The sequence below is a fragment of the Nomascus leucogenys genome, chromosome 4, assembly GCF_006542625.1.
Source record: "Nomascus leucogenys isolate Asia chromosome 4, Asia_NLE_v1, whole genome shotgun sequence".
NCBI lineage: Eukaryota > Metazoa > Chordata > Mammalia > Primates > Hylobatidae > Nomascus > Nomascus leucogenys.
The window spans coordinates 44,290,973-44,363,061 of record NC_044384.1 but is presented as its reverse complement, the minus strand read 5'-3'; the positions used below and the strand labels follow the sequence as shown (position 1 = coordinate 44,363,061).

General features: G+C 43.7%; 1 protein-coding gene across 3 annotated transcripts; it reads right to left on the bottom strand.

The window, feature by feature from the left end:
- Positions 1-14,320: 14,320 nt before the first annotated feature.
- Positions 14,321-43,110, bottom strand: INO80C (INO80 complex subunit C). Of its 3 annotated transcripts, XM_003261922.2 has the most exons (7): positions 42,646-43,110; positions 34,265-34,318; positions 32,320-32,373; positions 25,407-25,517; positions 24,252-24,363; positions 23,236-23,303; positions 14,321-14,724 (listed from the first exon to the last, which is right to left on the bottom strand). In XM_003261922.2, exons 1-7 carry the CDS (start codon positions 42,799-42,801, stop codon positions 14,593-14,595), a joined length of 687 nt encoding a protein of 228 aa, XP_003261970.1. In that variant the 5' UTR covers positions 42,802-43,110; the 3' UTR covers positions 14,321-14,592. The 3 variants fall into 3 exon arrangements, with proteins under 3 accessions (XP_003261970.1, XP_030666427.1, XP_003261971.1); XM_030810567.1 differs by lacking the exon at positions 34,265-34,318; XM_003261923.2 differs by lacking the exons at positions 32,320-32,373; positions 34,265-34,318.
- Between the last annotated feature and the right edge of the window lie 28,979 nt (positions 43,111-72,089).

Below are 72,089 nucleotides of genomic sequence, written 5' to 3'. Positions count from 1 at the left end.
CAAAAATAGAAAAACCCATCCGAAAATTCAAATGGAATCTTAAGGTAACCCATATAACCAAAATGATCTTGAAAAGAACACAGTTGGAGGAGTCACACTTCCTGATTTCAAAACTTACTAAAAATCGACATTAATCAAACAGTGTGGTACTGGCATGGGAACAGACGTATAGACCAATGGAATAGAATTGGGAGCCCAGAAATAAACCCTCACATATATGGACAATTGATTTCTGACAAGGATGCCAAATCATTTAATGGGGAAATGACAGTTCTTACAACAAATGGTGCCAGAAAAATGGAATATTTACATGCAAAGGAATGAAGTTAGACCCTTATCTTACACTATATACAAAAATTAACTCAAAATGGATCAAAGACCTAAACATATGAGCTAAAACTGTATAACCCTTACAAGAAAGCAGCAAAAATATATTTGTGACATTGGATTTGGCAATGACTTATTGGATATGACACCAAAAGCACAGGCAACAAAATAAAAAATTGATAAACTGGACTTCAAAAAAATTTTTGAAGTTTGGTGCACCAAAAGATACTATCCAAAAAATGAAAAGACAACATTCAAAGTGGGAAAAATATTTTCAAATCATATATTTAATAAGGATCTAGTATTCAGAATATCTAAAGAACTTTACATTTCAACAACAAAAAGACAACCCAATTTTAAAATGGCCAAAGAACTTGAACAGATATTTCTCCAACAAAGATATACAAATAGCCAATAAGCACATGAAAAATGCTCAACATCATTACTCATTAGAGAAATGCAGTCAAGCCACATTGAGATGCTACTTCACACCCACTAGGATGGCTATAACGAAAACAAAACCAAAATAAACAAGTGTTGGTGAGCGTCTGGAAAAATTGGAACTCTCATCCATTGCTAGTGGGAATGTCAATTGATGCAGCCTCTGTGGAAAACAGTTTGGTGGTTCCCGTAAAAGTTAAACACAGAATTATAATATGACTCAGCAATTTCACTCCTAGATATATACTCAAAAGAACTGAAAACAAGTATTCAAACAAAAACTTGTACGTGAGTGTTTATAGCAGCACTATTTATAATAGCCAAAAGGAGGGAGAAACTCAAGTGTCATTGATGGACAATGGATGAACAAAATATGGTTTACCCACACAATGGAATATTATTCAACCATAAAAAGGAATGAAATTCTGATATATGCCATAATGAAGATAAACTTTGAAAACATTATCCCTTCTGAGTGAAAGAAGCCAGACACAAAAGGTGACATATTATATCATTCTATTTATATGATTCTCCTTATATAAAATAAACAGAATAGTTAAGTCCATAGAGACAGGAAACAGATTAGTGGTTGGCAGGGGCTAGAGGGAGGGGGAAATGACTACTAATGAATTGGGGGCTTCTTTGAGGGGATTATAGAAATGTTCTAAAAATCAGATAGTCATGACAGTTGCACAACCTTGTGAATATATTAAAAACCACTGGGTTGGACACTTTAAAAGGCTTTTTAATATATGTAATTTATACCCCAATTTTTCAAAAAAAAAGAATCTATCATAGAAATACATATCACAAAAGTGAATACTACTGCTTGTAAATAAATTTTTTAAAGACCATTTATAATAGCAACCCAAAACCACAAAATATTTAGAAATAAATTTAATAAAATATGCAAAGCCCTCTATACTGGAAACTATAAAACAGTACTGAGATAAATTAAAGAAGATCTAAATAAATGGAAGGATGAGTCAAGTTTATGTTTCAGAAAACTCAATATTAAGATATTCATTCTTTTCCAATTGATCTATAGACTCAATGCAATTCCAATCAAAATTCTAGTAAGCCTTTTTAATATATATATATATAAACTTTTTTTGTAGAAACTAATAGTCTGATTTTACCATATGTTGTGCTGTTTAAGTAGCCAACAGGAAGCCACTGTAGGCTCTGGGAAATCTTTGTTTTATGGAAATGAGCAGCATTAGAACCTTCAACTAGGAGTAGATGAGTTGGATTTTTCTTAACTTGGGGATCCTTTGATTCACTAGTTACTACTCAAGGGAAAAATGAGGAAACAGCCCAGAGAGATGAATCCTATCAGATCATTCTCTAAGTGTGGGCCATACTCAGAAATGAGTTTGGAGATGTTGAAGTCACTCAGTAGCTCTATGGCTTCTTTGATTGGCTGATTGTTCTGTGAGCCTTCTAATCCTTGTTTCCTCTTGAAATGCCAAATCCATTGCTAACTAAATGAGACAACCCGTAAGGAGGACTTGACAAAGTACTGGGCATACAGGACACTCAGTAAAAGCTGAGCTGCACCCTTCCTGGACCTGGCCTTTTTGGGTCAGGTTTTCTGTGTTGACTCATACACAGATGAAGGTCATGCTCTGGACAAGGAAGAACATAAAACCAGACAAAAAGCTGGCAAAGAGTAGAACACAGGTGATAGGGACCAGGACCGAGATAGGAAGAAGCCCAAGAGACAGACGAGCTGCAGACATGACAGGGAAAACAAAACGATGAGATGCTAAGATTGCAGAGTTGGGCAGATCTGCATGGCAGGGTTCATGGAGTATATTTCAGTTTTTCAAAGACCGTTGCCAGGACTTTTTTTTCCATTTATTTCTTTATGGCTGGGTGCAGCGGTGGCTCATGCCTGTAGTCCCAGCACTTTGGGAGGCTGAGGCAGGCCGATCACTTGAGCCCAGGAGTTCGAGGCATGCCTGGGCAACATGGCGAAACCCTGTCTCTACGAAAAAATACAAACATTATCCAGGTGTGGTGGTGCGTGCCTGTAGTCCAGCTACAGGGAGGCTGAGGTGAGAGGATGCTTGAGCCTGGAAGAGGGAGGTTGCAGTGAGCCAAGATGGCACCACTGCACTCCAGCCTGGGTGATGGAGTGAGACCCTGTCTCAAAAAAAAAAAAAAAAAACAAAAGAAAGTATTTTATAACTTGAATGGTATTATAATGTGTTATGTACCACAAATATGCAAATCAAGACACTAATGTTATATTTTGAGATATTTGTACTGAGAACAAGAGAAGCTTCTTCCCAAATTTCCCTTTGAGAGCATCTCTCCCCTTCTCAAATCGTCCCTCTCCCCATAAAACAATGGCAGCCCAAGAAACATTTGATGGATGAAAATCAGACACATACTGATAACCTCACCAACTACTGCAGGAAAGAATGGGCTAGACTTTGCATATGCACGATGAGGTATGGAATCTACTTGTTTGGGTTTATTGCACCTGGCTATCACTGGAAAGTACTGCTTCTTTATCACAATTCCTACAGGGTAGAATGTGGTGGAGTAAGTGGGCATTCTGAGTCATTTCCAAAAACTCTTTTAAGGAGTGTTCTGCAAATAATACTATGTCTTAAGGTAGGAGCAACTTTCACAATCTGTTCAAGTCCTAACAAGTAATACATTACATTTTGAATCAGAATAAGTCAAACCAGAATTTTTAAAGTACATATTAATAATAGTTCTTGTGGACTGTGTAATAGTTAAAATAGCAGTTAAAAAAAAAAAAGAAAGAAAGTGGATTTCTCACTTAGTAACTAGTTGATACTTTATCGTAACTAAAGTTTGAAAGGCAGCATTTGGGATTCATGAATAAGATTTTCTTCCATGACATCTGACCAAGCAATTGCTGCTCCATTCTTTCCTGCAGTAACCTTTATTATTATTTTAAAATAAACTTTCAAATTTAAAACAGTTTCAGATTTATAGAAAAGTTACAAAGATACTACACAGAGTTCTACAGCCCCAACACCAAGTTTCCCCTATTATTCACATCATAACACTAGTGTGACACATTTGCTAGAATTAACGAACCAATAGTGATATGTTGTTATTAACTGAAGTCTGTAGTTTATTCAGATTTCCTTATGTTTTGCTTCGTGTCCTTTTTCGGTTCTGTGGTCCCTTCTAGCATACCAGGTTTCACTTAGTTGTCATGTCTGCTTAAGCTTCTCTTGGTCGTGATGGCTTTTCAGACTTCTTTATTTTTGATGACCTTGTCAGTTTCGAAGACTACTGGTCAGGTATTTTTTAGAATGTCCTTCAGTTGGGATTTGTCTGATGTTTTTCTCATAATTAGGCTATTGGGTGTTGGGAAGAAGATCACAGAGGTGAAATACCATTCTCATCACATCCTATCAAGGGTACATGGTGTCAACATGACATCACTGTGAGCATTAATAGGATGATTTTTTTTTACCTTACCAGGGAAGCATGGAGCTCCCTGAAGGATGAGCCAGACCTCAGTTTCCAGGCATATGTGGGAGAGGCTGTGGGGAAAGGGGCTTGAGCTTCAGATTCAGTCATGGAAAAGGGAGAGAAACCCGACCAGGCAGAGATCATATGCCTGCTGGGAAGCCACAGTGATTTACACTGCTGAGTGAAGGATTGCTGAGTAAATATTGCTTCCAAGGAGGGAGGATGTGCCCTGCTACCTGCTCCCACCCAATGCCTGGTAAGTGGATGCCCCAAAAGGCTTTTATCTATGCTGCAAGGAAGCCCAGGAATCCTGTGGGTGGTGGCAGTGGTGGTGGTTCAGGTGGGAATGATTTATGAATATAAGTATTTGCTTAGGAGGCAGAGGTTATGTTTAAAATGTGAGCATGTTTAAGGGAGCAACCTAAGTAAATGAAGGCAAAAGCATTACACAGATATGGCCCAAACCAGGCTGGTAGGAAAAATGTGCCTGAGGCTTGACTCCAGGGGTTAGGAGCCAAAGGGGATGGATGTATCCCAGGCTAGCCTGGAAAGGGATTAATTCATGGGCTGCAGGGCCCCAGAAGGCAGGAGCCAGGTAGGGTGGTAATAAAACTGTCTGTGCAGCCCAGTGGATGTTGGCCATGCCTCCTCCCCAAACACACTGTGGATTGGTGACGGAGGGATGACATTTCCAGTCTTCTTCTTGCTCACCCTCAAGGACTCTGTGCAGTATGCAGGCCAGGATTCTCTCAGGCTGTGGGTTTCCACATGTGCTCCTGCATGGAAAGTCCCCTGGCTGCTGCAGGATGTCCTCTGCAGAGCCCCATCCTGTCCTCCTTATCGCAGCTGCAGGCAGCTTGAGCCACATTCCTCCTGCCTGAGTCACTGTTCCAGGCCACAGGCTGCCTTGCCTCCAGTTTGGCCTATGGACCAGGCCACTGTCCATTCCATCATTTGCCAGACACTGTGGAGTGTCCCTGCCCTTGAGGTCTTACCCTGGTGACCATGCAAGGCAACAACTGTGGAGCTAGGGGACTGCCAGGGTTCCATGGAGGAAGGCAGAGGGCAGAGGAGGGGACGGGGGAGCCTCCTGGAGGAAGCGACTGCTGAGCTAAGTGCTGGGGAAAAGGGAGCGTTCCAGGTAAAAGGAGATAGGGGATGAGATTGCCACATTGTGGGAAATGAAATGTGTTGAATGAAACTCATTTAAGGAGACACTAAGCCAGAAATATTAATGGGAATTAAAAAGGACTCTTCTATACCTAGGATGGAGTTCTGAGGATGGTGAAGCTAGGATGCAAAGTCTTGATCCCTTCGTTAGGATCTTCTCTTCAAAAACTGGTGGGGGACCGGATGTAGTGGCTCACACCTGTAATCCCAACACTTTGGGAGGCCAAGGCGGGAGGATCACCTGAGGTCCGGAGTTTGAGACTAGCCTGGCCAACATGGCGAAAACTTGTCTCTAATAAAAAATACAAAAATTAGCCAGACATGGTGGCACACACCTGTAATCTCAGCTACTTGGGAGGCTGAAACAGGAGAATCACTTGAACCAAGGAGGCGGAGGTTGTAGTGAGCTGAGGTCGCACCACTGTACTCCAGCCTAGGCAACAGAATGAGATTTGATCTCAAAAAAAGAAAAAGAAAAAAGAAAAAAAGAAAAGGCAGTGGGGTTAGGTGGATGGGGATCCCAGGGAAGGAAATCCAGGGCACATCCTCCTAGACACCTCTCCTCTTCCCAGCAGCTTCAAGACAAACTTGGACTATGATCCTGTGCTGCTTGGGCTGATGGCCCAAAATTGCTGAGCCTCAGTTTCCCCCAGGGTTAAATTAGAAGCAATAGTGCCTGCCACAGAGGATACTGAGGAAGTCCTGAGGGAACAGTGCAGGGCCCAGCTTATGCAAATGGCCAGTAAGTGGTATTTGTGACTAACGACAAAATGGGATCAGGCCTCTCCCTAAGGAGGGACCTGCACAGCAAGAGGCTCAGGGCAGCTAGGGTGGGGGAAGAGGCCAAAATTGCTTGTCCTAGAGCTCTCCCTCTGGTCTTCCCTGTCCCTGCTTACTGTGAGTAAAAAGACAGTCCAGGCATGGTGGCTCATGCCTGTAAGCCCACCATTTTGAGAGGTCAAGGCAGGAAGATTGCTTGAGGCCAGGGTTCCAGGTTGCAGTGAGCTATGTTTGTGTCACTGCATTCCAGCCTGGACAACAAAGCAAGACCCTGTCCCTACTGAACAATAATAATAACTTTAAAATTAGCCAAGTGTGTCTATAGTCCCAGCTACTCGGGAGGCTGAGGCAGGAGAATCCCTTGAGTCTAGGAGTTCCAGGTTGCAGTGAGTTATGATCGCACCACTGCACTCCAGCCTGGGTGAGAGAGGAAGACCCTGTCTACAAAAAGAAAAAAGAAAGAAAGAAAACAAAGAAAAAGACAAAACACAAACTAGAATTTCTGGAATAATGTGGGTCATAGAATCTTTAGAAATGGGGGACTCCTCACCACCCTTTGCTCCCAGCCCTCTCTACCCCCTCACAATTTCATCAAGATAATTTCAGTTCCTTCCCATTCAATGAGAGAACAAAACAATAGTTTAAATAAATACTACATCTGGCAAAGCCATTCAGCATTTTAGTCTTATTGTTGGTTTCCACTCAAATATTTATGAAGCATATAAGATGTGCAATGCTCACTGCTAGGTGTGGTAATGCCAGTGAAAGGTAGTTTAAATTAAATGTGTCCACCCACCCTTCTGCTTTAAACAAAGTGTCTTGGCCAGGCTTCTTCAGGAAAACAGAGCCAATAGGCTGTGTGTGTATATATATAGAGAGAGGTTTACTTTAAAGAATTGGCTCATAAGATTGTCGGGGCTGGCAAGTCTGAAAACTGCAGGGCAGATGGGCAGGCTGGAGATCCAGGGAAGATGTGAATCTGAAGAGGGCCTAGAGGCTTCTTTCCTCTCTTTGGGGACCTCAGTTTTTTTTTCCTCGAAGGCCTTCAGGTAGCTGGATAAAGCTCATGCATATTATGAAGGGTAATCTGCTTTACTCCAAGTCTATTGGTTTAAATGTTAATCTTATCTAAAAAATACCCTCACGGAAAAATCCAGACAACACATGACCAAGTATCTGAGTACTGTGGCCTAGCCTAGTTCACACATGAAATTAACCATCATAGAACGTGACACGGGGTGATGCGCTTCTCATGCGTGTCCAGGCAGTGTTTCTCTGCTTCTCCTTGCCCTCGGCAGGCAGCTCCAAGCCAACCTTCTCTTGCCAGAGGACACAGGGGCTGAGTAGGAGTCCTGGGTGTGGATGCAGGGGCCTGGCTCACAGCCTTCCCTGCTTCTAGCTTCTCTCTTGAACCTCAGGTTCCTTAGGTGTCGAGCAAGGTCGCCGCTACACTTGCCTCAATATTGTTGTGGGCATTAGATGGAAACAACGTGCGTGGGGTGCATGGTGTGCCATCAGGTGCAGTGGCTGTGCTATCAGGAGGGCTAGAGGCTCTGACACACAGCAGGGCAGAGCGACCCTGGATCCTGATGGGTGGCGATGGGCTTGCCTTATGGACAGAGGCAGCAGAGGACGGATGGTCCAACCTCAAGGAGTTTTCCCGAGTTCACAGGAAAGTGTTAGCAATCCTCCCAGCCCAGAGCTCCTAAATTGAGTCTCTCTCACTCTTTGTAAATTAGATGGTACTCTTTCCAAAAATTCTAAGACATTCAAGTTCTCCTTCTTCATCCTCCCACCCCAAATCCACTCCTTTTTCCAAAGGAGACAATCATTAACTCCTTAGCATAAATCATTTCACATCCTCTCTTACTGATTTTTTTAAACTACAAAAAGGTGGTTGTCTATATTTGTGATTTTATTGTTGTTCACTTACCAACGTATTGTATGTATTTTCCAATGTCTAAATCTGACTTCTTATATAGTAGTAGGCTTTTTTAACTTTCTACTCACTTAAAATAGAGAAGAAAGATAAAGAAGAAAAATAAACAAAAGACTTCTACAAATAAAATATAAACCTCATTGTAGGCCAATGAAATCAGTTTTCTGGGAAAGCATCCACATGGCTCAGTCCCCTTTTCTTTGAGAAGGGCCCTGGCCCAGGTGATGCTACTGGGAGGCCTTGCCTGTGCTCTCCAAGACCTCATGTGCACCCAGAAGTCCCCACTTATAGGTTCCATTCCTAGAGTGTCCTCCTTTGTGTTTCTCTTTGGCTCCTGTAGCCATGTTTGCCTCTGAGGCAGAGCCAAATGCTGTGGGCTCTGTGCCACTCCATAAGCAAACAAATGGCAGCATTGAATTTCAAAGAAAATTCCTTAGGTTCCTTCCTTCCTTCCTTCCTTCCTTCCTTCCTTCCTTCCTTCCTTCCTTCCTTCCTTCCTTCCTTCCTTCCTCCCTCCCTCCCTCCTTTCCCTCTCTTTCCTTTCTCTTTTTTCTTTTCTTTTTTTCTTTCTTTCTTTTTCTTTCTTTCCTTTCTTTCTCTCTCTTTCTCTCTCTCTCACTCCTTCTCTCTCCTCTTTCTTTCTTTTGCTCTTGTTGCCCAGGCCGTAGTGCAATGGTGCAGTCTCAGCTCACTGCAACCTCCACCTCCCAGGTTCAAGTGATTTTTCTGCCTCAGCCTCCCGAGTAGCTGGGATTACAGGCATGCACCACCATGCCCAGCTGATTTTTTGTATTTTTAGCAGAGATGGGGTTTCTCCATATTGGCCAGGCTGGTCTTGAGCTCCTGACCTCAGGTGATCCATCCGCCTCGGCTTCCCAAAGTGCTGGGATTACAGGCATGAGCCACTGCACCTGGCCACGTTACTGTTTTTCTATAAAACCTTCCAAACAGCCAAGCAAGGAGTTCGGGGGGAATTGTACAGATGCGTACTTTGAGGAAGCTCATTTTTGAGGTTTGATGTTGTCTGTAATAATTTTCCATTGCAAAGAGCAGAAATTCTCTTCTTTATCTCTAGTGAGCAATTTCCTTTCCAGATGTTATTAGGGGAGATATCAGTCACCAAGGCGTTGGCTGGCTCCCTGATAAAAGCCCTTGCAGTATTCCACACTGCAGAACCCCAGGCTATGCCCTCCTAGATTCATACTGGAAAGATCCAAGGCTCCAAGCCACCAGGGCTGGTGGATGTGACTCATCTTCCTGACCCCAGGGGAGGTGAGTGGTATGTTTGGTGCACACTGTGCACCTGTCAGTAGTCAGCATCCTGTAGGCCAGGAAAACACTGACTCTTCTCAGGAAACGCTTTGACGGCAGTTGGAACAGAAGTATGAGTAGACAGAGGCCACTGAGTTATGGAAGAAAACCAGGCTGGATCCAGTTCTGTGTTTACAACAGGAAGAAGGATCCCTCATTTTCCTGCTCAAGCTGGTCATCAAAACAAGTAAACAACTAGCCCCCCTTTTTTGTTTTTAGGGTTTTAAGGTTTGCTATTACATAGGAAACATGGTAGTATACATGGTGAATACCAAAGAAGGCGTAAAACATTAGTGATTTTTAAGAGGTCCAGTGGGTGGTTTCCATTGGCTCTTTCTCTCCCTCATTATTCTAGAGGAGTTCCTCCATTAAAGTCCTCTGCTATTCACCCCACAAATCCCTCAACCCCTCTCTCTCCCCTGGCCTCAATCACAGATCGTTGCTTCTTTAGCTAGTTATTTACTCCTTCCCTTGTCTCATAAAAAAGTTGAGCAAGCTTATTAGAGTAACAGCATAAAGGACGAAAAGAAATGGTCAAAATAAGCAATGAAGAAGGCAAGGAAAATAGTTGATAGAGCCAGCAATAAGATGAGCACATGGAAACATCTATCATATGATGTTATTCAGTTACTACAAGCGGGCATGAGCCAAGAGTCCTGGGAGCCAAGGAAATGAGAAATATAACCAAGCAGAACGTACAAGTCAGGAAAACTCTGCCTTTCTAATGCACACCAGAGGGGAGGTGGGTGATCCCAGTCCTGAGTTAAGTGCTTCTGTGACATTTTCTTATTTGATCCTGACAATCTCGTGGGGTGGACATTATTATAACACTCATTTTACAGATAAGGAAACTAAGAATTCAAGAGTAAGTTAGTAATGTGCCCAAGACTACAGTTAGTGAGATGTAGAAATGAGATTCAAACCCAGGCTATCAGGCTCCATGTCTGGGTCCTGAACGAAAAAGCTCACCCTGCAGGACCAGGGTGGGGGAGTGGGGTTCTGTGGGACATTTCTGAGACAAATGTAATAGGCATTTTTGTAGGACCATATTTCCTGACCTCTTTCAATGCAATTCCTTAATATGGGCACAATAGCATAAACCCTGTTGAAATTCAGCAAAAGCAATTCCTTGAAGCCAAACAATTCGTGCAGGTGCATAGTTCTTTGATAACCTAATTTCCTTCTCTACGTACATCAGTGAATACTGCATATTCTATCAGGAATTAGAACAGGTATTTATTCAAGCCATAGTCAGTCATTCTATGCATCCGCAGCCTTCTCTATTAAGATTTATACCCCACTAGAACCTTGAAGCTGAAGTCTTTGGTCTCCTCACTCTCAGGCTTCCTAACCTCTACAGAGAAGATACTCTTAAATACACAGCCCTCTGGGACAACCGAACACACAATGAAGTGAATGCTCTATTAAGAACATTTACAGGACAACTTTACCTGTCCATGGTTCTTCTCTTCTTTATTCTTTGTTAGATGTTTTAGGAATTGGGTACTTCCTCTATTCAAGACCTCATACCATTTAGGCAGCATTTCTCAAACTTTCAGCATCTGTAAGCCAGTGCAAGCTAATGCAAAGCACTCACTTTGGATAAGATTTCATCGCAATTTTTAGTAATAAAAATATCGCATTCTTTTTGAAAGCTTTTTTATTATGAAGAAATGCAAACATATACCAAAGGCAGAATAGTATAAAGAACCCCCATGGACTTATCACTCAGCTTCAACTATAATTGACTCATGGCCAATCTTATTTCAACATGATTCTCATCCACTTCCTCTCTCTCATATCATCCTGAAGCAAATCCCAGATATCATATGATTCCATCCATAAATATTTCAGTAGGTGTCTCTAAAAATATGAATTATTTTAACATTACAGTAGCATAATCACAACTATTTGTGAGAATTCCAAAATATTATCAAATATTAAAATATATCAGATTCCCAATTGTCTCAAAATTTTAAAGTTTTTTTTTTGTTGTTTGAATGAGGATCCAAATAAGGCCCACACATTCCCATCAGATAGAACATTATTTTAAATGACACTATTGTTTCATGCATTTGTAAGAGGGCATAATTTGTAATCTCTCCCCAGGATATCTATCCATAGTCCATTGATTTCTTTTGTTACCCTTTATTTTTACTAAGTTAAACACTCCCAATTTACAATCACTGGAAAGGGTGACAAATGTCTGATACCTTTTTCCAATGACTATGGATTCAGAAATTAGAGATTTCTTACTGCAAACATGTTTAGCCCTCTACCAGGTGCCAAATCAATTATGAAGCACATTTAAAATCTGGATAGATCCATGCTTTAACTTGGGAGATGGGGGAAAATGGGTCCCCCTCACTTACAGGGACTTCCTTCTGGCTCTGAAGAGCATACCTGCAACATTACAGGTCATTTTAAACCATGCCCAATACCAGATTAAGAGTCAAACTCCAGTCAGAGCAGACGGGACCTGAGTTTGGTCTTAAGAGGATTTCTCAAGTCCAGCTAATTGTTTTTCTCTTAAAGGGTCCGAGTTTTTCTTTTGGATCCTGCAGACCAATACCAGAATTGACCCTTATTAGAGGCAAATGATCAGTAGATATGCCATGATGGGCAAAGTCATTTAAAGTTATTAGGAGGACACTGAAAGTGTCAGGCAGGGTATGAGGTGATACTGAAGCAGGATTGGAGCCAAGTAGAAGAGGAAGAGGGTGATGTAGGAATGAAGAGGGAGGAATCTGCAATGGCAGTCGTATTTCTGACTCCAGTGTGGGATGCCACGTAAAAAGGAACCCTAAATTCACACATACATGCACACCCCCCTCCCCCAAAGAAACCCCTTGCAAGTTGCTCATGGCCCTAGGATGGAAAGAGCCAGCTATCTGAGAATAAGAAAATGTACCTTGCGTGAAATATTCTCTTCATAGTTACAGCAAATGTTGTCAACACTGGCTGCACATGACAAGCATCTTGGCAGTTCAAAATACTATGTCCGGGCCCCTGCACAGGCCAGTGGAATCAGAATCTCTGGGTATTTTTAAACCTCCCTCACCATCCCTCCTGGACACCCCCCACCCACACAGGTGATTCTACTGTGCAGCCCGGCCTGAGAACCACCAGGCTACAGCATGGACAGCAAGGGCTATTTCAGTACAGGATCGATTAATGAGCAAGGGCTCATTATTCAAAATACTCACAACTTGAAGCATGGTTTGGCTCAGCCTGGACTTTTGGAGCTTGGGGTGAGAAGCAACCTAATCTTCAGAATTCACAGCTCTCCCGTGAAACAATGTCAGCAGGGAGAGCCTGACAGGGGAATGGGAAAAGAGGCGTGAGGTGTCCTGCACACGAGCTTCCCTTCTGCCCGGGGAGAACACTGGTTCTCTCACTCCTGTGTGCATGATGATCACACTGGGTTATCTGTCAAATGCAGCTTCCTGGGCCCCACTCCCTGGGTCGGTCAGAAGGTCTAGGATGTAGCCCAAGAACCTGCATTTTAGCAGGTCTCCAGGTGACTCTCTTGAGGGTTTATGGAACAAACACACATCCAGAAACCCTGAGAGGCCTCCAGGAGCAGCAGTCTGTGGGTCCTTCCTGGTGAACACGTGCAGGGCAGGGCTTCCGTCTTCAATCCTGGGCCCTGCCTCTGGAGGGTCTGAGCAGTAGGTCTGAGGTGGTGCCTAGCATCAGCGTTAGAAGTGATTTCAGGGCACTGCCCAACTGGGGACCTTCATGGAAAAGAAGTGGACCTGCCCCAAGTTTTCTCTGTACAATAGAAGGTGGAAGCGAAGCAGGAAGGACCCTTGGCTCATTCACTCCTTGCTTCTACCAAAACGGAAGCTGGCGTTTTCCTAGGCTGACAGCTGGCAGGAAGTGCAGGCGGAAACCAAGCAGCAGCCTCTGGTCTTTCAGAGACCATTGATTTCATCAGAAAAGTGGGCCTCAAAGCATCATCAAAGCAAACATGCAAATTCTTGGGCCCCACCCCAGACCACCTACTGATCAGGTACTTGAGGGAGACAGGCTCCCTAATCTGTGTCACAGGAGGCTCCCCGATGATTCTGATGCTTGCTCGGTGATTACGTGCTTAGGAAAGGCCCCCCCACTTCTTCTGGCCATCCTCTCAGGTCCCTTGTCATGGAGACGGGGGAGGCCCCACAGCACCTCTCCCGCTCTCGGTTTGTTATTGGGAAGGTGCTGAAGGATGCTGGGGCTGCCAACCTGGAGGAAAAGGAGCCTGGTTCCAGGCAGCTGCCACCTGCACAGGCTGCTCTCCCAGCTGACTTGCTTTGTTTTATTTTCTCTAAGCCTGAAGAAGGGCTTTCCCCAGAGAGAAAGGACACCTGGCACCTAATTCCCCAGAGGCAGCTGTGGTCCAGAAGCCCCAGGGCCTGTTTCCACTGTCTGCCCTGGGGAAATGTGGGCATAGGGCCCAGAGAGGCCCAGGACTTTTCTCGACACTCTCCTTTCCCTGGCCAAGAAAATGCTTCCTCTTCTTGAAAATGGAGATGCAAACACTCCTTTTCTGGAGCAGGCTGCAGCCAGAGGGGTAGCATTCTGTACCAAGACAAAAGCCCTTTTGGGACAGTGTCAATGCTGGTACCCCACACCCCCAAAGATGAGGGGAGGCTGATCTGAGGCAGAGGCACAGGTGAGAACCAGCCCAGTGGGACAGAACAAGTTACTTGCTTCTTTCTTCTCTGGACTCAATTTTGGAATTCTTCTAAGCATTCTGATCAGAGACAAAGACTAACATGCTCTCAAAGAGGGGGTCACCAGGATTAGAAGTAATCCAGACCTGTCGTGGACTCACTGCAGAGTCTTTAAATGTGTTATATGGGGTTCACCACTTTAAAACAAAAATTCAGGGACTTGGGATAAATGAAAAGTATGGTTTTACTGTATTTTCTTGTCAAACACCTTTACTTGAGGCAACAACTGAAGTATAATTTAATTCAGCAGGAAATATCACACTTGGAGGGAAAACACACACTCAAAAAAACCCTTAAATTAAAGCCAAACATTTTTTCCAAGGCACAGCACTGGCATTTTCAGATTGACAGCAGAACGAGTTTGTTTCCGTGAAACAAAATCACGAGTCCAGAGTCTGTTTTTGAAACAGCTTTCCACTTCATCTCCCTTTCTGGGGCTCAGGGAACGATGCTCGTGGCCTTCCTCAGGGCCAGGTAGCCGGTGACAACGTCAGAGGGCAGCCTCCGAATGTAGGAAAACTCTTCAATGGTGCTGAACCGCAGTTTGCTCTGGGGGTCTGTGTAGTTGGCCTGGGTGGAAAGAGGCACAGGGAAGGGCAGAAAGTTTTTGCTGGTAGGGATATTTTAAGTTCAAGTATGAGTTTTAAAAATTTTTCTATTTCACTGAAAATGATATATATTTTCATTATGTCTTACTCCGCCACCAAGAACACTAAATCACTCACTGTGGCACAGGCTCATTGACCTTCCCAGACTCCAGAAACACTTCAGGGTATGAACGAGAGGAAGGGGAATAACCACATCAGACTCTGGGACCCTTCTTGTTGGTGCCTCAAGGGCTGCAACAGGTCCAAGATTGAATTCATGATGGTCGTCCCTCCCTGCCTTCAGACTCCTGCCTCTTTCCAACAAATGTCCCAGGTCTGTGCTCCTCAAGGCAGGAGCTGACGCCCTGCATGCTGGGCATGTGCCCCTCCCTGCTGCGCTCCACTTACCTCCAGCATGCTCCTTTCCAGCTCTTCCAACACCCCCTGCGCCACTTCCATGCCTCCCTGAGCAACTCTGTAGTGCATCACTGGCCATTCACACCCACCCTTCCCCTAGAACTGCAGCCAGGATCTTCTTTGCAACGTGCAATTCTGATCATGTCATTCCTCGTCATAAAATCTCTCAAAATGGCTCCTCTGCTCTTGGGACAAAGGCCCAAGTCCTCAGTGCAGCTCCTCGGCTCTGGGCCTTCCTTTGTCCTCAGCCTCCTCCTCAGCCACACATCCCCACTCTCTGATTCCAACTGTCCCCGGCCTCTAAGTTCCTCCCTCTTACCATGCCCCATCTGTCCTTTCCTTGGCAGGGGACCCCAACTGCGGCCCACTTTGCTCAGTAATCACCAGTTCATTCTTCAGGACTCGGCCCCAAAGCTACACCTCTGGGGAAGCCTATTTGTGCCCCCACAGGAGGTTAGAACCTCACCCTCCACTTTCACAGCAGCAAAAATATTCCAGTAGAATGCATATCTCTGTTGCTTTAAAGTTTATTATCTACATGACTCTTTGATGATGGTCTAGGCTATGAGGGTCCATGAGACAGGAACCCTGTGGTTTGCTTATCATTGTAGACTGGCTCCTAGTGCAACGCAGAGTATACAGAGGGCCTCCAGTCAGGGTTTGTAATAACAAAATGAATGATTAATGAATGAATAAACAAACAGACAACTGGGACCATCACAGAAAAGAGAACTTGTTTCCCAGACATATCAAAATTCTCTCTTGGTCTCTGTTCCCCATGTGCCAAGTGCAGAAAATAATTCACTAACTATATACCTCCAAGCACATGGGCTTCTACGGATTTTGAAACAAAAGACATGAGGGTGAGTCATTTTGAGCTCCTTTAAAAAAATTATAAAAGATGCTATTAAAGTCTAGACAGATAACATCCAATTATTCAAGTGTAGATGTCTACTTTAATGTGGATCACCTTTGTGTGGACCTAGACTCACAGTAATCCTGTGATTTAGGAAGGGAGGGAACACTCAATAAAAAAGCAACAAGCTGTCGGGAACTTATTTATAGGCTTCTCATGCCCTAAAAAGTCTTCCATTTTGCCACTGGGTACCCCTCTAAGTATTTAACTGCTGCGTGTTAGGAAATGGGATTTATTCCTAAAAGGCTAAGATTAACTAATAGCTCTATATAAAATAAAACTTTGATCCCTTGGCTTGATCTAGATGTTACCTTTCTGTACCACATTTCCTTTAATGACAGTAATATACGGAAAGGCTTCATTAGAAAAACAGTGACAAGTCTCTTCTGAGGGATCCTGGCTGTGAGGGAAGTTAGGTTAACTAGCAGGAGAGGCTGCCCTGCAGTTCCGAGCAGAGTGCAGGCATGTGTGTCTGGCATGGACCATCTGGCCTCCATAGACGAACCAGCCTCGGCCGAGCTCCATGTCTGTGGCTGCCTCACTCCTACCAGCAAACTGTGCTGAGCCGGCCCTCCCAAGTTCAGACCTCGCTGCCAAGAGGGCTGCTGAATAAACAGTGCAGAACACAGAGATCCTGTGGCACCAACAAAAACCTGAACAGACTGGACTGGACCCAGGGGCCAGCATCTAGGATTCTGAATAGAAGGAAGGATGCCAAGTGACACCCCGGAGTTGAACAAGTAAAGAGCTTCACACCTACAGTCCACCCTCCTCTGGATGCCATCCTTTGAGCCTGAGTGAAATAAGCAAAGGCCAACTTCCCACAGGGAAGCCAGCAAACAGCTTCAGGCCCCCCTTGTTGCAGGGTGACAGGCAGTATTCACGGCTTGCCCATCTCACCCAGAATACACTTTTCATAGCTCTGTAACGAGTGCTGAACACAGGTGTGACCCTGCATGTCTTGCTGCCATGCCTAGGCACAAGGGAAATAGTCACATGGCTGGCTAGGAACAGGTGTGTGTCAATGTAAATGTGAACTAGGCTTTACTTTTTAATTATGTAACTTTAAATTATATAAGCAACAGATGAACATGTTCTCCTCTAAAAAAATTAAAAGAAAACATTACAGATAAGACTAACGTCCTCATTTATTACCATCTACCATCCAAAAGTCCTCTGTCTTCCCCAGGAGAAACCACTGCTAAGTGGGCACCTTTCCAGACTTTTTACATCTACCCCTATACACATATGTAAACATACAAGAGAAATAACCCAATTTGTGTATGTGTGTGTGTGTGTTGATTTTTATATATGTGGCACCATGCTGTCTATATTGCTTTGCATCTTTCAATCAACATTACATCCTGGAAATTTAGCCATGTTGTTACTGTGCATTGAGCTCAAGAACAGTATGAAAATATCCGCTGTGATAGACCTTGATGTTGCTTCCAGCATTTTGCAAATGCAGTCTCTCATAAGCATTTCTGCCTGAAGTTCTTTGTGCACACTATTTCTCTAGGGAGCTGCCTATAAGGCATATTGCAAGGTCAGAAGCTTTTTTTTTTTTTTTTTTAATCTCAACAGACTGCTCCAATTGTCCTCCAAAGAAGCAGTACCAGTGTATGTTCCCACCTCAAAACAGCAACGCATGAAGATACCCATTTCTGTTTGTTGGTGCCAAAATGTATAATCGAATGTCTTAATTTCTTCCCTGTTTGATGAGTCTTTCTCCTAATTACCAGTGAAGCTGAATATCTACTTATTGGTTATCTATGTTTCTTCTCTGGCAATTGCCTATTTATATCCTTTTTGCTGATTCTTCTGTGGGATTGTCCTTTAATGAACTGGGAGAGTTATTTGTCTATTCAGAATTTCTTATTTCCTACATACAGTGGGGCAAGAGGTTTTAGGTAATGTGTAATGTGACAAGTCCATTGCCAATGTCATAAAGGGGCCTGGAATAATGATTCTCCTTACTCCTAATGTGTGAAAACCATTGTACTAGCAGATGAGCTGCCTGTAACAATAAGGATAAAGCTGACATTCTGAGGAACCACCCTCCAAGTCTGGCCATAAACTGTGGCCTCCAGAAACTCAAAATGACACAGGGAGAGATTTCCACTTTGGGTCATAACAGAATAACTGGTGCCAGATGAGCTCTCTTGCCATAAACGACTATTACAACAGGCCAAATACATGACGTAGCCATTTTCAGGCAACAGACAAGAGGTAGCACAAGAGTGCAATGCCTGAGAAAAGAGAAGCTCACAAGGTAAGTTCCAGGATCATCCAAACTCTCTCTGCCTGTGACAATTTCCTGACCGTAGGGCAGAGGTGGAGCTCACGCAAAGCTCGGATTCAGGGGCTACTGAAACACCTGTTATTGGCAAAGCTGAGTAACAGAAGAGGCAGCTGCCCTGGAAGGGAGGCAAAAGTCAGTTTGGGATTCTACATGAGTCCATAACCATGGGCTGGGCTATGCATGTTCAAGGCAAGACTATATATGTCTTACTGGAGAGTGGTTAAGAGGGAAACAGAAAATCCAGAGGTTGAGCAGTGCTAGGAGTTGCTGAAGTGCCAGCCCAGCCAGAATACAGAGATCTCTATAACACTCCTGGCACCTAGCTAAGGCAACAGAAAGGCCACAGCTTAGGAAAAAAAATCATACCCTTGAGTACCGTCTATTCTAGTCTCACCACAACAAAGCCTAACACCAAACTTCAATAAGACTGGCAGAGGATAAAAAACTTAGAAGTTAAGTGCAACTAAGTTAAAGGAGTTTGGGAAACATCACGGGCTTTCTGGAGACCTGTCCTAACAAAGGTGATCAGTCAGTAACTGAGCTACCACAGGAAAAAAATACTCTTCAGGGAAAGATAACAGAATCTAGAGTTTTACAATATATCATCCACAATGTCCAGTACACAATCAAAAACTTGCAGATGCAAAGAAACAGGAAAATGTGATGCACAGTTAATAAAAAAAGCAGTCAATAGAAACTGGCCAAGATGAACCAAATGTTGGAAACAGCAGATAAATACTTCTTTAAAGCAGCTATTACGTGTTCAAGGACTTAAAATATAATATATATATATATATATATATATATATATATATATATATATATACACTTAATGACTAAGTAGTCTTAAAAGACAAGGAAATCACCAGAACCAGACCCGAATATGACGTAGGTTTTGAAACTATCAGACAGGAAATTCAAAATAACTATAATTAATATGTTGATGGAGTTAAAGGAGAGACAACATGCAAGATAGAAAGTTATTTCAGGTCAGGCATGGTGGCTCACATTGGTAATCCCAACACTTTGGGAGGCCAAGGCAGGAGGATGGCTTGAGGCCAGGAGTTCAGGACCAGCCTGGGCAACAGAGTAAGACCCCTTCTCTATAAAAAAAAATTTAAAAGTTAGCCAGGTGTGGTGGCACACACCTGTAGTCCTAGCTTCCGGGGAGGCTGAAGCAGGTGGATCGCTTGAGCCCAGGAGTTTGAGGCTGTAGTGAGCTGTGATCACATCACTGCACTCTAGCCTGGATTAGAGAGCAAGACTCTATCTCTAAATAAATAAATAATTTAAAAGAAAGTTATTTCATCAGAGACATGAAAATTATAATAATCAAATAGAAAAGCCAGAAATTAAAAACACAATTAGAGAGATAAACAATGCTTCCAATAGACTCATTGGTATACTCTATACAGTGAGTAAAGAACTTGAAGACACATCAGTAGATACCATCCAAACTGAACCGCAACGAAATAAGAGTTTTAAAAAGCAAACAAACCAGAACAGAGCATCCAAGAGTTTTGGGACACTATCAAATAGTTTAACATGTGTGTAACTGGAATCCTAGAAGAAGGGAAAAAGACAAGGCAAAAGAAATATTTGAAGAAATAATGGCCAAGAATTTTCCAAAATTCTTGACAGATACCAAACCACAAATCCAAAACCTCAGAGCACATCAAGAATACATACCAGAAAAATAATACCCTGAGTCATACTTGATAATACCCAGTCATATTCAAACTGCTGAAAACAAAAGACGAAGAGAAGATCTTGAAGGCAGTCAAACAAGAAACATTACATAGAGATGAACAAAGGTAAGAATTACATCAAACTTCTCATCAGAAACCATGGAAGCAAAAAGACAACATTTAACCACTGACATCCTAAAAGTGATGAAAGAAAAAACTGTCAGCCCAGACTTGAAAATGTCATTCAAAAATACTCTTTGAAAATATCATTCAAAAAGGAAGAACAAGGCTGGGTGCAGTGGCTCACAACTGTAATCCCAGCACTTTGGCAGACCAAGACAGGAGGATCACTTGAGCCCAGGAATTTGAGACCAGGCCCGGGCAACAGGGTGAAATCCCATCTCTACAAAAAATACAAAAAATTAGCCAGGCATGGTGGCACACACCTGTAGCCCCAGTTACTTGGGAGGCTGAGGTAGATGCATCACCTGAGCCTGGGAGGTCGAGACGGCTGCAGTGAGCCAAGATGGCATCACTGCACTCCAGCCTGGGCAACAGAGTAAGACCCTGTCTTAAAAAAAAAAAAAAATGAAGAAGATATAAAGGCTCTTTGACAAAACAAAAAAAGAAAGAACTTCATTAGCAGCAAATCTACTTTATAAGAAAGCACAGTAAATTGTTCCAGTAAAAAGAATATGACATCAGATTGCAACTTGGAAATAGACAACAAAATGAAAAAGGGTGGAAACAGAATGAAATGAAGATAAAGTTCTTTTTTTTCTTATTTCTATTTCTCTAAAAGGTAACTGTCTAAAGCACAAATTAACAGCCATACATTTTGTTTGTAGCATATGTAAAAGAAAACTATATGACAACAAAGAATGAGAGACTGGAATTAGAAATTCACTACTAGAAGACTCTCACATTACGCACAAAGTGGTAAAATATTTGAAAATAGACCCAGGTTATTTAAAGTTTATATTGTAAACATGAAAGTAACCATTCATAATTTTTAAAAGAGGTGTAAATAATAAGAAAACAAACAGAATTTTAAAATGTTCAATTAACCCCAGTTTTATCATGAGAAAACATCAGAGGAATTCCAGTAGTGGAGGATTCTACTAAATACCTGACTAGTGCTCCTTAAAACTGTTAAGGTCATTAAAAACAAGGACAATCTGAGAAACTGGTATAGCCAAGAGGAGTCTAAAGAGACAGGATGGCTAAATTTGATATAGTTTTAGGTAAAAACTAAGGAAATGTGAATTACAGACTTTAGTTAATAATAATATATCACTATTGGTTCATTAATTGTAACAAATATACCATAGATGTTAATAACAGCAGAAACTGAGTTTGGGTTATATGGGCACTTTCTATACTATCGTCTCCATTTTTCATAAATCTAGAACAGTTCTGAAAAATATAGTCTATTAAAAAATGCTCAATAAATCCAGAGAAGGCAGAAAAAGGGGAATAAGCCAACACAAATGGAACAAATAACAACTAGTGAGATGGTAGATTTAAATACAACCATATCAACATCACTTTAAATATGAATAGCCTAAGGACAACAGTTCTTAGATTGATAGACTGGATAAAAAGCAAGATCCATTGGGTGCAGAGGCTCACGTCTTTAATCCCAGCACTTTGAGAGGCTGCTGTCGGGAGATCACTTGAGCCCAGGAGTTCAAGGCTTCAGTGAGTTATGATCACACCACTCCATTCTAGCCTGGGCAAAAGAGCAAGACTCTACCTCCAAAAGAAAAACAAAAAGAAAGACCCAACAACTCAACAATATGCTTTCAACAAGAATCCACTTTAAATACATAGATAGTTTAAAAGTGAAAAGATAGGCCAGGTGTGGTGGCTCATACCTGTAATCCCAGCACTTTGGGAGGTCAAGGCAGGAGGATCACTTGAGGTCAGGAGTTCGAGACCAGCCTGGCCAACACGGCAAAACCTCATCTCTACTAAAAATACAAAAATTAGCCAGGCGTGGTGGCGTGTGCCTGTAGTCCCAGCTACTCGGGAGGCTGAGGCAGGATAATCGCTTGAACCCAGGAGGTAGAGGCTGGAGTGAGCCAAGAGCATACCACTGCACTCCAGCCTAGGCAACACAGAGAGACTCTGTCTCAAAAAAATAGTGAAAAGATCAAGAAAGATATACCATCCACACATGAACGAAAGAAAGCTGGGGTAACGATATTAATTTCAGACAAAGTAGACTTCAGAACAACGAATATTATCAGGGACAAACAGGGATATTACATAATAATAACAAAGAAGGCAATTCTCCTCTGTACGTAATTAATTTGGTCAATTTGTTAGATAAGTTGGAGTCATATTTTCATTAAAATGTAAAGTATTTAAATTATTTTTCCAAATTTATGAGATGAAAAAGGATTAAGACCCTGACATGCAAGAGCTAATTAAAAGAATCTCTAAGTTCATCCATTTGTTTAATAAAACAAAACAAAACAAAAAAAGATGAATCTTAGGTTCTACCTTCTGCAAATAAGGAAATAGGGGTGTTCTGAGGTTCCTGAGCTTTAGCAACTTGCCCACTTCCCACTATTTCAGCTCTGCTGGCAGTTTCTGAATTGTGTTCCCCAGAAGCACTTGAGCAGTCACTGTGGTGGGGAGTGGGGTGGAAGACAGGCGGCCAGATCCACACGAGACCACAGCAGAAAGGTGGGCTCCAGGCTGTTATATATTGTTATATATTGGATTCTGTAAAAGATTTCATTTTGAAAAGGGGTTCTGATGCTTAAAAATAAGTTTGAATGTCACAACCTTTGCCAAAGCACCTGTTTAGGGAAGTTTAAACATGGTTTTGTAAACACAATCATCATCTAAAATGCAGGTTTTTAAAACTTCAGCAGTAAAAAAAGAAATACATAGTAGTTTCTTTCATGTTATCTCATATAGTTAACTAGCAGAGGTAAAGAAGAGAAGCTGGAGTCTCCTGCTTTCTGGTTCAATCCTCCCTGCAGGCTGCCCCCACAGATGCCTGTTTGCAGCAATGAATACACTGCACGAACCTATCACCTATCACTGTAGACAGGCTCCAGGCAGGACCAGCTGTGGTCAATATTCAACACTTGTCTAATTAGACATTACTGTGAAATCTTTTCCATTTAATGTTATAAGAGATATAATCATACTCACAAGCAGACCTGAAACATCAGAATACTTCTTAGCTGGCTTAAAGGATGGAGGAGCATCAATACTGAAGTCTGGGGAAAAAAAAAAAAAAAGATAACTAAACTGAACTGAAAACATTCAAATCCCTTCTCTTTTTTTTTCTAAAATAGTATTTGATAATATTCCTGAAAATTTCCTTTGTGATTAAGTAGTCACAGAAGTCTCTGGAGATTAACTAGAGAAGTAGGGGAGAATTCTCAGAAACAATACAGTATGTCACAGGCCAAGTGCAGGCTCCAGATCTAGCCCCGCCCTGTCACCAGGGACCCTCTATTCCAGCAGAACCACCGGAAAGCTCATCTGCCCACCAGGTATTTTCACGATCTCACACTACATGGGCTGATGGTGATGAAATGCCAAACAAGCCAATAACTGGATCTGAGCATCCTGACACCCTCATGTCCACACCCAGACAAATGAATGACTAGTTCACTTGTCACCCATGTGAGTCACCCCCATGAAAGAAGTACAGTGGAGTAGGAGATGGTGAGAACTTTGAACTTGTACTTTCCAGTGAAACTGAACAGAACATATAACAGTGTTTTACATAAATCTGGACACACTGCAGCATGAAGTATTTACTAAACACTGGCTCACAAAGTAAAAGAGCTGGTCTTTAAGCTGGTTGTCAGGAACCCTCCTAAATCTGTTATTATACTTGGGCTACCTTGTTTTTGGAAACACATTTTAAGAGTAGACTTTTGAATAAGAAGTTTGTCTAGTAGAAACACCAATATTATCATATCGGGACCTATGACCCTAAAAACCACACATCCATGACAACGCAAACAAATAGGCTCAACACAGATACAGTTATGAGAAAATACACACATAATCTGCCCAGACTGATGGCACTATAAAATTCTCAAGCTAAAAATTATTTCCTACAATGATGCAAACACAATAAAATAATGTAGGTTGTTATAAGACAGTTCCTACTCTGAACATTACAAACACATGGAAGGCTCTAGACAGCTCACAGTTAGGATCGTTCAGTTGCCACGGCAATGCCCTTTCAGAAGCGAGGATTTGTTTCAGGTTCTTCCAGGTTCTGTTCTTCTTGCCAGCTACTGCGCCACCGTGGCCAGAGTGCTTGAATTGAAGGCATGGATTAGAAGAAACAAAAACCAATGGAGACTACCATTTCGACATCTGACATTTATGCTTAATCATAACTGTAATATACCTCTCATCTGTCAACAATCATTTAGACCCGAGACTTTTTTTTAAAAGGTATTTCACTGTATACATTAACATGTTAATCTTAGTTTTAAAAAGAAGTTTTCAGATTGTCAAAACACTTGAGTTAGTTTGTGTTGGAGTAGAAATAAAAGGCTACTTCTTTATATGCACGTAAAAAAAAAAGCCTTTATTGGTTCTAACTTTGTAGAATTCATTCATGAATTTCTTCATACTTTAAGATAAATTTACTACGAAGTCAGATTTAAATCCATGACTGCATCTCTAAACTCCCTTCTCGGGGCAAGTCTCTGCCATGCAAACTGGGGATCCTGGAAAAGTTGAGACAGCCCCAGTTGCAGTATGGCAAGCCTTCTGGGTACCTCTTTTTTTTTTTTTAATCCTATAAAGATGACAAAATAAAATGGAAAAGAATACCAAAATCTGTTGCAAACACTGGTAATATTGTATTTCCAAAACTAATCCATTAAAAAAAAAATTTAACAGTGTAATCTGAACTCTGCTGCAGTTTATTACCAGTCTCAAGAATGAAAGGAAGAGTACCCTGTGTTCTACTCAACAGCACAACAGCTTGGATTTACCTTACGAAACTAATGAGGAAGTACTTCTCATTTAGCTAAATATTTCAAGCTTTGTCTAAGATTGTAAGACCAATGAAAAGGTTAGGGGAACAATCATCATGGAAATGTCCCACCCTCCAAACAGTATCCTTTAATGAATCCACAAAGGACACCCAAATCCTTGGGATATGGCACATTGAGAGATCAACAGAAAAGAACCCTTCTCTTGTCCCCATCTTGCCCATGGGGGAGAAGGAGGTGACTGAGACAGAGGGAGGAGAGAATGCCAGTGCCACCTTGGCTGCAGGCCCAGCAAGATCAGAGGCTGAGGTGTGGCATTTGGCTGTTTATTCAGCTAATACCTTCGATGCTTACCACAAAGTTGGGATCCTTAAATGGCAAAGGTTTGGCAGCTTTTTCCACAGGTCCTGTGCTAAACTCAGAGGGCACCATTTTATTCTCACTCATGGCTTCCATGCTGATACCCTTAAAACATAATAAAAATAGTTTGAAGACGTCAGTTTCTTTCAGCTGAGTTCCCCACCTCTGCTCTCAACAGGGCATATGATGATGCCACAGGGCATGCAAGGGAAGACAGTGTGCCCAGAGCTCTAGCAGGTAGCCTGCCCCAGGGGAGGGCACACCACATGGGGAGTAGCACCTGCTGTGCAGAAGCCACAGGAGAAACAGGCCAGGACCCCCAGCTGCTATGTTTCCCGGGTACCCTAAGTGCCAAGCACAGGGAAGGCTGTCCTACCCAAGTTAGCTCATTTAATTCTGACAACCACTCCACAGTAGGTGCTATTATCCCCAGCATACAGAAAAGAAAACTGAGGCCCAGGGGAACAGGTTCAAGGTCACATAGTGATTGACTTTTGGACTCAAACCTAGGTTGGGCCAGTTCTAAAGCCCTCGTAATCTCCAGGACACCACACAGTTCTGACTTCCACTGATCTTATGAATTCTGTCTTAATATTTTAAGACAACAAAGGTCCAGCCCCTTTAAGGGTCTAGTTAGGCAGAGAACCCAGACTGGAGCTGGTGTGCTTAAGGGGCACCACAGGACATTGGCATTCCAAGGGAGGAAAACGGAAAAAAAGCTGGAGGGCTACAGGTCAGCTGGCAGCAGCCAGAGAGTGCCCTGACAAGGAGGCTAATATGGTTTAAAGCAAAAAACCTTTAAGCTAACAATCACAAAGAAAAAACAAGCCAAAGTAAGAAACCACTTCTGATCTGTAACACAACTTCCCATCTTGCCAGACTTCAATTAACTTTTAAAAAATTGAGATGTGATTTACATATAGTGAAATACACAGATCTTAAATGTAGTTGTCATTAGTTTTGCCAAAAGTTTACACTAGTACAATTCCTGTCCTCGTGAATACCTTCCAGTCCCAACGGCAACCGCTGTTCTAATTTCTACCACATTACTTTTGCCTGTTTGAGAACTTCATATAAACAGCATTTAACAGCATGTACTCTAGTGTCTGGATTCTTTTGCTCAGCATAAAGTTTCTGAGATGTGGCCGGGCATGGTGGCTCACACCTATAATCCTAGCACTTTGGGAGGCCGAGGTGTTTGGATCACTTGAGGTCAGGAGTTCGAGACCAGCTTAGCCAACACGGTGAAACTCCACCTCTACTAAAAATACAAAAATTAGCCAAGCATGGTGGCATGTGCCTGTAGACCCAGCTACTCGGGAGGCTGAGGCAGGAGAATCACTTGAACCTGGGAGGCGGCGGTTGCAGTGAGCCGAGATCATGCCACTGCACTCCAGCCTGGGCAACAGCGAGACTCCACTCCATCTCAAAAACAAAGAAAAGTTTCTGAGATGTATCCATGTTGTTGCGTGGATCAGTTTGTTTCATTGTATTTGCACACTATTCAACACAATAGTATTCCATTGTAAGGATGCACCCCAATTTGTTTATTCATTTTCCTCTTGGTGGACATTTGGTTCATTATCAGTCTTCAGCTATTACAAATAAAGCCTCTGTGATGTTTTCATTTCTCTTAGGCAAATACCTAGGAGTGGAATGGTTGGGTTATAGGATAAGTGTATGTTTAACTTTACAAGTCACTGCCAAATCATGTTCCAAAGTGACTGCATGCACCCTTCAAAAAAAGAGTTAAGGCTAAAAGTCATCATGTTGTCATGTGGAACATGGAAGACACTACATGATTAACTAAAACACAGCTTATCTACTCTCAGCTGGAATTTTAGCAACTTATTCTGGTTCCCTCATGCTGATAAGGAGCTCAACTTACTTAGTAAGTGAAAATCTTACTTATCTTAGTAAGAGAGTATGGTGGTGGTGGAATATGAATATATACATTCATTCATGTTGGGGGAAGGGGAGTGGAGAAGACAAGAGCCACTCATATTGCTGCAATAGTTCTTTGGGTGCTCTCTCCTCAAACACCTTCCCTGACCCCTCTCCAGGTCTCTCCACCTGAGCCGGGGCTCCAGCCAAGGCCCTGTGCTCCCTCTCTTCTGTGGCCGCCACCTTCTGTCTGGATTCCCCTTCACCTCATCCTCTCCACTTCCAAGGTCTTTCTTAGCTTTTCTTCCCTCCAAGCTCAGTGCAAATGTCAACTGTAAGAACTGAGAGGCTGCCCATTCCCCATCCTTTTCCTACCATCTGTACCCACAGTGATCTATCTCTTCCTTCCTCCCACCCTCCCTCCGCACCCCCCTCTCCCTTCCTCCCACAGTCCTTTGCGTTTATCTGGTAACTTCCTGAGCGACACAATTCAGAGGTGGGACTGTGCAGTACACATCTTGCCTACTCCAGCCGATTCTCTACAGCTCAGCCGGTGACACACTTTTCAATGCAAGCATGATGATGCTCTGCTACTTAAAACTGGCCAGTGGTTTCTACTTCCCTTGGGATTAGGAACAAATTCAGGCCTCCTCTCCAGCCTCGCCTCTTGCTCCCCATCCTTCCTACATTTTGTCTTTTCTGGTGCGATATCCATTTAGCCATTTTCTATATAGCAAAAATAGTCTCCAATTTTTCCATTTTCATTTATGCTGTACTAAGATTATTTTCACTGGGATTCGTCCATGTCAGTTTTAATTTTACAACAAAGGTTAGAGTTAGTATTTTTTTACATAACTAACTTCTATTGCTTGTATGATTTTTTTTTCCTTTATGGTAATCATATTTCTACCAGGTACCTGTACTCTGGGAGACCCAGTCTGATAAGGAAGATTTGATTCTCCCATCACATTTAATCAGTAACAAACATTACCTTGTGCAGTTTTAGCCAGCTGTCAATGTTATTTTGCATTGACTATTTGTAAGAGTAACATCTAGTATATATTATATATATGACTGATAGTTTAGACAAAACAACAGCAGCTTTATGATACAAGCAGGGAACAACAGATCAGAAGAAAGGGGGACAAGGAGAGAGGGGTAGATTCAGAGCGTGAGGATACACAGAGGGCTCAAAACATGCTGCTTTACTTCATAGTTCAGCCTCTGTCCCTGCTTCTAACCCAGTGCCTAGCACAGAGTAGGTACCAAATAATGAGTGATTCATTGATTAACTGGTCAATGTTAAGGAACAAGACAGGGTGGCATGACTGAATGCCAGCATCAGCACTAGAGATGTATATGCTCAGAAGCTCCTTACAAGAAAGCATCTCTGGCTGGGATGCAGTGGCCAAACACACAGGAAGGATAACTTGGAAAGAAACAACTGAGTGTGGTTACCTGCAGGGGCAGAGGGGAACACAGTGGAATGGAGAGGGAGATGGGAAGGAAATAGAAGAGAGTAAATCTTTGAGTATAGCTTTTTGTAGAGTTTTGACTTTTTGAACCATGTTAAGGTTTCATATACTTGAAAAAATAAATAATAAAATCAACAAGGATGGGGCAGGGGATAAAAAATAGAATTTTAAAAACCCTATAAACACAAATTCACTTGTGTTTCAAATAACATAACCACACTGAAGGGGAGGCAAGGGAGAAATAACCTGAGTAACTATGAATATGGTATTTTCACTATGTAATCCAAGGTTAAAGGCCAAAAAGAACCATACATAGTTGGTAAGTTTGTTTCTCACAGGGGCACATGTTAATAATTCTGAAACTACTTTATATGTATTCTAAGATACACAGCAAATGTAGAAAAGCAAATAAGAAAAGGGGGAAGGCCAGGATGAGCGCTGTGGAATTGGATTGAAACTAGAGGTTATCAATATGAGCTCACAGTTTTCAATATACAGGCAGATAGTTACAGAAATACATATAGAGGTGTGGGTAGTGCAGGTATACACACACACATATATTTCTTAGCTCTGTCCACTGAGAAGACCGGAAACAATGAACAATAGGCAAAGCAACATTCAGATCGTCCTTTCTAAATACAATCAGCCTCCCTATAGAGGGGTTCTGCATCCATGGATTCAACCAACCACAGACAGAAGACATTTGGTGGGGGAAAAATGCATCTTGACTAAACACGTACAAACTTTTTTCCTTGTCATTATTCCCTAAACTGTACAATATAACAACTATTTACATGGCATTTACGTTGCATTAGCTATTATAAGTAATCTAGACATGGTTGAAGTATACAGGAGGATATGCACAAATTATATGCAAACACTATGCTACTTTATATCAGGAACTTGAGGTTCCATGGATTTTGGTATCCATAGGAGGTCCTGGAACCAATTCACCACATATACTGAGAGACAAGTGTATTATTCTCTAAGAACCAGTGATCCATGAAGAGATGGCTGACTCTAGGGCTGGAGCAGGAAAGTATAAGACTAGAACATCTTGTGGTGTCAGAAAGAAAGCACTTGTGTCAGTTTATTCAGGGTGCCATAACAGAGTACCATAGATGGGGTGGCTTATACGATAGAAATTTATTTTCTCCAGTTCTGGAGGCTAGAAGTCCAAGAACAAGGTGTTTACAAGTTTTGTTTCTCCTGAGGTTGTGTGCACCCCTGGAGTCTCTCCCTCTTCTTATAAGGGCACCAGTCATCCGGGATTAGGGCCCACCCAGACGACCTCATTTAATCTTAATTACCTCCCTGAAGTCCCTATCTCCAGAATGTAACTGAGGTATACTAGGGGTCAGGACAAAATATATGGGGGTACCAAAACTCAGTCCATAACAGCACCCAAAAAATGATAGGGGCATACTAAAGGACATGGGAGCCAGTTTGAAGAGGCTCCTACTGGACCAATCTCAAAAACTTAAGCAATAAGCCAGTAAATATATAAATCCAGAATATATGAAGAACTCTACAACTCAAAAACAAAAAGACAATTCAATTTTTAAAAGGGCAAAGAATTTCTTCAAAGTAGATATACAAACAGCCAGTAAGCACGTGAAAAGATGCTCAACATCACTAGTCATTAGGGAAATGCAAATCAAAATCACAATGAAATTCCAATGCACACTCACTAGGATGGTTACAATCGAAGACAATAACACATATTGGCAAAGATGTGAAGAAACTGGAACCCTCATACATTGCTGGTAAGAACGTAAAATGGTGCAAAAACACCATTTAAAAAAAAACAATTGGGTAGTTCCTCAAAATGTTAACCACAGAATTATCATATGACCCAATAATTTAACTTCTAGGTATACACTCAAAGAGAATGAAAAACATATGTCCATGCAAAAACTTGTACACAAATATTCATAGCAGCATTATTCATAATTGCCAAAAGGCATAAACAACCTAAATGTCCATCAGCTGATGAAGAGATAAAATATGGCAGGGCCAAGCACAGGAACTCACGCCTGTAATCCCAACACTTTGGGAGGCTGAGGCAGGAGGACTGCTTGAGGCCAAGAGTTCAAAAGTGGCCTAGGCAACATGGCAAGACCCTGTCTCTACAAAAAATAAAATAAAAAATTAACCAGTTGTGGTGGCACGTGCCTGTAGTCCCAGCTACTCCAGAGGCTGAGGCAAGTTCAGGAGTTCAAGGTTACAGTATGCTATGATTGTGCCACTGCCTTCCAGCATGGGCAGCAGAGTGAGCCCCTGTCTCTAAAAGAAATAAAAAATAAAACACAAAATGTAGTATGTCCATAAAATGTAATATTATTCAATCACAAAAAGAAATGGCATTCTGATTCATGCTCTGTCACGGATAAATCTTGAAAAAAATTACACTAACAAAAAGAAGCCAGACACAAAAGGCCACATATTATATAATTCCATTTATATGAGATACGCAGTCACATTCAGAGACAGAAAGTAGATCAGTGGTTGCCAGGGGCTGGCAGAACGGGGGAATGGGAAGTGACTGTTTATGGGTAATGAATTTCTCTTTGAGGTAATAGGAATATCCTAAAATTAGATAGGATATTGTGAGGGTTGCACAACTCAGTGAATATACTATAAACCACTAAATTATACATTTTAAAAGGGTGAATTTTATAGTATGTGAATCATATCTCAGTAAAGCTACTACAGATAAACTTATAAAAGAAGGAATGAATAAAGCTAGTAGTGGATTATAACCCATATAATAAAATAAAAATCCATGACATAAATACTGATTTTAAAAAACGAATAAATGGCCTGTTGTAGTTCTGGTTACTTGGGAGGCTGAGAACGGAGGATCACTTGAACCCAGGAGGCTGCACCGTGCTATGATTGCGTCTGGCAATAGCCACTGCACTCCAGCCCAGGCAACATAGCAATACCCCATTTCTAAAAAAAAAAAAAAAAATTTAAATAGAAAAAAAAAAAATGAATGGAAGAGAAGAGAAAGCTGTTGCTCACAATAGGATTCTAATTAATAAGTCTACAAGTAATGAAGATTCAAATTAGGAAATCACTACTTGTCAACCACCACAATAATAACTATTTCGAGCAAAAGCTATCAATGGATATTAAAAGTCACTGGCAAAGTATGAAATAAAATAGGCTATTTATAGTCTCAAAGTATCTTTCCACAAGATACTTCAATACAACATGAAAAGAGTAACTTTACATTGGAGAAACCTGGCAGATACCACCTTACTAAGTGCTCTAATCTAACATCATTAGTAATTTGACATCAAGTGCCACAACAGGATGTACTGAGAAGACAGCATTACTTCTCTATTTTTGCCAAAAATATATAACTCAAATCTAACCATGAAGAAATATCAGACACACCCAAATTGAGGAATATTCTAGAAAATAAGTGGCCAGTACTCTTCAAGTGTCAAGGTCATTGTGTTAGTCCATTTTCATGCTGCTGATACACACATACCTAAGACTGGGTAAATTATAAAGAAAAAGAGGTTTAATGGACTCACATTTCCACGCGGCTGGGGAGGCCTCACAATCATGGCGGAAGGCAAAAGGCACGTCTTACGTGGCAGCAGGCAAGAGAGAGAATGAAAGCCAAGTGAAAGGGGTTTCCCCTTACAAAACCATCAGATTTCCTGAGAGTTATTCACTACCATGAGAACAGCATGGGGAAAATGCCCCCATGATTCAATTGTATCCCACCAGGTTCCTCCCACAACATGTGGGAATTTGGGGAGCTACAATTCAAGATGAGATTTGGATGGGGGCACAGCCAAACCGTATCATTCCGCCCCCGGCCCCTCCCAAATCTCATGTCCTCACATGTCAAAACCAATCATGCCTTCCCAGCAGTCCCTCAAAATCTTAACTCATTTCAGCATTAACCCAAAAGTCCACAGTCCAAAGTCTCATCCGAGACAAGGCAAGTCCCTTCCACCAATGAGCCTGTAAAATCAAAAGCAAGTTAGTTACTTCCTAGATACAATGAGGGTACAGGCATTGGATAAATACACCCATTCCAAATAGGAGAAATAGGCCAAAACAAAGGGGCTACAGGACCCATGCAAGTCTGAAATCCAGCAGGGCAGTCAAATCTTAAAGCTCCAAAACGATCTCCTTTGACTCCATGTCTCACATCCAAGTCACACTGATGCAAGAAATGGGTTCCCATGGTCTTGGGCAGCTCTGCCCCTGTGGCTTTGCAGGGTATAGCCTCCCTCCTGGCTACTTTCACAGGCTGGCATTGAGTGTCTGTGTCTTTTCCAGGCACATAGTGCAAGCTGTTGGTGGATCTACCATTCTGGGCTCTGAAGGATGGTAGCTCTCTTCTCACAGCTCCACTAGGCAGTGCCCCAGTGGGGACTCTGGTTGGGGGATTCAACTCCACATTTCCCTTCTTCAATGTCCTAGCAAAGGTTCTCTGTAAGGGCCCTGCCCCTGCAGCAAACTTTGGCCTGGACATCCAGGCATTTCCATACATCCTCTGAAATGTAGGTGGAGGTTCCCAAACCTCAATTCTTGACTTCTGTACACCCAAAGGCTCAACACTATGTGGAAACTGGCCAGGCTTGGAGCTTGCACTCTCTGCAGCCGCGGCCCAAGCTCTACCTTGGCCCCTTTTAGCCATGGCTGGAGTGGCTGGAACACAGGGCACCAAGTCCCTAGGCTGCACACAGCAGAGGGGTCCCTGGGTCAGGCACCTGAAACTGTTTTTCCCTACTAGGCGCCGGGCCTGTGATGGGAGGGGCTACCACAAAGGTCTCTGACATGCCCTAGAGACCTTTTCCCCATTGTCTTGGTGATTAACATTTGGGTCCTCATTGCTTATGCAAATTTCTGCAGCCAGCTTGAATTTCTCCTCAGAAAATGGATTTTTATTCTCTATCACGTTGTCAGGCTGCAAATTTTCTGAACTTTTATGCTCTGTTTCCCTTTTAAAACGGAATGCTTTTAACAGTACCCAAGTCACCTCTTGAATGCTTTGCTGCTTAGAAATTTCTTCCGCCAGATACCCTAAATCATCTCCCTCAAGTTCAAGGTTCCACAAACCTGTAGGGCAGGGGCAAAATGCTGTCAGTCTCTTTGCTAAAACATAGCAACAGCCACCTTTACTCTAGTTCCCAACAATTCCTCATTTCTATCTGAGACCACCCCAACCTGGATTTCATTGTCCATATCATTATCAGCATTTTGGTCAAAGCCATTCAACAAGTCTCTAGGAGGTTCCAAACTTTCTCACGTTTTCCTGTCTTCTTCTGAGCCCTCCAAACTGTTCCAACCTCTGCCTGTTACCCAGTTCCAAAGTTGCTCCACATTTTCAGGTATCTTTACATACAGCAGCAACCCACTCTACCGGTACCAATTTATTGTATTAGTCCATTTTCATGCTGCTGATAAAGACATACCCAAGACTGGGTAAATTATAAAGAAAAAGAGATTTAATGGACTCACAGTTCCACGTGGCTGGGGAGGCCTCACAATCATGGTGGAAGGCGAAAGGCAGGTCTTACATGGCAGCAGGCAAGAGAGAGAATGAGAACCAAGTGAAAGGGGTTTCCCATTACAAAACCATCAGATGTTGTGAGGATTATTCGCTACCATGAGAACAGTATGGGAGAAACTGCCCCCATGATTCAGTTATATCACACTGAGTTCCTCCCACAACACATGGGAATTAAGGGAGCTACAATTCAAGATGAGATTTGGGCAGGGGCACAGCCAAACCATATCAGTCATAAAAGATAAAAAGGCTAAGGATGTGTTCCAATTAAAGGAGACTAAAAAGATATGACAGTTAAATACAACGTGTGATCCTGGATTGGATTCTGAACCAGAAAAGGGACAAGAATAAAGTCTGTGTATTAAATATCAGTGTTGCATCAGAGTTAACTCCCTGAATTTGATAAAATTCGGAATGATCTCTCCTCACTACCTTCCCACACTCCTCTCCAGGGCCTCTGTATGTGGGCATCTGGGCCCTCCTCTGTTAACACCCCTCTTCTGTCTGGACTGCCCCTCAATTCATCTTTCCCCCATGCACGGTCTTTCCTAACTGTCCTTATGTAAGAGAATGACTTTGGTTTTAAGAAATTCACACTGAAATATTTAGATGATTAAAAAAAAAAAATACAGTGACCAAGTGAAGCCTCCCCAAGAGGCACACCCAGCTGCGAATGAGCCAGAGGTCATGACTCCTGGTTCCTGAGAAGGAAGGTGGAGCTGGCATGCAGGGCAGGAAGGGTGACAAGTGATCTGCTCTTTCAGGAGGTGGTGGTACAAAGGCAAAGGAGAAAGCCCAGGCCCACTGGAAGGAACATGGGGTGAGCCGGTCCAAGGAGACCCGCCAGCATTAGCAGAAGGAAAGCAACCATTCTCCCAATCATCTAACCATTCATAGAGTGTGCCACAGGACTACTCAATGCCCTGGACTGTCAGGAGACTGGGCCTACGAGTGGCCTAAATTAAATGAGCAAGAGAGATAACCCTGAGAGCTACCCAGTAAACACCACGTCAAAAGAAAAAAAAAACACCCCCACTAGGGACAACTTCAGGTCTAGTTCAGGGTAAAAAGGCTATGAAAGAAATTTCCTGGGGTCAGATATGCTTTAAGTTTCAACTTTATTGTTTGAGTTTCTCATAAAGAATATAACTACTGATATAATACTGTTGCCATCAGGGAGGAAAAAACCAATCTGAACTGTTAAAGAGCAAAAAGGACACACTAAAGGGAAGGGGAAAATGCAGTCGCCAAAGCTTCCAACAGCGATTACAAAACCATCCACATACCTGCCAGCTCCTAGGGTCCTGTCCTCAGGCAGTGGAGTTAGCTTTTTCTTCCACTCCAGAGATGTTCAAAAACTGCATTTCTTTTTTTATTATTTTGTTGTTGTTGTTGAGATAGGGTCTCACTCTGTCACCCAGGCTGCAGTGCAGTGGCACAATCACAGATTACTGCAGCCTCAACCTCCTGGGCTCAAGCCATCTTCTCATCTCAGCCCCCACTCATCAGTAGCTAGGACTACAGGTGCACACTACTATGCCCAGCTAACTTTCGTATTTTTGTAGAGACAGGGTTTCACCATGTTGCTCACACTGGTCTCGAACTCCTGGACTCAAGTGGTCTGCCCACCCGGGCCTCCCAAGGTGCTGGGATTCCAGATGTGAGCCACTACGCGTGGCCAAATACTGCATTTCTCCTTTTCAGTTTATTCCACTTCCCCAATCCCAGTGAGGAAGCTCAAAGTTGCTGTGTGCCCAATGAAAGGAAAGCAATACAGGGGATTCTTCTGACATAGGTGTTTAGTTCCAAGGCCCCAGGGAGACAGGGGAGAAAAATGCCAGACAGGGGCCCTCGTTAGATTCAGGCAGACAAGCACATCTGCTGAGAGTAAGGAGAGGGTGGTATGAAGAGAGGACCAGAGGTTTAAGTCAGCCATTCCAGGCAGCAAGCTAGAGAATAGTCAAGAAGAGGATGAAAATGACACACGGAAGCACTGGTTTTTGAAAGGGACCCCTCTTGCCGGCTTGCTCACTCCATCCTCTGCCAGACCCCCACTGGGAAGTCAGGCTGAAGAGAGGGCAGAGAAAGGAAGCCACCCTGGAGTGAACTGAGCCACATCATACCAGTGCTGCCTCCTGCTTCTGAGATTGTGGCAGGCTCTCTTCCTTCTCTAACCAGAGACACCCTGGCCCAGGCCAGAGCTGGTTTTATGCTTCACTTTCCTCTCCCCCGATCCCCACATTACTACACCCTTACCCTTCACTTCTGCTCAGCTTAGCCAAGCTGAGACTCCTGTGTCTACTAACAACAGGATGAGAGGGAGACAGACCTTTAGTCAAAGGGAAGATCAAGTGTGTGAGGCTTGGATGCAATAAGATAAAATTAAAATGATGCATCATTTCCATATTACTAAAGCACTATTATCACTAAGGACTTTACAAGATGAACTGTCCCACCCCAAGATATGAACACCCTAAGAGGAGAGGAAGGAATGCCTAGCACTAAGGGGTGCCCCCTCTTTGCAGCACTAACAGAGCTGATGTAAGTCTCAGGGAAGAGAAACCCAGCCTGCTACTCAGGAAACACACGCCTATGGCTAACAGACTGGAGTTCACAAAGCCTGGGTCTCGCCCTGCTCTGTTCTGCCCAATTGAAGAACCCAAATCAATGGCTTCATCTCTCCAGACAGTAGTGTGCTTGACTCTGAATCAGACTAAAGGATAATTTGGACATTCTGTCTGTGGTTATAAAGAAAGGAGAAAAATATCCTGTCTTATTACTGAAAAGTCAAATGTCAAGTTATATCTATGTCATAGAATTATAGATGCAAATAGCTGACCCTGGTCTAAAACTGCAAGGTTACTATAGGGTTACTTAAAACAGCAAAAATTCAAAATGCAACCTAAATATCCAATAATAAAGTCAATAAAATATGAGTAGTTAATTCCTTGGAATATAATGCAGTCAATAGTCATAAAAGACTATTTGACTTTTAAAAGTCTAATTGAGAAGACTATCAACATACAGAAATGTTCACAAAATAATGCTAAGTGAAAAATGGGGCACGTAATGCTACATATCAAATATAATGATGAAAAACTTTATCTACATGTAGAAAACACAAATTATAATAGTTGTTGGGGAAGGAGATTGGGTGACTTTTTATGTCAATTTTAAAAATGAAAAAAAGGTAATTTTAAAAATAGAAAAGAATAACTTTTAAGACTTAAAATTATCAGGATTTGTTGATTTTTTGCTTTTGTGTTTTACAAAAGTTGAATAGTAGGATAATTATTTTTTCAATGAATAAACCAAATCAGTCCAGCATTCTCTGGCTGCCCCTCCAATTACAGAAGATTCTCTCACAATCTGCACTATCCTTCTAAAGATGCAACTACTGCCTCTCCACTTTAGATGTTTTATTAGCTGCTTCACAAATGAAAAGCCTATTAAGTAACTCTCAGTCTATAGGTTAATTAGATTTCTCAGTACATTTTATCAACTTTAATACACATTTGAAAAGCCTAGATTGCCCTATATTGATCCAGTAAAACTGTTCCCAAAAGCATTTCTCTGCACCATGAATTTGGTTATACCAGAGATCTAATTAATAATCTTCTAATATACAAAGTAACAGAGTGTTATCAAGAGAGGCAGTTAAGAAAAAAGAATGTAGACTCTGGACGGCATGCCTGGGTTCAAATCCCGACACTAACACTGTGTGACCTAGGGCAAGTTACACAGCCTCTCTATGCCCTTGGCGTTTTTATCTGTAAAATGAAGTGATCAATTCACAGAGGGTCGTTTGGAGGATTAAATGACATAGTACTTAGAAAGTACTTAGAACAGTGCCTGGCACATAGTAAATGCTTGATAAATATTAATTACTATTATTTATCCTTATTCCTTTCACTTTAACAGTTATCTGTTCCCAAACCCACCAAAATTAATCCCTTCAAAGTAACAACCAGAGTGAATGGAAGACTGCACTTTCATAACATTATTAATCAACAACTGTTATACTGAAAATATAAATCCACAGAATCGTGATTCTAAGATGATTTGTACCACCCCTTAGCAAGCATGAACATTAGTAGTAATTTCTGCTGAACTAGAGAGAGCCATCTTAATGAAATGATAAAACAAAGTTGTTTTTGTACCACTAAATTATTTAATAGTATTTCCTAACACTGATGGAAAGAAGGCTTCTATAAATGCTTTCCTCAGAATACTTTTAGATGAAAAATATTCTCTTCAACTCCTCAGGACTTCTAAGCATCTAAATTTCTAAACTTCTTTAAATTTCAACTAAGCACTCAATTTTACTTTAGAAAGAGCAAGCATATTTCAGGAAAGTTAAACCCACCTTAAGAATCCATGATAATTCAAGTTATCTTTAACAATCTCAAAAAGCACTCTAATGTCCTACATGTAAATGTGCTTTGTAAATTTTAAAATTCCATCAAAGTTTTACATACTTTGCCTTTATTTAAGAATCAAAATAGCTAAAATTACTGACGTAGGGAAATTTAGGTGATGAAAGACCTATAAAGTCTCTTCTAACTCAAGACATACAATCATTTATAGAAAAACACTCACTTCCCCACTAAGGAAACCTTGGGCAACCTGGGTTAACCTCACAATAAGCACAGCTCTGAGCCTGGAATGCCTTCTCCAGCAAACCTCACCAAGCCAACTTCAAGTCCCTCTGCTTCCCTACCTCTCCTTTGAGTACCATCACCAGCACTGAGGAATCCTCCTCCTGTGTCTCACCACAATAGGGCACCAACACTTATAATTACATACAAGTAGCTTTGGCTCAAGGTTAGACATTACTGTATCTTCCTACTGGTTTCATTTGTGTGATAGGTAGAATTCCAGTACACCCCTGCCACCTTGCAAGTACTCTGCCCCTGGTGTGCACACAACTTCTCCGAGTTATTCAAGCAAACACTAATCTAGGTGCAGCTACAAAGGGGTTTTGCAGATGCAATTAAGGTCTCAAATCAGCTGACTTTTTAAAAGGCGATTATCCAAGTAGGCCTGCCTAATCACATAAATCTTTTAAATCTGAGTCCAGGGGTCAACAATAAAAGAAGTCTGAAATATCTGACGCATGAGAAGAATTGGACACAAGGGAGATTCTCCATAGCTGGCTCTGAAAATGGAAAAGGCCATGTGGCAAGGAACACAGGCAGCAGCTGACAGCCGGCAAGAAGACAGGGGCCCCGCAGTCCTGCCGCCCCAAAAGAACAGAATTCTGCCAACAACCTGAATTCACCTGCATGCAAATTTCTCCCCAGAGCCTTCAGACAAGAACTCGGCCAACACTTTGATTTCAGCTTTGCGATACCTGGAGCAAAGAGTCAACCCAGTCGCATTGTGTCAGCACTTCTGATCTACGGAACCATGAGCTACTAAATGAGTGTTATTTAAGCCACTAAATTTGTGATAATTTGTAATGGCAGCAGTAGAAAACTAAATACAATGTATGTACGTCATTCTCTCCTGGGATGTTTTTGGTAGTGTGGGGACAAGCTATAATCCTTTGAAATGTCTTAAGCCTACTGCTGGGGATGGAACAGAAACAGTACAATAAATTACTGCTACTTGAACTGAACTGAAACAGAAAGGTTGAGCAAGTGACACAGATGAGGGTGACCTCAAGAAGATTCCTGGCAGCCCTCAGGGGTACTGTGCTTATGCCTGCTTATTTCCTATACGCTGTGAAAAGGGAACTAGAATGAAAGGATGACAGCAAGGCAAAAATCTAAGACAACCGGGCATGGTGGCTCACGCCTGTAATCCCTAAACTTTGGGAGGCCAATGTGGGCAGATTGCTTGACCCCAGCAGTTTGAGACCAGCTTGGGTTATGTGGTGAAATTCCACCTCTACCAAAAATACAATGTCGTCCCAGCTACTTGGGAGGCTGAGGTGGGAGGATCCACTGAGCCAGGAGGTCGAGGCTGCAGTGAGCCATGATTGTGCCACTGTCCTCCAGCCTGGGTGACAGAAGAAGTCCCTGTCTTCTTTAGTTAAATATCAGTTGGGAAAAGGAGAGTCAGGACAAAAGAAGGAACTATTTCAGGAAATTCTCTGCCCTTTCCAGCTTCTCCTGAGGCTGCTGCTTGGATACAAAAAAGGGCCACAGGGAATACAGAGTTAAGATTTCCACCATATTGGATTACTGGGAATTTCCAGTCTCCTGAAGGCATTTGACCACTTTCAGAAGCTTGTGGTAGTGGAAGTTGATCAATACTCCCTTTGGGGTCAAAATAATTATTCCTCTCCATATGTCCTGGTGACACTCCTTGGTCCTGGCACAACTGGTTATCAAAATGCACCAGTCGCAGACTGGGAGCAATTACTCACAATGCATACATCTGGCAAAGGAGTCTAGTCAAGAAAGATAATGTAATGAACTTCTACACATCAATATAATTTTTTTAAAAAAAAGCCAATTAGAAAAAATAATTAGGCACTCCACAAAAGATCTGGAATGTCCAAAAAGCTCATGAAAAGTGATTGATATTCATTAGTCATCAGAGAAACAAATTAAAACAAGGAGATACTACTACACAACAAAACGGCTAAAGGTTAAAGACTGACAATGAAAGACTGACAATACTCTGTATTGTTGAGGATTTCGAGCAACTGGCACTCTCATACTTTGCTGGTAAGAATGCAAAAACAGTCCAACTACTTTGAGAAATACTGTTTAACAGTTTCTGAGTTAAATGTATGCCTACCTTCTGACTCAGCAATTCCACTACTTCTCAAGAGAAATGAAAGCATCTACACAAAGACTTGTACAAGAATGTTCAGAGCAGCTTCTGCACAAAGCCAAAAACTGTAAACGTTCAAATATTCATCAGATGTATGTTTATACAATGCAACAGATGTACTAAATGACTCTCAAAAACATTGTCTCAAAAAGGAACCTAGACAGATGCAAAAGAATATGTTCCCTATTGTCCTGTATTATTCCATTTATATTATGCTCCAACCCAAAGTGAGTCTATTGTGAAGGGTGGCCGAATAGTGGGTAACTGTTAGGAAGGAAAGACAGTACTGACAGGAAAAGGTCACCTGCTCTTAGAAATGCTATCTTGATCTAGGCAGTGGCCATAGGTGTATACAAATATAAACGGGCACTGGATCTGTAGTTTTGTTTTGTTTTGTTTTGCTTTTTTTGCGATAGGGTCTCACTCTGTTGCCCAGGCTGGACTGCAATGGCACGATCATAGCTCACTGTAACCTTGAAATCTTGGGATTAAGTGATGCTCTTGTAGTTGGGACTAAAGGCGTGCACCATCACGCCCAGCTATTTGTAAATTTGGATGGGGGTTGGGGAGCAGGTCTCGAACTCCTGTCTCAAGCAATCCTCTCACCTTGGCCTCTCAAAGTGCTGGGATACAGGCGTGAGCCAGGATTCCTGAAGATCTGTGGTTGAGCCAGTATTCTTGAAAATTTGTGCATTGTACCGTGTGTAAATCTTGCTATAGCAAAGTATTTAATATTAAAAGGTTAAAAAAAAAAGCACTACCAATCACCTACAGAAGAAGGAACAAGAAGATTTCTAGAACAGCCACTGACTGGCTGGGTGAACGGTGTCACACCATATGCTGAGGAGCACAAAGTAACACACTCTATCTCTGCTTTTTTGCTTTGAATAAAATGCAGGAGCCAGAGGAAACACTAATCAAGCCACTCCCTGCTGAAAATTCATTGCTGGAATTACGGAGCCTAGACTGTTCAGAGGCCCTGACGTCTGAGCCAGGCGCTGAGCTCAGTGCTTTACACTCATTACTTCATAACCTTAACAAGCCCATGAGTTAAGACCAAACCCGCCTTAGGATTGGGAAACCCAGGGTCAAAAAAGCACTTTTCTCAGGATGAGAGAAAGCATACTTATCAATACATCTTGTATTCATCCATGCAGGACATTAGAGAGCTATGGGCCTCAAAGACACTGGGTAGATGTCTGCAAAATGGACGAGGGGAAGACATGCAAATTTCTGAATGACTGACATTCATTAGTCCTGAACCTCATGCTAAAGGCGACCTCGAGGGGAAGAGGCAGTCCTTCTATTAATACTAAGTCAGTAATAAACTCCCTACTTCTTCTCTCCTTACAACACAAGGCGTTGTAAGCCCGTGTGTCCAAACGAAGGGAAAGAGTAGTCATTCACTCCACGGGACAGCGTCTTTCAACCCCACCGGAGACCGCACGCGCAGGGCCCCACATTGCGCACGCGCCCTGGCTCGGCTCCGCCCCACCAAGTCCCGCTCCGCGACGCGCACGCGCAGGCTGGGAGCACGACTGCGTACCTGCGCAAAGCTGGAAGCGGACGCTTTTTTCTTCTTACTGGCGCCATAGCCCCCGCCGCTGCTGCCATTGTGGGAAGGGCTGGCCGGCCTCTTCTTGCTGTTCCGGACTATTCCGGGAGTGGAAGTGGTGGCCACAATTGGAATTTGCGCCGCCATCGCACTGAGTCTTCCCCTGGTCCCCCCACCTCTTTCCCAGCGCGGGCCCTGGAACTTCCTTTCCGCTGTTACTTCCGTCTTGATGCTTGAAAACCCGGCCTGGACTCCAAGCTGTAGCTGGCTTCTCTCGGTGCAATCTAAAAGGCGGAGCTCGGAGCAGCCTGTGCCGTCGGGACGGGAAGATGTCAGCGGGCGTTGTCCTGCCACTGGGGCGCTCTGGGCGTGGGCCTTGGGTGGGGCACGTGCCTGGAAATCCCCATTGATAGAGGAATAGAAAATCTCCCAATTTTTTTAAGTAACTACGTTTTAAAAAATTAATGAGCGTGTTGTCTTTTCTCACATAGAAGAGTGATTACTTTTGATGTTTGTAAGCGTAAAGCTGGGGTCGTTCTCAGTAGACCGCCAAGCTACTGGCTTCCTCCTCTGTCCCTCCCTGCCTTCCCCCGCGGAAAAGGTTTGTATATAAATAGTGCCCAAATGGACATGAAGGGTAGAGTGGTTCTTAATCTCTCTCTCTTTTTTTTTTCTTTTATTTGAGACGGAATTTCGCTCTTGTTGCCCAGGCTGGAGTGCAATGGCGCGATCTTGGCTCACTGCAACCTCCGCCTCCCGGGTTCAAGCGATTCTCCTGCCTCAGCCTCCCGAGTAGCTGGGATCACAGGCATGTGCCACCATGTCCGGCTAATTTTGTATTTTTAGTAGAGACGGGGTTTCTCCATGTTGGTCAGGCTGATCTCGAGCTCCCGACCTCAGGTGATCTGCCCGCCTCGGCCTCCCTAAATGCTGGGATTACAGGCGTAAGCCACCACGCCCGGCCGGTTCTTAATCTCTTAGGATTCACAGACTCTTGAGCATGGAATCTGTGCTTCCTCCCCCCGCCCCACACCCCCACCTCCCCACCACCCCACACCTCCACCTCCCCACCACCCCATTAAATGTATACAGACACAGACAAAATTTTACAGATTTCAGGGAGGTCACAGATCTACTAAAACCTATTTAGGAACCTCAGTCCCCCTACCCGCCTTGTTCTTTGCCTCATTCTACCCTATATTTTTACAGAACCTTTGCGACATCATATAACTAAATGATTTATAATCGGATGGTTAATGTCTTTTTTGGCTCCTGCTAGAATGTAATCTCTATGAGGGAAGGGTCAGTTATGTCTTGTTCACTTATCAGTCCCCCCAATCACAGTACCTTGCAAGTCATTGGTGCATTGTAAGTATTTTTAGTGATGTAATTAACGAATGAACTACCTGCAGTGATTGGTGGAAGCTACTATGTTTGAATATAGGAAGCTGATGTATATTAGTCTTGATATTTGAAATAAACAGGCTGCACAGTGACTTAGAGGTAAGAGAGAAGGAGCAGTTAGGGAAACTAGCACTGACGTATTTTCTCCTTTGGAGAAAGGAATAAGCCTACCAGTGTTGAAATGTTCTTTCCCACACCCCATCTCCATCCCTATCCTCATCTAAAGCTAGTCTTTTCCTCATTCCTTAACTCAAGGACTCACCTCCAACAAGCCAGTCACCTAAGCAAACTGCTGTCCCCACCTCCTCCCATTCCTCACCACCTCAGCTCGCTTCTCTCCTTCACGGCTCCTGCCTTGGTGAATCTGTATCCCATGTCTACATCTCAGCAACAGCCTCCAGATGGAAGTTTCGGCCGCCATCTTTCCCTAATCCTTTCCTGACCACAGACCATCCTTCACACTGGCTGCCAGAATGGGCTTTGTAAATTACAAATATAATCATACCTCTTACATTCTTCAGGGCCCTTTTACCTTCAGGGTAAAAATTTTTTTTTACCTTTAGGGTAAGAACGTTTTAGCTTGTCATACAAGGTCCTTAATAACTGGGCTCTGGCTCGGGCACGGTGGCTCACGCCTGTAATCCCAACACTTTGAGAGGCGCCGAGGCGGGCAGATCACAAGGTCAGGAGATCAAGGCTATCCTGTCCAACATGGTGAAACCTCGTCTCTACTAAAAATACAAAAATTAGCTGGGTATGGTGGCACGCGCCTGTAATCCCAGCTACTCAGGAGGCTGAGGCAGGAGAATCGCTTGAACCCGGGAGATTGCAGTGAGCAGAGATCGTGCCACTGCACTCCAGCCTGGCGACAGAGCAAGACTCCGCCTCAAAACGACAACGACAACAACAACAAAAACTGGGCTGTGCCCCATTCTGTTGCTTGGTTCCCAACACTTAATTCCTTGTGTTCCAGCCAAGGACTAACTCTATTTCCTAGAGTGTACATGTTTTCTTAGCTTGTCATATTTTTGTTTCTATTATTTCCTTTCCTAAAAATGCTTAGCTCCTTGCTTGATTACCATCCATTTTGCCTCAGTTCGGATGCTACTTCCAATGAAAAGCTTTCTGCCATCTGACACACCTTCCTTCCCCTTCCCTTTCCCTGTCCTCACGCTGTGCACGTGAGCACAGGGGGACCTGCTGGGCTGCTTCCTGTCATCCCTTATTGAGTTCAAACACCAGCTCGCTACTTTTAAGAAGTCAGACAAGTGGATGCACCGCCATCTGGTTTCCTGTTACTAAATTCAGGCCTGATCTTGTCTGATTCCTTTCTTTCTGAAATTCTTCCCTTGGTATCTGAAACATCGCCATCTTTTTGTTTTCCTGTTTCCTGGCCAGTCTTCTGTTACCAAATGGTCTCTAATGCTACTACAGGTTTTTCAAAATATATAGTCACAGGCTCCTGTAGATTCACATTTTAAAAGTTTCCCAAGTGATTCTAATGATCAGCCAGGTTTGAATCCAGGCTCTTGCACAGAATCCTTACATACTGAGAGTTCCTTGGTGCTTGGTCCAAGGCCCTCTGTCCTTCTCAGTCGATACTCTCCCCAGCCATTGCACCAATTCTTGGGGATTCAGTTACCACCTAAATGCAGACCACTTTCAGATTTGCATCCCTTATCTGGCCCTTTCTCCAAAGATACATACCCAAGGCTAGGTACGGTGGCTTATGTCTGTAATCCCAACATTTTGGGAAGCCGAGGTGAGTGGATCACGTGAGGTCAGGAGTTCGAGACCAGCCTGGCCAACATGGGTGAAACCTTGTCTCTACTAAAAAAATACAAAAATTAGCCAAGCATGGTGGTGCCTGCCTGTAGCCCCAGCTACTTGGAAGACTGAGGCACAAGAATCGCTTGAACTCGGGAGGTGGAGGTTGCAGTGAGCCTGGGCAACAGAGGAAGACTCCGTCTCAAAAAAAAAAAAAAAAAAGCATACCCGGACGTAAAATTCCTTTCCCTAGTATAAACTCAGATGCTTACACGCATCTTTCACTCCGCATGGCAAAAACAGAATTCATCATCCTCTCTGCTCCTCTAAAACAGATTCCTCCTTCAATGTTTCCTGTCTCAGCAAATGCCACGATTAGCCACCAGTTCTTCAGACCAAAACTTGGGAGTCATCCTTGACTCCTCCCCTTCCTCCACTCCACGCCATAACCGTATTCCAGCCACCATCTCTCTCTGGACTTGCAAAGTGGCCTTATGCGTTCTCTTTCTGCCTCCACCTTTGGTCCCTGCAACTCAGTTCCAACATGCGATTCCAGATGATTTCTTTAAAAATACATATGTGCATTTTTCAGATCACACCCCCTGCTTGAAACCATTCAGCGGCTTCCCGTGGTCCCTAGAATGAAGCCCATTGTCCACGAGGTGGTTCCAAAGGTCCTTAGAGACCTGCCATCTCTCCAGCTTGCCTCTGTCCCAGGTCCCTGCACTCCTGCTCAGTTTTCACTTTTGTTAGTTCCAACAACCAGCTGTGCCCCTCCTCCCTCAGGCCTTGACACACTGTTCCTCCTGTCTGGAAGCTGCTTTTCTCCCGACCCCACACTCCTCTGGTCTCACTAAATTCCACGCACCCTTCCTATCTTGGCTGACATGCTGTATTTTCGGTGTTCCCTCTCTTCTGGTCTGGTTCCACGTTCCCATTAGTCTCTCTCAGTTATTTAATCCCTATTGATTACCTTTTTTTTTTTTTTTTTTTTTTGGAGGATCTTTCTATGTAGCCCAGTACCTACATTTCTAGTAGGGAAGGAAAGATATTATAGTTGTCTTCTCAGCTGGACTTAAGCTTCCTATAGGCAGTTGCCAGAGTCATCAGGGATTGAGTGGCAGAGCATCAACAGATGACAGCAACAGGAGAGTGGGAGAAATGCCGGAGGACACCAGCTTGAGAAACCTGCCCCACGACCACCATGGTAGTGTCAGTTACTGCCCAGTGTTGGCACATACCAGGTTCCCTTATACTTGCTGCATATGTAACTCATGGGTTTCCTTGTCCATTGGTAAAGATAAATTAATACTGATGACCCAACATTCTGCTAGCTTATGTGTTGAGACAGGGCCTAAGGCTCCCCTAAGTTCCCTCCTCAGCTGTTCCTGAAAACTTGCAGGGTGTGTCTCACCCCTGCCATAGTGTGAGCCCTCTCTTGCACTTCCTCTTCAGCTTCCTTCCTGGTACTTGCAACTCCTGCGTCCCTCACCAATGCCACACTTCCTTTGGCAAAGGCTGCCGGGGCTTTCTCTGGGATATTGATGCCCTGACTGCGGTGTACCAGTTAAGCAGCCTCAGCCAGAGTCTTGATCCCAGTTAAGACAATGATTAAGAATGAATAATGTGCCTGCTAAGCTACTATGTATGACTTGAGACACAGAGTGCCTAATTTACTGTCTCTCAAAGATCTCAGCAAACACAGTAGATATTTGGGATCATGCTGCTACTGCATGGAAGACACACTGCTCATCTCTTCACACCTTGTGTGAAGTGTGCTAGTCATGCTCACTGTATGAAAAATGGCTGTTCCAGTTGATATGGGACTCCTTGACGAAGGGAAGAAACCTTGAAGCTGTTGCAGTCAAGATCCTCAAAATCCCCCAACTCCCAGATACTGAAAGAGGCAGCTCAGTGTGCACTGCCTACTCTGAGCTCTGGGGACGTGCAGTTGAAAACAAACGCATTGCAGTGAGAAGCTGATGGAATCCTCAGAGACCAGTGGCAGTCCTCTAGGGAGTGTGAGAGCAGCACTCATTCCTGGAACACCATCTCTGAGGAACCTTTCTAAAGTGGCCTGTGTTTTCTCCATCACAGACCAAAGTATATCGTTTGGTAAGTGCTTGTGGGTCATAGGCTCACTTGAGCAGACATAGTTTCTTCTTTGTCGCTGTTTTCAGAGTATTGTAGTCCCTCGGTGGCAATCCGCTAAGTGCCTCATTGTAAACAATCAGTATTAATAGAGAAAGCAGAAGAGAGCTCTGGCCCAGTGGCTGCTGGGGACAGGCCTTTGCTCACTTCGTTGCCTGCTATTTCTTGCTTGACAGCCGCATGGAAATATTTAAAAGCTGGAAAGAGTAATTGAAAATAGGCCTGACCGTGACATTTCCAGGGTTCAGGGCAAGAGTACGAATGGAGATCTACCTACCATATGCCTTGATATTTAAGTGTACAAAGCAAGCTAATAACATGTAAAATAAAATATGTTCTACCCTTCTATCTTGGCAAATGTATCTTTATAACTCAGAAGGCCAGAGTTGAATTTAGAATGCTCAGATTTCTTGGAGTTCTGCTCAGAATATGGTGGGGTGGAAGAGCTTTTCCAGCCCTGAGCCCCCCTTTTCCCCCCCTACTCCTCAGGGCATCTGGAGGAAACGTGTGTACACCTGTGGAAACCTCTTGACCACCCCTCAAGCCTTTGGGGATATACATCAAGCCCAAGGACAAGGTCCACAGGGGCCCTCCCAGAGGGCACAGGGCCATTTGAGCATGAGGTTCTGGGGTCCCAAGCACCAGAGCATGTTCTAAAAGGAGGGAGCCATGGACTTGGGTCGACACATTTCCCTGTGTCCCTATTCACTCTGCTCGGTGTGGAAAGGCAGAGCCAGAAACAGGGGCTTCTTGCCCAGGCTGTGTGTCACCTGCAGCATGTGCTCAGAGTGTTAAGTAGGAAGACACCAGATGAGGAGCAGAAGCCAGCTGCATGGAGCTCCAGCCTCCTTTACAACTGGAGTGGGAGAGGGGAAGCAGGTCCAGGAGGAGATCCAGTTAAGATGGCAGAAAGTTGATGTGATTTCCATCTCTAAGCCTGGGTTTTCTCAGTAACAGGAGAGGTAACAGGTAGCAACCTCTGCAAGGTGGAGGGAGAGTGGTAGAGGCTTAGGAAGGGTCGTAGGAAGATTTGGAAAAGCCACACTTTAAAGGTACCATTAGAGAGAGAGCTGAGAAGGGACCTGTGAGAAACCTCCTGGCAGTGCCAAGTGGCACATCTGCTTGGGCAGGTTGGGCACAGCTGAAGTCCAGAAGCACCCTTTATTGTGGTTACTGTGTGTATGTATGGCAACCCTCAAGTTGGGCACTGCACGTCTTACACAGTAGGAAGACATACTTGGTGCATCCAAACTCGTGCAATCTATTCTCTGAATTTTGACCTCAACAGATAATACTGCTTTCCAAAGTCTGAAGGAGAGAAAATAGTTTTAAGGGCCATTTTGCTTACTGGAATTACCTCTTAAATCCATGCCTGTTAAGTAAACACCAATTTAACATTACAAATATGGCCCAGAAAGGCTGACACAGGACTTTCCAAATAGTGGGGTGCTTGCCTTCCACTGTGAAAGGCAGGATTCTGCTCCCAGGATGGTATTTTTCTCTCTTTTGTTGCCCACCTCTGTGAATCCCCTTCTGGGCACTGGTCATCCCCTCCTCTCTTACCAGAGGTCCCACCCATTATTTAAAATGAATTATTGTTTTAACATTTACTGTTTGTGCATACCATAGAGAAAGAAAACAATTATAATTACTATAATTCTCCCATCTCTGATATTTTTTTCCCTGTTTTCTCTCTCAAAACCTCAAATTTGCTAATCCCCAGGCTGTGACAACACCTGCCTTCTTAAATTGTCAGCCTGCTTTGATTCTTTTCCCCAGCATCATGGTTCCTAACCCTGCTGCTGTGTTGCTTGTTTTGGTTGTTTTTATTCACATGTGACAGCTTGTTCTTGTCAGCTGTACATTAAGATAGTATCAGAGAAGATCAAGCCACAGGCTTTGGGCACATTCACTAATGGAATAAAACAGAGACAATATGGAAGCTTAGAGATGTTCATTGTCTAAGTTCACCAAGAAATCCCCAAAGACTGAGAAATTGAGGCTGCCTCCAGGTATCCCATATGCACCACTCTCTAGACATTGCTGCTGCTGCTGCCCCGAAGTAGGTGAGCTAACCAGTCCAGCTCCCAGGTGTGACCCAGCCCTGGGAACAGGGGCAGGGCGAGAAGAGGGTGTGGCCATGGGAGGGAGACCCATTCTGGGCAAAGGACCCGTGACAGGCAGGGCTGTCAGTGGTCTTCTTCCTTGGCATGGCACTGGACAGAACCCAAAGGATAGTGGGACAGTCCCCATCCCTCACTTTGTCGAAAGATGATGGCCATTGTTTGGAAGAACAAGAGATGAAATGTGTTCACAGTTTTTTAGAAAATCTTTCATTCTATAGAGAAAGACTCAAACTACTTAGGATGCCCTATGACCTATCTGTTTATCTCTCCTTTCATCTCTCACATTTGGGCTCCCGAATGTTGACTGGGTTCTGACCCAGTCCAGCCACCCTGCCCTCCATCCCAGTTCTCTCAGGGATCTTGGGGTCCCAGCCTGGCTCAGCACCTGCCCTGGCTCTTTCGATCTCAATTCCTGGACTTGTGTGTAAAGTGGCTTCTGGCCCCTTGCCTTATCCCATCTTCACTTTTGCAATTCCCTGATGCTGTTGTGAAGCACTTTCTGAAAAGTTCTAGTTCATCCTCCATCTACTTGCACTGAGGATCTGAACTTTTTGTAAGGATTGGGGATCGTCAGTGTGAACTGAACATCAGTTTTTGTGCTCTGCTGTCATGCAAGGAACCTCTCATGAGCAGGTCGATAAGGCATTTCTCCCTATGCTAAATGGCCCTGCACTAGTATGCAGTTTGAGTTTTTGCCTTCTGATTTCATTTCTGCCGTTAAAGGGCTGGCTTCAGACATCTCCCATAGCACACCCATACACGTAACAGATTTTCTGTTTTTAATATGTTGTGGACTGAAGTGATCAACCACCACAGGTGTTAGAAATATGTCAATATGTCTAAACTAATCACAGAAACCCACGAGTGAGGCCTTGTTGGGGACAGGTTGGGTGTCCCAAGACCAGAGGCATGTGCTTCAGCGTGTGACTTTTGAGAATTTAGTTTAGCTGATCTGATTAATGGCCTTTTTGGGTAATTTTTTAAACCTCTTTTTGGCTTCAGTTTCCTTATCTCTAAAATGAGCTAAACAATTTTATCTGAGTTGTCAGACATTTTTAAGTAAACTTTTTTTTAAGGCATAACACATAAAAAATGTGCACAAATCATATGTGGAGAGCCACGTGAATTTTTACAAAGTAAACACACTTGGTAATCCAGCTTACGAAACAGAACATTATCGGCACCTAAAAGCCCCTGCTTCATGCCCATTGCCAATCCCAAAAGACTACCATTCCCCGAAGTTACCACTTTCCTGGCTTCTACCACCAGAGATTAGTTCTGAGATTTACAGAAATGTAATCAGTTGTGTACTGTATGTATTCTTGTGTGTCTGTCTTGGATGAGATTCCTTTTGCAGCATGTAGCAGTACTTCATTGTCATGGCTGTATGGTTTTCCATTGTGAGAACAAGCCACAGTGTAACCATTCATCTGCTGGACATTTAGGTTGTTTCCAGGGTCTTCTGGCTCTTTTGAATGAAGCTGCTTTGAACATTGTGCATACATATCTTTTAGCGTACATAGGTAAACTTCTGTTGGGTTATATCAAGAATGAAATTGTTGGGTCACAGAGTATACTTTAATAGATACTTCCATTTGACAAGTGCTTGTACCAATTTACCTTCCCACCAGCAGCAAACGAGAGTTCCACTCATCTGCATCAAGGATTTTTTCATTGCACTTGATACTACATAACTATATTTGCCAAAAAAATGCCCCGAGCAAGCGGACAGGCAGTGGGATATAGCAGAAATCACACTCAAGTGAAGGATGCAATTTTTCTGGACCAGGAAGTTATTACTTGTAAAGCAGTGATGATCTATAAGACCACTTTCATCTATGAAAGTCTTGGCTTTTTTTGTGATTTTCAAGAGAAATGCTTCCTTTGTCACATACTTTCTGGTGTCTCCCTGTGACAGGCCCAGGACAGCTCTGGGTGGACACTAAACAACAGACATATACACATTTGCCAAGATGTACTGCTTCAAGTGCAGAGATTTAATTGGTGCAGGGACATTGATGACCTGAAGGGCTTTGGAAACAAGGGTGGGAAAGAACAAGAGAAATTTGCAAGAAGAGTTCTTGGTCCCAGAGTGGAGTCATTTTGTTCTGGAGAGTAAGGCTGAGTTGGCAGGATGGTCAGAGTGTGAAAGAGCTAGTGGCAGAGGCAGTGCTGCAACCACCATGGATGACACGCACCTACTCCATGCCTGGGCAAGGCAGGTGGGATGCTGCTGCCTGTGCCTGCCTCCTCTCACAAAGCTCTCCTGCATGAAATTTGAGGTGGGCCACTGGGTGGGTGGGTGGAGCCTGTACCCTGTGCTCAGACCCTCACAGCAAGAGAGACTTGGAAAATTTCTATCTTACATTTTTGGCTTTTTAGAACGATGAAGTCTCCAAACCTAAAAATGGGTTCAGATATTGGACCGCTAGGGCTATGGCTACTGATGATACCAAGAGCTAAAGTGATTGCCAGTTGTTTACCCTTCCTGGAGTTTTTAAAAAATCACAACTAAAGAGCATCAGAACACTATTTTGTTCCTTATTGTTTTCTATAGTTAAAGCTCCCAGGATCCACGCCTTCAACGCACCCCACCCCCAAAGTACACAATTGTCACATGTCCAGAAGTGGCACAACTTCTCAAAACCATGCAAGATATGCGGGAGGACTTGTCAAACCAAGAGGTGGCCAGAGCAACCACTATAGTTTCCCGTTATCTGAAGTAGCCATCTGCAAGGCAAGGGCTTATTCCTAGTCCCAGAATGTAATGGTTCATGATTCCTCAATTAAAGATTTGAATGCTCTCACTCCATCCTTCAAGCAAAGATCTCACCAGGTACTTATTCTGAGAGCAAAGGAAATCTGCTTCCTCCCACCTGTCCAGATGCCCAGCCGCACACTAACAAATGCACACACATCACAAACACCAGTGTTGTCCTTAGCCCTTGGCCCTCCTGGCCATTCCCTGTGGGGCTGGCCTGATGAGCTGGCTTTTGTATCACTGGGTGCTCTTCCTGAGGCCAGCTATGGGCGGATTATGAAACTGTCGCATCTGCCCTTTCTCTCCCCAGCCTCACCTCATGCCTATATGGTCCTTCCTCCCGTACCTCCTTCTGTCATGAGGGCTTTTCTTCCACTTCCCCTACCCCCTGCTATAGGGCAAGCAATGAATTAACTCAGTATGGGAGGAGGGACTTCTTACCTTGGTCTTCAAATCCCAAATCCTCAAACCTCCCTGTTACATTCCTAATGGAGCCCATTGCTCCCCTGGTTACTCAATACGAATGTAGCAAATCCAAATGCTGGAATAGCTCTTTCCAGTTTGAAAGCACTTTGACACAGTCTTACTCCATTGTCACAACAAATCTGTCAGTGGGCTACTATTATGCTCACTCCATCACTTAGGAAACAGATTCCAAGAGATTAAAGGATGTTTTAAGGTCACACAGCTACACAGTGGCCCCACTGGTTTGCATCAGCAATGTATCTGATGTCCTGTTGTGTGCTGGAGAACATCAGAGGCATTCCTAGTGGACCTCTCCCCTCTTCTCAGTGCCAGGTCTGAGCCAATCAAAGCCCTGCTCCTTCTTTCTTGCTCACTGCACTGGCCAGACTGTTCAGTACAATGCTGAATAGAAGCCATGAGCACAGACATCCCTATCTCCCTCCCAGTCTTAGAGGGAAAGCATTCATCTTTGACCCTTAAGTATGATGTTAGCTGCAGGTGTTCTGTAGATGTTCTTTGTCAAGTGAGGAAGTTCCCTTCTATTTCTGAAAGTCTTAAATATGGAATGGAGGTTGTATTTCTTCAAATGCTTATTCTGCATCTAGTAAGGATATCATATACTTTTTCCTTTCATTCTGTTAATATGGCAAATTAGATTGGTTTTTGAATGTTAAACCAACCCTGAATTCCTGGGTCAAGTCTCACTTTATTATAATGTATTACCCTTGTAGTAACATTGGATTTAATTTGCTACAATTTTGTCATGAGTTTTTGCTTTTGGTATTAGGGTAATGCTGTCCTCATAGACTAAGTTGAAAAGTATTCCCTCCTCTTTGATTTTCTGGAAGGCTTATAATATTATGTATTATTTCTTCCATAAGTGTTTGGTTGAATTTTCCAGTGCAGATATCTATGGCTGTTTTGAGGCTCTCTGGTTGTTATTTAAAAATAACCATAATAATCCAGGAAATGTCAACAACTGACAATTCCAATTGCTGTTGTCAGCATCAACATCCTTACCAACAGTATTTAGTGTCATTATTTTTAATCATCCCTGCTAGCTCACAAGAAGAATGAAGCTGGCATCTGAATAATGTTCTAGTGGTGGGCTGAGTTCATAAAGAGCCTCTGTCACATTTAACCTGAATCTTTCAGAAACCAGCAGATTCTGAGAATGAGTACTACTCCAGATGCCTTAGTGATGTTTTCAGCTCCCTCACTCAGGATGCTTGGCCAGGCAGGAGCCCTCAGCACAGCTGGTTCTCACCCCTTCCTCTGCCACTCATGGTGTCCACCCCTCAAACAACATATTCTCTCTTTTGCACTCTTCAGTTTTGCTCCATCCTTCCAGGCCCAGCTGGCATCCATCTAACTTCCCTGAGACTCTGTCAACACCTCACAGACCTTTCTCCAAATTCCTGTCACCCTGACAGCCAGAACTACGCCACTGAGCCTCTTGTTAAGCACTACCTTATGCTATTTTCTCATTGGTTCTTGAATGTTTTTCTAATTAGATTATAAACTGCTTTTCTCATATTGCCTCAGAGCACCTGATACGTGGTTGACTGCTTTAAGAGCAGCCTTATAGCACATTGCATAGGAATTCCCGATGCAATTTCCTGATGCCTGCTTATTCTGCAGCAGCTCCACTGGAAAGCAAATACCAGGGAAAATGTCTTTTCATATACGACTTTCTCTCCTAACTGATTGCCCATGTTATATGTCAGGTCTGCGTATCTCTTAGACATTACTTGGCTTTCTTAATGGCAAAATGACTGACCTGATTTTTCAATGAAAAATCTAAAAGCATATATGACAAAAGTCAGTGTCTCCTAATATCCAAAGCATTTTTACTTACATTTCATTATACTCTGCCATGAGGCAGAGAAAGCAAATATCATGTTCACATTTTATGAGGCTCATCTTTCCAGCCTTGGCACTGCCCATGCTTCCTCTGGGCCCAGGTTTGGACTCACTGCTGTCTTGACTGGGCCCTGACTACCTTCCATGCTCCAGGCCTCATGCTGTTCCCTTGGCCTGGAAATTCCCCAGGGTCCAATTCAGATATATCTCCAAGTGAATGTTATCTGCCCCCAGGCAGAATTACTCCTACTTCAATATAAATTTCAAAAAAAAAAAAAAACAAAAAACACCCCACACTTTGATTTGCTTTATCACAAACTATTAAAAACATCTTTAGGACTCATTAACAAAATATGCCTTGATTTCAAGAATAAATATAGAGGTTGAAAGTTTTTTGTTTTTTCTTTCTAAAATTTTACCGTAGACATGGGGTGTTGCTATGTTGCCCAGACTAGTCTCAAACTCCTGGCCTCAAGCAATCCTCCCACCTCAACCTCCCTAAGAAAAGTTATTTTTATTGTTGGTGAGTTGGTCAGTATTGCAAAAGGCAGTGAGCATTTATTCTGATGGCCTAAACCCAAGCTATCAGCAGTTATTAAAATATACGTTTATCATCAAAATCCATGAAGTCTCTTCGTCTCATCTCTCTGTTTTCCTGTTCCTTATGTTTCTGATTCTTGTTCAATGTACATATCCTTGAATGTATATTTGTGTGTGCTTGTGGGCCTGCCTTGGCTGAGGTCTATGAGGTATTTGGTTTCTCTTCTCTTTCTCTCCTTTTCCTATTGCTTTCTTAATCTTTTTTTAGTGTTGTTGTGACCTGGGCTGGCTCAGCATTGGGTCACACCAGGTCTTGGCAATCAGGAGTCAAAAAGGACGGTGAGTATTTTGGGCACAGAGAATGGGCAAGATGGAAACTCTCTCAGCCAGAGCCCAGCCCTAATGAGGGTGTTGGGGAAGACATCACAGTTTCACTTCTTGCCCCAGAGAAAGCCAGCTCAACCATGTGCCTACATGGTTATCCCCTTCTTACTGAGTCCCTGGAGGCCAACTGTTAGCCTAAGTCTGATTAGGCTAGGTGTGCATAGATCTGCCTAGCATGAAACACAGGTTATTTTTTTGGTTTTTCTTTAGGAGTTATCCCTTATATTTTTCATACTCCAGAGAGCTCATTCAATTCTCTATCCCAGATGTGCATATCTGAAATTGGTAAACACTCCTTCCCCTATCAAATGATGTTCTCCCCTGTTTTCTACCCAAGAACTGTCTAGATGAACAGACCAAGGGCTCTGTTGCCCTCTGGTGCCCAGGTGGGTTCAGCCAATGGGGAAACTCAGCAGGAAGTAGGTGAGGGAGAGTGGCTTTGAGATATTTAGTCCCGTAGCTCCCTTGTGATCTCCTGACACCCAGCCCAAACCTTGCTAAACTGTTACTTCATTGAACTCTCCACAGATTTTCATAATTTGAGTGTGCCATTGGTTTCCTGCTGATGGACTTTGAGGTGTTTAAATCATCCAGAAGCAATGCAGGTTGAAATTTTATACCACCTTAGGGTATAGACACTTGAAGTAATCTCACAACAAAGGAGAACAACCAACTCAAATGGGAGCCTTAGGGAGAAATCCTGTGATTTCACTCAAGGGAGCTGTATCTTATTAATAAATGTATCACTTATTTGATGTAAAACTCCCATAATGACCAAGCTCAAAGTCCTATAACTACAACTCCCATATTGGAATTGCTTAAAGTCTTAAGATTGTAAGATTATTAGGAAAGGAGTAAATAATGTCAAAATTATTCTAAAACACACTTGAAATTTAGGATCATTTCCTCCTCCTTCACAAAGGGTAGCGGGAAGTCATGTTTTTGTGCCACTGGTATAAGCAACTCTACTATTATGATGGCTCAGCAGGCTGATTAAGTTTAGGTGAGGCCCAGGTTCAGCTTGAGAAACAAGTCTGCAAAATTGCCCAGGCATTCTATGTCCTGAGCATGTCCTATGTGCCAAGCCGTTTGCCCAAGATGTCACATGCACTGCCACATTCATCCTCAGGTCAGTTTTGTAGAGGGGCCCATAGTCCCCATGTTATGGAGGGGTCTTTTCCTCTCACTAGCTCCCACACCCCAGCTGTGCTATGGGCTCCCCAGTTCCATAACAGGCTACAAAGGCAAATAGGCCTTTACTTTGAAGAAGATGCACAGGGGACACCACAAATAACTCACATAGGCCTTCCCACTGTCACCTTGCCTGACTAGGGTCACCAAGTATGAACCCAGGACTGCTCCATGACACTGGGGTGCTCGTATCATGAGGTACCCCCAGAGACCAGAATGTCCCATCTGGACAGTCTCACAGAGGGAAACTTGTCTCTGTCAAAATATGTATTCCTTTTTCTCACCTCTCACAGGGTGACATCTGAGCAAATAGGAAGTTGGATGTTAGTGTCTGTCATACACAAAGGCTTTGGGGTGGCTCTGGGACTCCTATGTCATAGATAATCATGGTAGTCTCATGGCAGCCTCTTGAAAAGCCAAGCTTCCTGCCCCTCCCAGACCAGGCATCCCATGCACCTTCCAGGATGTGGAAATGTTAACCTCTCCCCACAGCAGGAATGCACCCTGCATAAACTTGAGCCAAGTTCAACCTGTCCGTTGGCTGCACAAGCCACCCCTGACTACTCAGTTATTTCCTCATAACTTGACCCTATATTTTATAGCCCTGAATTTTAGGTGCTCCCCCTCACTCTACCCAGCGTTATGGCAGTTGTTCTTGTGTTCGCTTTATTGACTAGGAGCCAGGCAGTTTCAGACAGTATCCCAAGGAAACAGGAGCTAAGTTTGAGGTCCCAGCAGCCCCAGGGTTCCTTTGCCCCACTGGGTGAAAGCCTTTTGAGGCCTGCGATGCTTTCCGAACCCTCCCTTCTTGCCCTAGGTTCATGGCCCCACGCATGGGAGTGACTTTGTCATGCTTCTGGAATGGGCAGCCTGTCTCAGCCAGGGTTTCCAGCCCAGGTTCCCTGCTGTGCTCTAGAGAATGCAGACATCTCAGGCTCAGCCAGGCCCAGGCCCTCCAGGAGAGCCAAGAGCTGATCTCAGCTGTCAGGGACACTTACTGCACAGTGAGAAGGAATCCCATTTTCACAGCCCCCCTGGGAAATGTTGCTCCTGTCAGTGTGGCTCCAGTCTTGACCACTGGCCACAACGCCCACAGCCCCACCTCTGCCTGCAATTTTGTGCTGTGGGACTAAGAAGCATTTAGCTCTCGGCTCCCCCTGCTTGTCCCAAGACTTGGCATCACATCTTACACAGGTGTACACACACACACAATACACATACACACATATACACACATGCACAAAATACAGGCACACCTCTATATACATAGCACACATACATGTATACACATGTACACAGTCACACATAAAAAAATCACACTCAGGCCGGGCGCGGTGACTCATGCCTGTAATCCCAGCACTTTGGGAGGCCGAGGCGGGCGGATCACGAGGTCAGGAGATCGAGACCATGGTGAAACCCCGTCTCTACTAAAAAATACAAAAAATTAGCCGGGCGTGGTGGCGGGCGCCTGTAGTCCCAGCTACTTGGGAGGCTGAGGCAGGAGAATGGCGTGAACCCGGGAGGCGGCGCTTGCAGTGAGCCGAGATCGCGCCACTGCACTCCAGCCTGGGTGACAGAGCGAGACTCTGTCTCAAAAAAAAAAAAAAAAATCACGCTCAGTCTCCTACATCTACACGTACATAACACAAATGTATACATATATGTTTCCATACACATACATATTCATATACACTCACAGCCACCTTTTCAAGTGGCTCTCTCTGTTGCCCAGGCAGAGATGCACCAGTTCTGATTCAAACCTCCCCATCCTCCATCTCCCTTTGATGGGGAGTTGGGGGTGCAGAGGACAGTGGCCACTGGACCAGTGCATCCACACCACATTGAGGTGCTATTAAATAAATAAGCTCCAGTTTAAGACGCAGAAGGCCATGATTTAGGGTGTGTCTGCTTGTGGTCGCAGCAAGTGTGTTTCTGAAGATCATACCTTCTCTTTCCTCCAGCTATAGACTTGTCCAGGGCAGAGACACTGTCTGACTTTTTATTTTTGTATTTTGTTGGTTTGTCTGTTTTTGTCCTAAGTTCCCATCACACACAGGCAGTGGCCACCTGGTTTTAGTGAATGGCTGAAAGAATGAATGGACAAACACATCCAGTTATTTAAAGGCAGTGACTGTGCATAATGATGAAGATGACAGCAAAAATAGATGTTTGAAAGGACAGTTTGAGAGATAATGTGAGAAATAAGACAACTTGACAAATTGTTAATTTTACCTTCTAAATTTTTTTTTGTCTCACTAACTGAAGAAAAGTTTACTGCAAAGAAAAGTTGCTTGATTTTTTCAAGTGATAAATGAATAGCTAGCTCCTAGCCCCAGATCTTCTGAGCTGCTGAATAACATGAGCTGTCCTTGCTGGAATGTTCTTCCCCTCCCCAGGTTACATAGTGCCAGGGTATGTGTATGTACTGAGGGAGAACCAGCTCTTGTCCTTGCTCTCAAATGGCCTCTTCAGGTCCCAGGTTCCTTGGCAGCCTCTGTGCCCCAGGTACTCCTAGGAGTGGGAATCTGGGCCAAGGCAGCCTGTGGTCTAAGTTCCCAAGCAGGATCACAGGATCCAGGCTGTGAATGGACATCAGTGGAGCCTGCAGAGGCCCAGGATCTAAGACAAACTGGGGTGACATTCGAATTGTTTATAACAACGTGCTAAACAAGACATTGGTCTCGACAACCGAATTCGGCTTATGGTCTCTGGTTGGCAGCCTCTCCTCTCTGGGGTCCATCCATCTCTCTGGAGGCTGCCAAGCAGCTCAGCACAAATCTCGCAGGTGTCAGGGCTCCACAAAGCGCTGTGGGGTGTGTGTGTGTGTGCGTGTGTGTGTGTGTGTGTGTGTATCTCTATTCCTTCTTCCCTTCCACACCCTGACATCCTAAAAAGCATCCCCACATAACTGAGGAGACTAAACTGGTCCACTACCTTCAGCTCTATGCTCAGGTTAAAGAGAAGGAAAGAAATTCAAATGGGAGAGCCCTTTGAAGAGTTGTCAGTGACTGGAGAGGGATGTGGCCTCTCGCTGCTGGGGCACACTGAGAGGTGGAGGAGGGAAAGCAAAGAGGACTGCCCACACCCCTGCCTCCACGCTGTGATGAGTGCCCTGTGCAGGGAAGATGGAAAGAGTTAGGATTAAATTGGGGGTGACATTTTAAGTTAAATACCACTGGAAGTTTATAAACTAAAAGTAAAAGTTAGCCTGACATGTTAAGGAGTCAGGAATGGAAATTCAACTAAAAATGTTTCAAGACAGACAAAGAAAGTAAAATGAAGCCATTTCCTGTTCGCACCCCCGCTGGTTCAGCCTACTCAACAGACCATCTTTCTCCAGCCCCGGGAGATTCTGTCTAGCCTGGGGAAAATTCTTCTCCCTTCGTGCTTCTTCCAGAACTACCAGGGACTGACCTAAGAGCATAGATTTTGGAAAGATAAAAGTCAGTTAGATTTAGAAGTTACTCCACTCACCTGCCTGCCACATCCCTGCTGAGGGAAAATGAAGACAGGGTAAACTCTAGCTCAGATGAAAAGGCAGGAAAAAATATTTGGAGAGTCTTCTCATAAAACATGAGCCCGGACACACCAGTCAAAAACAAAACATCAGAGACCAGAGCGGTAAAGAGGAGGGCAGCTCAAAGCAGGAGGCTCCCTGGCCTTGCTTCCTAAAATCCTCCCATGCAATGGCTCCTTCAGCTCACACGCACCCTCTACCTTTAGATCAGCCAGGCAGTCTCTATCTGAGGCCTCGGGTTTCCTGGCTGTCAAAATAGATACCAAGAGCTGGTTCCAGACACCTCACAGAGTGGCATTGAGTCAAATACAGTTTCATGGACTTAAACAAAAAAGAAACTCTGCAAACTCTGCAAATGTCCCCAGACGTCATCACTGCATATGACTGAAGCCCTTATGGAGACCAGTTCCCTCTGTAATTCTCCTAAGGATATATATAGTGCATTCATGCTGTGTCACTCTCTTTGGGACTTTGCAATCCAGTATTCTACTAATTTTAAACGTGCATGGCCCCAGCTTACAAACAAGTTGTGTTCCAAAAGTGCATTTGCAGTTTGGTTAGTTGGCACCTAAAATTCGGTTTCACATGAAAACCTTGCTAAAACGAATCCATAATGCATGTGCAGTCACACTGGTAGAAAACAATGCTGTTATACTGAGGTAACGAAGTCAAACGGAAAAATACGTGTACCATATATTTAAACTAACCAAGTAATAGTACACTCACTAGCTTAAATCCAGGTACTTGACATTCTCTCTTAATGCTTGAATGTTGCTGTTTCCTGCATCTTGAGGCCTAATGTGGGGCACGAAGCCAGTCAATTATAATATGAAGGGATATGGAAAATTGTGATGGAATTCCTGGCAAGTCAGAACCACCCACACATTTCTCCTCTAGGACTTCCCTGAGCCACCTCTGGCCTCCTGCACCGTCACTGTCTGCCCACTGACCACTTCCTGGCTCCACCCCACTCTTAACACATTTCCCATCTTCCTCCTGCAACTCCAGCATGGACGAGAGCCACACACAAGGTGCTAAGGTTTAGAGGAAGAAAGAGTTGACATTTCTACTTTTAAATTTACTAAAAACAATTCAATTGCAAAGAAAAACAATTTCAGGGGCTCAATTGCCGTGGTCTAACCCAGCCTGACCTGAGGTAGCCAGGGGTGCCCTGGTGGCACCACACCTGGACTCGGGGGACTCATGGGTCCACTCTAGAATCAGTCTCTTTCTCTACATCTAGAATGGGTGTCGCCATTTAGGGCTGCAGACCACATGTCCAGGACTGGCTACACAATTTGTGGGTTCCAGTACAAGATACAAATGCAGAGTCCCTTGTTCAAAGATACTAAAAATTTCAAGACAGTGACAACAAAGCCTGGGCCCCTGTACATAGACTCTGTGTGACTACCCAGGTGGCACAACCCTGAAACTGGCCCTGAAAATGACACCAACTTGATGGACAACCTTCACCCATCTGGGTCATGTCCAAATTCTTGGAAAAGAATGGTCATTTCCTGTTCAGATTTCCCAAATGACTCTCCCTTTAGCCTCGTTTCATTCTGTGGACTGTGCCCAGGGCCTTCAAGAAATTAGACTCTGATTCCTGGCCACAGAGATTCCCTTTGCCTCCAAGGCCCCAAGTCTATGTGGTGGAGCAGATAACGCTCCAAACCAGCACTTACATGCCACCTCTCGCTGTGGTCCTGTACAAAATTCCTTCTATTTACAAACTTTCAAAAATAAGAACACAGTGTTCCAGGGCCAAGGCAACAGACATAGGCTGAAGAGGTCACCTGGGTCCTTTTCATCTCAGCATCTGTTTGTTCACTGTCCATACCTTCAGCATGCTGGCTGCATCCAGGTCTTTCTTTAAAAGGGTCTTTGGCCAACATGAAACCACGGTGTGATGGCTAATTTTATGTGTCAATTTGATTGGGCCCCAGGGTGCCCAGACATTTGGTCCAACATTGTTTCGGATGTGTCTGTGAGGGTGTTTTTGGATCAGATTAACATCCACATTGGTAGACTGAGTAAAGCAGATTGTCCTTCCTAATGTGAGCCTTATCCAATCAGCTGAAGCCTGAATAGAACAAAAGATTGACCCTCCTGTGACTAAGGGGGTGAAAACTCCTCCTGCTGCCTGCCTTGAGCTTGGATATGAATCTTCTCCCACCTTTGGACTCATTGGGAAACACTGGCTCTTCATGGGTCTCAAGTCTGCCGGCTTTTGGACGAGAACTTACATCATTAGCTCTCCTGGTTCTCTGGCCTTTGAACCCAGACTGAAACCACACCATCAGCTCTCCTGGGTCTCCAGCTTGCTAACTACAGTCTTGGGACTTCTCTGCTTCAACAATGGTTTGAGCTGATTCCTTATGTTATTTACATCATGTATATAAACATTACAATATATTAGTTCATATAATAAATATGAATTTCATATATATATATATATATATATATATATATCCTATTGGTTCTGTTTCTCTGGAGAATCCCAACGAATACACTCAGTCTCAGGATTCAGAGTGCTCATAGCCAGGCATGGTTGGTGACTTATGCCTATAATCTCAGCACTTTGGCAGGCCAAGGCAGGAGGATTGCTTAAAGCCAAGAGTTCAAGACTAGCCTGGGCAACAAATCAAGACCCAGTCTTTATAAAAATTAGCCTGGTGCAGTGGTGCATATCTGTAGTCCCAGCTACTCAGGAGGCTTAGGCAGGAGGATCCCTTGAGCCCAGGAGTTCAAGGATGCAGCAAGCTATGAGGGTGCCACTGTACACCAGCCTGGGTGACAGAGTGAGACCCTATCTCCAAAATAAATTCAAAAAGAAAAAGGAAAAGAAAGTGCCCATGGTCAAAGGGTATAAATGCCCTCCAACCAAACTCCACCAAGAACACACCTGTAGTTGGCGAGGTGTTGGGCGTACTACTCATAGTGAGATAGAAATACACCAGGGGAACCATGGGGCATCTCAATAACAGTGTGTTAGAAAAATTCTATTATGGGATTTGGGCTTTGGGGGTTATTAAAGAGGAACCAAGAAGGCAGAGGCTTTCCCTGGATTGCACAATATCAGAAAGTGAGGACAATTCTGTGATTGGTTATGTCAACAAAACTTATCTATGAGAAGGCTCACTAGAGCAGGAATAAAGCTATAATTGGTAAAGAAGCAGCAGTCACTCATATTAGCCAAGGAAGGAATGCTTATAATTTTGTGGGTGACACAATAACTATTTTTGTCTGTGCCTAAGCAAAATTATGAAGTGGCCTTGTTTTGTCTAAGTGACCTTGTCTGATGTTGGTGTTCTGAAAGATTGTTTGTCTCTCTGCTTCATGTTCTCAGTCGTTTCTACTCCCCTGGTTCCCTTTGTTCTACCCCCACACCCTGGCCAGCCCCGCTATCCTGGAAGAGAGCTAAAAGCTCAACTTGTGAGGTCAGATGGGCTGGGTCTCCCTTGTGCTAGCTGGAAGGGCTCTGGGGCCTTCTGAGGGGAGACGCTGCGGTACACATGGCTTTTCTCTTGCTTATCGTGACTGCCTTTCTTTTTTTTTTCTTTTTCTTTGTTTTTGTTTTTTTTTTTTTTTTTTTTGGAGACATAGTCTTTCCCTGTCACCCAGGCTGGAGTGCAATGGCGTGATCTCAGCTCACTGCAACCTCAGCCTGCTGGGTTCAAGCGATTCTCCTGCCTCAGCCTCCCGAGTAGCTGGCCTTACAGGCACACAGCACCATACCCAGCTAATTTTTGTATTTTTAGTAGAGACAGGGTTTCACCATGTTGGCCAGGCTGGTCTCAAACTCCTGACCTTGTAGTCCACCTGCCTTGGCCTCCCAAAGTGCTGGGATTACAGGTGTGAGCCACCACGCCCAGCCCAACTGTGACTCCCTTTCTAAAATCCCTCTACTCTGAATTATTAAAAACCAAGTGCTGTGCTGAGGCCTTTAATATATATTCACCAATTCAATCCTTGCAACAACCCTAGAAGGTAAGTACTAGTAGTTTTGTAACTAAGGTACACATAGACTTAAAAAGAAAAAAACAAAACATAGCAACAATAACAAAGACCCCCCCTCCACCCATCACTGAAAGGCCCTTCTTGTGCTTGATCTTGTATACTTTAGGCAAGTGTGATGTTGTGTCTGTATACTGTGGCAAAATCAGAACTTCCCTTTCTAGTCTGCACACTGTTTGCAGAGTAATCTTCTTATTGCTTGACCCTGGATCAAAAACCCGCACTGTAGCCAGGCACAGTGGCTCACACCTGTAATCCTAGCACTTTGGGAGGCTGAGGCAGCATTTCTCTTGAGCCCAGGCATTTGAGACCAGCCTGGGCAACGTGGCAAAATCCTGTCTCTATTAAAAATACAAATATTAGCCGGGCATGGTGGCGCATGACTGTAGTCCCAGCTACTCAGGAGGCTGAGGTAGGAGGATCACCTGAGCCCAGGAAGTCAAGGCTGCAGTGAGCTGACATCCCCACACTGGGCTCCAGCCTGGGCAACAGGAGTGAGACCCTGTTCTCCAAAAAGAAACAAAAACAAAAAACAAACCAAAAAAACCCTGCACTGCTCCCTACTGCCTAGAGAATTAAGCTCAAATTCCTTCCATCAAGACTCCGCCTAATTTGGCTTTCAACTACTTTATTGTCCTCAGTTCCCCTTTTCTCCCTAAGTGAGCTCTCTACCATGGTCAAAGCCATACATTCGTAGGCCCCCTGAACACATCAAATGCATTTCCACATCTGCAGTATTCTTTCAAATTGAAACATTCCCCTGCCTCCATCCAATCTCAAGCTATCTCTCCTGTTCAACTCAAGTCTGTCTTCGGCTGTGAAGCTTTTCTGGCATGTATCTTGTGCTATTTCATATAGTTATTTCTGTTTTTATGCATTACCCGTGTTGTCCCAAAGAGACCTAGGGTAGATAGTTTGCAAAACGGCCACAGTAATTTCTCCCATGCCTGTATGTATGCCCCTTTGCCATTTCTATCCTCAAGAGGTCTTCACTCTTTGAATCCGAGCTTGAATCTGAATATGACCTGTTCTGGCCATTGGCGTGTTAGAAACCCCTGAGACCACCAAGCAGCTGGCCAACTACCAAATGTGCAAGCAAAGCCAACCTAAATCATCCAGCCCCTGCTAACCTGGCCTGGATCGGAAAAGCCATTCCAACCAATCCATGGAATTGTAAACAAAATAAGAAATGTTTGTTTTTATATGTGAGTACTTTAGGGTATGGCTTGTTACGCAGCCAAAGCTAACAGATATAAGATTCTAAGCCCGTTTGGGAGCTGAGCTACTTTACCTGAATCCTCAGAATCCAGGCTTGCACATGGGATCCAGTTCTCAATAAATGTTTGCTTTTGATGATAACAACTGAAATACAGAAAGCTGGAAACTGAGGTTTGAAGGATGAGAGGCCTAGCCTTCCCATGCTTAAAGCCTAGAGGTCAGGAGTTCAAGACTAGCCTGACCAACATGGTGAAACCCTGTCTCTACTAAAAATGCAAAAAAAAAAAAAAAAAAATTAGCCAGGTGTGGTGGCACGTGCCTGTAATGCCAGCTACTCAGGAGGCTGAGGCAGGAGAATAGCTTGAACCTGGGAGGCAGAGGTTGCAATGAGCTGAGATCACACCACTGCACTCCAGACTGGGTGACAGAGCAAGACTCCATCTCAAAAAAAAAAAAAAAAAATCCCTTGTCTTACACAACAACTTACCTGTGCACTAACAGGTAAGTTGTGGATTCAGCTGCTGGAGTGGCAGGAAGGGGTTGACTTTGGGAAGAGATAGGCAGCCTATGGCAGTGAGCTCTTACTCGTTTTATCATTCTTTCATCCATTGATCAAATGTTTGTTGAACACCTACCATGTACCTGGTGTTGTGCTGGGGACTAAGAACAAGGAAATGAACAAGCCGTGACCCTGGTTCTCAGGGGCTCTAGGTCTAGAGGGAGACAAGCATCAGAACACATCTGACCATCCCTGGATTAAGTTCAACAAGAAAAGAGGTTAGCCGGAGGACTCCTTTGTGCCAAGTCCCATGTTCCAGGGTTCATTTCCTGAACAAATTGATCACGTTGTTCTTTGATCTCTTCCACTGGTGAAAATTCATACTTATTTTCCCAAAGCTATACGTTCCTATTTTCTTAACCAGATTACACTGCTCATTAGGAAAACAAGTGAAAAAAATTAGTCCTTAATGATATAATCATCTAATTCCTTCAGAGGTAACAACACTGTCTGTGCAGCTGGGTCCTGAGAACCACATGCTCTGACAATGTCAATACTTCAAACCTTGAGGCTGAAGAAAAAAAGACAGTGATACCTGTTGCCCTCCACAGCTATGGTGATAATCTGCCTGATGGCCTAGGGCCTGAGTGTGGCTCTCCAGATGGATTAGAGTAATAACATTTATTGGATATTGAGTGCTTACTGTGTGCTAATCATTGTAAACACTATCTTTTTTAATCCTCCCAGCAACCTCATGGAACAGGAACAATTATTATTTCTCCTTTACAGTTGAGGAAACTGGAGCACCAAGAAGTTAAGTAACTTTCCCAGGGTCACATAGCTAGTAATAGCAGACAGGAGGCTTGAAGCCAAGTGTTTGGTTTTTGTTTTTCCTGAAGCTTGCACAGCTTTAGACCTCGTCTGCTAACAACACTTTTCTGTTAGAAGATGATTCTGCCTCCTTTCTTTTCCTCCTACTCAGTTCAGAGCTTCAGGGTCCCTGCGGCCAGGCAGCTATTTGGGTGTTAAGTAGCCTTATGCTATTTTTAGCTCTTAGAGGATTGGAAGTCCTTTATACACATCTCTTTACTTCTTGTTTACTTTATCTTTTCTTTTTTTGTTGTTTTTGTTTTTTGTTGTTGTTGTTGGTTTTTTTTTTTTTTTTTTTTTTTTGAGACAGAGTCTTGCTCTGTTGCCCAGGCTGGAGTGCAGTGGCACAATCTTGGCTCACTGAAACCTCCACCTCCCAGGTTCAAGCAATTCCTGTGCCTCAGCCTCCCAGGGAGCTCGGATTACAGGTGCACACCACCATGCCTGGCTAATTTTTTTTTTTTTTTGTATTTTTAGTAGAGACAAGGTTTCACCATTCACCATGTTAGCCAAACTGGTCTTAAACTCTTGGCCTCAAGTGATTGCCCCCCTACTCCTGCCCCTTGGCCTCCCAAAGTGCTGGGATTACAGGTGTGAGCCACTGCTCCTGGCCTGTTTGTTTTATCTTTTCTAAAGCTCAAAACAAACAGGAAAGAGCTTCACCTGCTCCCCCCAGGCAGCTACTGAATGGGAGTCTCTGCAGAGCTGTCAGCCAGCACTTAGTTGACCCCAGCTCAGCTCCAGGCTGCAAGTGACTTGGAGGAGGATCAGAGACATGCCTGGCACACTACATGCTTGGCACACTAAAGCAGTCCTCATTTATGAGATGGGGAACAAACTCACCTGCCAGTCCTGTTCCTGCCTTTTCTACTTTTAGTTATAGAAATTTCTAAAAAAGAAGAGAAAACCCTAGAGAGATCACTCCTTGCCTCAATATGGTCCCCGTCCTTGCTCTTCCTGTTCTGGAAACAACTTCCTCTTTCTCCTCTCCTTCCCAGCCCAATACTTCCCTCCCTTCTTCTCCCTGCCATCCCCTTCACACACAAGCTCTTTTTTCCCTCTGGTGTAGTTAGACCCTATAGTAATTTCCTTCTAATTCAGATCAGTGTGCCTGTGTTACCATGGCAACCTGCTGCTACCAAGGCTTCAACAAAGTCACTTCTCCCCTATATTTTTAATAGAAAATCTGCCCTCTACATCTTGTCCTATCCCACCTGCTACTGCCAGTTTGAACAAAACTCCAGCCCCAGATTCCCAAATGTCTTTAAGTATTTTTATACATCATCAATTGAATTAATTCCAAATACATCCATGCAATTTTCTCCATGGGGGTGTACCTGGCTTGCTCAGTGAGTGGTGGACAAGTTGAATTTGTACTTATGCAGTGGGATTGACAGGAGCTGAACAGTGAATACTGAAGAGGGAAGCGGCTCGGGCGGAACTGCTGCTGCCTCACAGGGAAGGCAGGAGCAAACCAGAAACCCAACCCAAGGAAATTCTCCAGGCCACATGAGTCAGGCATGAGCTTGTGAAACCTCCAGCCATGGAAATACCCAGAACTCAGCATACACTCCAGACCCTCCTGAGCAGAAGGTCGTAAGTCTGGTGCACAGGAAATGAAACAGCACACACTTTTTAGTCAAGCAGAATTGAGTATTATTTTCAAGTCTGTCATTCAACTAGCTGTGCTGTGTGAGCTTGGGCTAGTTCCTTAACCTCTCTGATCCTCGGCAGTTTATCTTTCAGAGTTACTGGGAGAAACACATAGGCTAATGCATGTAAAATGGTCTAAAATAGTTCTCAGTCAGTACATACTTGGTAAAGAGTAACTGCCATTATTATAGTTATTATGAGGAAAACCCTCTGAGGAAGCATCGAGATACAAAGCCAGAGCTTGGGCTCAAGAGGCATATACCAAAATTACCAAATAATCAGGCTAACTGCAGAGCTGATAACCCAACCAGAAAACACGGTCCGGACACACCAAGATTCAGGATGTAAGCAGTAATTGGGAGCAACAGTACCAGGTCTCATTACAATTACATGCCATCACAAGAGCAATAAGCTAGAGTTGGCCCACAAATAAACCACGTGTTAACTGCTTCCAGGTCCTCTCCTCCTTGGCCTGTTTGCAGCTGATAAATGAGTTAGGCAGGCCAAGAACTGGAATGGAGCAGTGTAAGGGAGAGAACTTGCATTTATTCCATATGGGAGAGCCAAATGTGACCCAAAGCCAGGTCCCTGCTTGGGCCCAGAAAGTAAGGCTGGGTACACACAGAAGGAGCCATTTGACCTGAGCTGGTTCCAAAGGACTCATGAATGTGGGACTGGCTCCAAGGCTTTGAAACTCCACCTCAAAAAATATGGCATGCAGATGACTATTAAATATGCTTACACCTGTAATCCCAGTGCTTTGGGGGAGCCAAGACAGGAGGATCACTTTAGATCCGGAGTTCGAGACCAGTGTGGGCAACATAGCAAGACCCCATCTCTATAGAAAGTAATAATAAAATAAAAAATTAGCTGAGCATGGTGGTGCACACCTGTAGTACCAGCTACTTGGGAGGCTGAGGTGGGAGGACCTATTGAGCCCAGGAGTTGGAGGCTGCAGTGAGCTATGAGCATGTCCCTGCACTCCAGGCTGGGTGACAGAGCAAAACTCTGTCTCAAAAAAAAAAAAAGTCTTAACGGAGTGCATAATAGAATGTTAAGACATTTTCAAATGTAAAGAGTAACAGAGACCAGATCAGCAGTGCTGTACATATGAAGGGTGTAAGAAAACAGCCACTAGCTCAGGAACCCCTTCTGAGATGTGTAAGAGGAGCTTGGAGAAGAGCAAGTCAAACTAGTGGTGGTTCCTTCTTTGGAGAGTTGTTTCCTAGGCAGCAATGGCAGGAAGCAGGACAGAAAACTTGGCATGTATCTGTTGGAAGGTCGTGGGCTGAAGGTGAGACATTGTGGCTAACGCTGCCTCCCATGATGGAGGAAGAAGAGGCATGTCTCGGATCCTCCTCCAAGTCACTTGCAGTCTGGAGCTGGGCTGGTGTCAACTAAGTGCTGACTCTGCAGAGACTCTCATTCAGTAGCTGCCTGCGGGGAGCAAGTGAAGCTCTTTCCTATTTGTTTTGAGCTTTAGAAAAGATAAAGCAAACAGGCTGGGTGCAGTGGCTCATGCCAGTAATCCTAGCACTTTGGGAGGCTGAAGCGGGCATATCACTTGAGGCCAGGAGTTCAGGACCAGCCTGGCTAGCATGGCGAAACCCTGTCTCTACTAAAAATACAAAAAATAAAAAAATAAAAAATTAGCCAGGCATGGTGGTATGTGCCTGTAATCACAGCTACCCGGGAGCACAAGAATTGCTTGAACCTGGGAGGAGGAGCTTGCAGTGAGTTGAGATAACGCCACTGCACTCCAGCCTGGGCAACAGAACAAGACTCTGTCTCAAAACAAAAAGCAGCAACAACAAAAATGAAAAGATAAAGCAAACAAGAAGTAAAGAGATGTGTGTAAAGCACTTCCAATCCTCTAAGAGCTAAAAATAGCATAAGGCTACTTAACACCCAAATAACTGCCTGGCTGCAGGGACCCTGAAGCTCTGGACTGAGTAGGAGGAAAAGAAAGGAGGCAGAATCGTCTCCTAACAGACAAGTGCTGTTAGCAGATGAGGTCTAAAGCTGTGCAAGCTTCAGGAAAAACAAAAACCAAACACTTGGCTTCAAGCCCCACGAACCTGGGAGGCGGAGGTTGCAGTGAGCAGAGATTGCGCCACAGCACTCCAGCCTGGGAGACAGAGACTCTGCCTCAAAAAAAAAAAAAAAAAAAAAGAAGAAGAAGAAGGTGAAGGGGAGCTAGCATGTGCAGAGAGTGCATGGTAAGAGATCAGGGAAGGGGGGTGGGGAGATGCCACGTTCTTTTTAACAACCAGCTCATGCAGGAACTAATAAATGCCCAAGGGAAGGCGTTAATATATTCATGAGGGAACCACTCCCATGACTCAAACACCTCCCATTAGACCCACCTCCAGCACTGGGGATCAGATTTCAACATGAGATTTGGAGGGGACAAACACCCAAACAGAAGCAAGTTCCAAGAGAAGCTGTCTCCTTCTGACCTGAGGATGAGAAAGGGAGCCCATAAGACTCAGAGAGAGTGGGAGAAATTCCCCTTTATTTTTAGTCATTTATTTTATCTCCCAACCCAACCCTCCAGGAAACCCCATGGTGGTGATAGTGATAGTAACAGCAGCAGCAACTGAATAGGCACCTAAAACTCTGAGGGAGTAGAACCCTTCATTCTGACCAGAGGGACTATAGTCCGAAGAGCATAGAGAAAATTTGAATTGTTTTTTATCTGTGTCTATTCTCCCACTGCTTGGCTTTGGAGGAAAGATGCAGTCAGAAATATGCTACAGAGTTGGGAAGCTAAATTTTCAGTTTCTAGACAGAATACCAGGAGAAGCAATCCCTGGAGGCCAGAACATGTCACAGAGATGATGGTAAAGAGAAAATTCAAGAAAGCAATCCCTCAAAGTTATGTATGAGCATGTTGGCTTATTCCAGGAATATAAATGCATTGATCTGACCCTAGACAGCATACCAAAAGTTTCAAGAACTGAACTATGAACTAGGCAACCACCTGGTTCTTCTCAGATTGGTCACTGG

What these genes read in the sequence shown, in the direction of transcription:
- INO80C (XM_003261922.2), bottom strand. Translation starts at nt 42,801, where the DNA reads ATGGCGGCGCAAATTCCAATTGTGGCCACCACTTCCACTCCCGGAATA. An exon ending in CTCCCCAGCCGCGTGGAAAT is followed by an intron (nt 25,518 to 32,319) that starts GTGAGTCCATTA and finishes TTATGTTTTAAG; the next exon opens with GGTATCAGCATGGAAGCCAT. An exon ending in TTAAGGATCCCAACTTTGTG is followed by an intron (nt 24,364 to 25,406) that starts GTAAGCATCGAA and finishes CTTCAATTCAAG; the next exon opens with CACTCTGGCCACGGTGGCGC.